Here is a 72,089-nt window from a genome sequence, read left to right as displayed (position 1 = left end):
TGTTGGCTCATTGGAAATTTCCCATAATAAAATATAAAGCATTTTTTAATCAGTATAAAAATCAATGTACAGAATGAGCCTAGTTATGGAGCATATTAAAGACTGGGACAAAAGACACCAATGTTAACAGTTTCGTAATGTGGATAATTTTATACTTTTATTGGTACGTTTTCTAAGTTCTTTAAAAATATATATGTTTGATGGGGGTGGGGGACTGTCCAAATAGGTGCTCGGCACAGAAAATAAGATCCCAGAAGAGGCAAATATAGACAGAATTGTTCTGCGTGAAGATTGAGAAAGAATTTGTTGCTCCAGGAAGATGAGGGAGGAATTAAGTTGGAAATATGGCAAAGCTGCAATTTTGGCATGCAACTCTCTTCAAAACCTCTCAAATCTTTTGGTTTCTAAACTCATGAAATGTTAGGTGGCCTTTTTTTTAAAAAAAAAAGGAAACTAGAGAACTGGGGCTTTTCATCTAGGTAGGTATAGTAGGAAGCAAAACCCCAAGAAGAGTTTCCCCTAAATGGGGTACAAGGACAAATTATGAGCTTAGAGTAGGTCATGGAAGAAGGAAGGAGGAAGGCAGGGGAATTTATTTATGCAGCTCTCCCTACCCCGCCCTGTGTCTCCTCATTCCCATTGGTTAATACTGGGAGTCGAAATTAATGCCCGCATTTTGAGCTTGCATCATCTGCAATAGCTTCTTCTGTGATCTCTGGGCCACTGGCTCGCTGAGACCCAATTCCCACAGGGTAATGCAAAGAGGGCCAGATAGTAATTACGCACAGTGAGCTCCATTACAGGAGAGGAATCTCAACCACTGGTCAGGGAACACAAATCTTTTATAATGGACAAGAAGCCAGACCTGAAGGCCCTAAAGGGAGACTTCCTCTTTATAATGGTGGACATTAAACAAATCTCCCTTTATCTTCCAAGGTTGTTCACTACACAAACATGCTAGAAAAGAGGAGAAAAAGCAGTCCAGTGCCTGTGCAAACAAGACGTGCTGAAACAGGGAAGACTCGTGAAGCAATGTCTCCTAACCCAGACCCAACATTCAGCAGTCATGTGCTTTTTTTCCTCAGAGAAATGCTACCAAACTGTGATCAACGTGTGAAAGTTATTTCTGCAGCAACTGAGAATATTGAGTTAAGCAGGTAATGCAACATACTATTATCAAAGGCTAAGCTGGATGTTGGTTTAGAAAAAGGAGGACAGCTTTTACTCTGCATTATATTGCAGTAGGGAAGGGGGTCCAGAGTTAGCTGAAGTCAACTTCCCTGAAACAAAGGGTTGGAGAGCTGTTAGAAGCTTGGTGAGCTAAGAGAAAGGCACTTGCAGGTGTTCAGGGGCCTTAGTCCACATGACCAGGTCACCTGGATTTGCTAATTGGCGCTTATCCAGAGGAGAAACAAACTTCTCCTGTCTTTATGGGAGACAGTGGTGCACGTTGAAGCAAGGCAGCTACTGAAGGCAGGTCCTAGCCCTCCGCTTACCCGTTGTCAGATTGAATTTTAGGAAATTTAGGAAATGGTTTATTTATGCAGACACAGGGACAGAGGGAGAGTGTTGTCTCCCTGAACATCTGCATTTCAAAGAGACAGCTCTCCAGTCCTTGAGGAAACAGTTTGGGGTGGTAGATTTCTATCTCAAAGGGCAAAAAAAGGATTTATGATTAATTGCAAGCTTTCTGAAATATCTGCTCTAAGAGAGAGTTCAGGGGCCTATATGTCTAACAGCAGGTTTTGGCCAGAACAAATAGTAAATTCTCCTGGCAGTGTTGAGCTGATGCTCAGGCAGGCATTTTAAGGCGGGCTGAGGTCATTCCAGGAACATGACCTTAAGCTGCTGGCGCCGTGCTAGTTTGGTCTCAGTACAGAGTCTCGGATGCGGTTGATAGATGCCAAGAGTTCTGCCATTCTCAGTATAGCAGTGGTACAACTAGCTACCAGTAAGGAGTGAAAAGCATATCTTGACATTAGTCTAATAAAAGAAAACATGAGAAATTTTTGCTCAGTGAACTTTTATCAGAACACCTTCAGGACAATAAACAACTCTGCTCAAACAGGGAGGGAACCGTGTGGATGCTGGCGCAGATACTGAGAGACAGTATTATTAACTGGAGTAGTGATTATTCTGTAATTATTGTTAACTTTTTCAAGTTCTCAGATTTCTAATGCCTTCAAGTCTATCACCAAAAATTCTATTCAAAAGGATGCCACAGGGGGAAAAAATGGTTAAGAACCACTGCCAATATCATTCCTAAACATAAATTCACACCCACATGTGAATCATTGAGCTTGGTACTGTGGAGGAGTAATCAAAGAAAATGAACTCAGTCTGTGCTTTGAAGAATTTGTGTATGAAAAAGGAAAGCAAGAATAAAAAAACATCAGCGCCTTTAAAAATAAGTGAAAAGACAAACAAGGGACTAATATATAAATATATACACATATTTTTAATCCAACTAAATACCATGCCTAAAAAGTTATAAAAGAGTTAATAGAATAAACATGACCTTACTAAAAGAGACTTTATTGAATTCTACTGGTCATTAACGCCTATAACATTTAAAAAATGGATGTAGGAAAGATAAGAAACAAAGGTAGATTTATCATAATTGTTAAAAAACTAGGTGCAAAGTATTTATGAAAAGATTAGTCTCATTTTGACGTAGGAGGACATTTCCTGGAGAGGCAGATACAGTGTAGTTGAAGATGGTACAGTTCTACTAGAAAAAGGAGATGTGATAATTGGAGATAAAAGAAGATAAAGCCAAGACATAGAAGACAGGGCAATAGTAAAATGCCATGTATATTTTAGAGTCACAGATTTTACTATATTGGGAAAGTATTTCAGTCAACAAATGAAACACTATCTCTAAGCAATATCTTTACATTTGTAATGTGAAAGTAGCATTCTTTCAAATACAGAAAAACAACTGTATACTTTCCAGCACAAGCTAAAATATCAATTTGTTTTAGGTTGGATCTCACCTTGGATATGATGGCTATTTTATTTTGATATAAAGTTTTTTACTTCCTCCAATTTTTAAATTTTAACTTTGAAATAATTTCAGACTGACAGAAGTGATAAAAACCAATTCTTACATATTTTAATTTTTATTCCTGATTCCTTGAATATAGACATTAACTTTTTAAAGATTTTTCTATTTATTTTTTTTATACTTTTTTAAAAAGATTTTATTCATTTACGTTTAGAGAGAGGGGAAGAGAGCAAGAAAGAGAGGAACAGAAACATCAGTGTGTGAGAAATACACCAATCTATTCCTTCTTGCACGCTCCCAACTGGACACCTGGTCTGCAACCCAGGCATGCGCCCTGACCGGGAATTGATCTGCTGACCGTTTGGTTTGCAGGCTGGTGCTCAATCCCCTGGGCCACACCAGGCTGGACTGGTTTTTCTGTTTAGTGATTTTAGAGAGGTGGAGCGGGGGGGAAAGAGAGAGAGAGAGAAACATTGCTTTGTTGTTCCACTTGTTTATGCATTCATTGGTTGCTTCTTGTACATGACTGACTGGAGATCAAACCCATAACCATGGCGTATGGGGAAAACACTCTGGCCAACTGAGCTACCTAGCCAGGGCCAGTTCATTTATTTTGTAGAATATTGCTCAGTTAGTTTGTCTAATGCTTTCTCAATATTAGATTTAGATTACACATTTTTTTACAGTAATACCAAAAGCAGAGCACCATATCCAGAGGTAAATGATTACTATTTGAAAGATACTACCTACCAGGTTTCTCCACTGTAATTACCCACAATTAAGTAGTATATTGTGGGTACATTTTAATATAAAATTTTGATTCATTGGCGCATTGGAAGCATTGGAAAATAAAATGATAGTTAATAATTGCACTTTGGTACACATCAACTTTTAGCATGCTGTTCATGAGGGTTGTTTGATGGGTAATATAAAAATCATAAATTACTGATTTAGAATATCATTCTTTTTACCTCTAGTGATAAAAAATGCATGTGACAATACCTTTAGTTTGTTCATGATGCTCATTATACTCTGTAGAGAATTTTTTATCAATGGTTAGAATAAAAATCTCAGAGTAATTCACCTTGTTCAAAGGACAATCAACTAGTCTACTATACACTGAAAATTTTTTTAAAAACACACAGTGAGGTGTTTTGAATATTTGCTCATTTTAAACACATTCTTTCATGCAAGTTAATCTTTGTTGCTAATCTTTTTATCCTTTTATATTAATGTTTAGAAATCAGATAATACATAGGGCTGAAAATAAAAAGTTGATAACAGAAAGCCAACATTATGAATATCACATAATGTATTTTTTAAAATATTTTATTTATTTATTTTTAGAGAGAGGGGAAGAAAGGGAGAAAGAGAGGGGAAAGGAACATTGATGTGTGAGAGATACATCGCTCGGTTACCTCTTGCACACCCCTAACTCAGTACCTGGCCTACAACCCATGCATATGTCCCTTACTGGGAATCAAACCAGTGACCTTCCAGTTCACACACTGGCACTCAATCCGTTGAGCCACACCAGTCAGAATGAATATCTCATAATTTGTGTTGACCAATGTTCCAACATTGTTCACACAGTACATCATTAGATCCACAGGATTCTGGAAGACTACAAGAAAAATAGTCTCATTTAACTCATTCTTCAATGAGTTATTTCAGTTATTCTCTCTTCTTTCCTAAGCAGAACTGTAAACAAAAATTAAAATTTGAACAGTGATTTAAAGCAGTAGCCTAGAAGGAAAGAAATGGGCACAGTTTGAAGTAGATGACTAGAGAGGAGGGGGAAAACTTAATAATGTTGAAACTAGATTACAAAATGTATTTGTAAGAAAAGCAATGTTAACCTTATACATTACTGAAGAAAGTAAGTATTAAATTAAGAAGGCACATAAACAGTAATTTCAAAAAAGAGTTGTGGAATATCCTTAAAGGAAGCAATGATTTGGCTAATCAATGATTCTTGTCAAAACAGGAATTAAAAAGAACAAATAATTAAATTAAAATAATTCAATGACATTGATTGTTCTCAGTTTGATAGACATTAAATGACCTTCAGCTGAATTCCAGTGAATGGGCAAATCAAAAGGGACATCAGCATCACAAAGGTATTACATAATACTTGTTACTGTGTTATTGTCTACATTGTCAGCGGCAAAGAGTAGATTTACCTCAAACATTGTCACCCACAGGGACTGGTACTTTAGATGAAAATCTGTGCCATGGGATGAAAGTCTGGATTAGTAACATATGATCCTGTGTTGTACCTTCTGGAATAAAGATAACAAGCAAATAAAAAAATGTGATGGGCTAAGTTTAGATTTCAGAAAAAGTGTCAGAAATCACTTTTTAGAAAATATTCTACTGTAGTTGGAAGAGAATACAAGATGGCTTTCAGCTACATAATCATAAATTGAAGGGCTTGTAGTCTTTGAACACAATGTACCTTTAGGAATAGTTTAGGAAGTATACTGTTAAATACTGACATCATCTGATGCAGTTTTAAATAATCATTAATTTTTCTAATAGTTATTGCTCCACGTCTTGTTAAATACTCTTTAGGCAGATTATAAAAGATTTTGTTTATTATAAGTGTCTTAATGCGTATAACAGAAACATAAAACAACATTAACACTAGGAAAGTTAGCTGTCTTCTTTTTGTGTCAGCAGTTTAATGAACAGTGACAGCAAAATATGTATGAGCTTTGAACCTTTTCCTAGACTGCAAGCAATTTACTGACTGAACATTTTTAAAGGAGAAGAACTCATACATCTAATCTTATTTTTGTGTTCTAAATATGGGCTCATACGCTTTTCTTTCAAAACCTAAAACATGTGTTATGATGGAATATTTATTCACTCAACAAATATGTATTGTTCGCTAAGTCCTTGGCGGCATGATAGTGAAAAAAGAATAAAAAATTCCTTACTTCATGGAGTTTACATTCTAGTGGGAAAAACAAATAAGAAACATATAAATATTTATCTCGGTAAAGAAAAGTAAAAGAATGTAAGGAATTAAGGAATATGCAGGTGAAGTTGCTTTTTTATGTGACATTCTCAGCCAGGATGGCTTCATGGGTGTGTAACATGCACCAATGATTGGCTTAATGCTCTGTTGATAACATCTTGAAATTATTAATAACTAAGGGCTCTGTATGTTCATTTTCCTCTGAGCCAAATAAATTATGTACCTAGTCCTTGTGGTCAGGGATGGCTACTGTAATAAGGTAACACTGGATGTGGGATATGAAGTGAGAGAGGAGGTGATCACACAGACATCTAGAGAAAGAGCATTCCTGATAGAGGAAAGAATAACTGCAAATAACCTAAGATAGATTACGTTTGATCTGTCCAAGGAATAACAGAAGCCTGTGAGACTTGGATACGATGAGCCAATGTAAAGTAGTGTTAAACAAGGTCAGAGAGATGGAGTGGATGAGAGGGTAGATCATGCAGACCCTTGTGAGCCAGTTTAAGAACTTTGGCTTTTGGAACTACAAATATATTCTGCAGGGATAAGTAAACATTAGAGAGTAGAAGTAATTTAACCTGGACCAAACAACTGGTAGGTAGATAACTTATAAAGGACAAAGGAGGACATTCCCAGGATGTGTAAAGCTAGTCACAAGAATAGGGGTGCGTGTGGGGTGGAAGTTAGGAGAAAGATATTGAATTTTTAAATTAATATAATAAAAGTAATACATAAATGTTCCTTACAAAAATTAAAGCGGTATCGTAAGTGTGTTTCTTTTCTGAAGAATAAATTTCCAGAAGTGAGCCCTGGCTTGTGTGGCTCAGTGGATTGAGTGCCGCCAGTTCAATTCCCAGTCAGGACACATGCCTAGGTTGTGAGTCAGGTCCCCAGTAGGGGATGCATGAGAGGCAACCACACCCTGATGTTTCTCTCCCTTCCTTTCACCCCGCCTTCCCCTTTCTCTGAAAATAAATAAATAAAATCTTTAAAAAAATTTTTTTCAAAAGTGAGATCACTGAGTCAAAGGATTTTTATATGTTAAACGTCACATTACTTTCCAAAAAAGGTAGTCAAAATTCCCAATAAACCTGCAGTGGACGACAGGGTTGGTTTCTCCATGTTCTTGCCCACACAGTTTTTATCTTTCTGATGTTTCCTAATCTGCCAAGTGAAAAACAGCTGTTGCTTTAATTTTAATTTCTCCCACTAATAAGAAGACGGAGTAACTTCCTATATGTTTACGTTTTGTCTATCATGTATTTTACAATTTTAAGGCTATTATTTGTGCACTTTTACACTTTGTTTCTTTTGCTTTACAGGAGTTTAAAATGTGTTATGTAGCCAAATTAATTAACCTTTCCAATGATGATTTTAAGGTTTTTATACCTGTTTGGCAAAGACCAGCCCAAGATTTTATTTTGTAAAAGAAAGCTTCAAGCTTCTAAACTTTTCTTCTTTTACTTTTGTAATTTATTTTAACCAGGAGGTCTTTATTTTTGTATACTGGTAAGGTGACTCAATTTTTTTCTACATCAGAAGGGCAGCTACCCCCTTTGATCTGTTTAAAGGACCATCTTTTCCTCACTGTTTTAAAACACGTGTAATAAATTATCACGTATCTTCTGCCATTTCTGGCTTCTCTACTCTATTCCATTTATTCAGCAAATAGCTTTTGAGCACATACTATGTGTCAAGCTCTATTTTAGGCCCTCGGGATGTAGCACAGTCTCTAGTCTTGGTGCTTGTGTTCTGGAGAAGGGGGATTAGCCGTAGAGATAGAAGATACTATATAGGCAGAAGTAATGCCTGCTTGAGTGTGGTTGGTAGGGTACATGAATATCTTGCATGAGATGAAGAGCAATTTGAACATTTCACCTAAAATGTCATATGGTATGTTTGAGTGTGATATTGTTAAGTTACAGAATTACATGCTAATGACTTTATAATAAAATATTTTATAATAAAAAGGGGGCATTATTTGTGCCAGGCCTGTACATGTACACACTTATGAAATATATTAAGTTGTAGTAAGTACTGGGAAGAAGAATGTGGTAGGGAAATGAGATGGGGATGGTTTGCAGGAGGTCCTCTCTAACGAGGAGACGTTTCAGTCGGGGCCTTTATGAAGTGGGAGAAGTCACAGAGAGAAGCAGGTGGGTATCAAGGGAAAAAGTGTGACCATCAGCAAACAGCAAGCACAAAATTGTCCTGCTGAGCCCAGTGAAGAACCAGCAAAGGAGGCCAGTGTCCCCTGAGTGAAATAACCAAGTCAGAGGGGGTAAGATATGGTCAGAGAGGCAGCCGGGAGCTAGAGCCTGTGGGACTTTTAAGACTTGGTAGGGAGCTTGGATGGTGGTGTTAGAACATTCCAGAACTTAATTTTTTTAAGAGCAGTAGCCTAGCCAAATCAAAGATACTTTCTTACTCATTGCCCTCTGCATGCCTATGTGCCCTTTGGCAGATCAGAGTAGAAGGCAGCCATGTATGAATATAGTATATATTGCATTATAAAAATTGGTACTTTTATTTTGCATTTTAAATATGTATACCAGGATTCCCTATGCCATTTGATGTGTAGACTTTGGTTCGATAGAAGTGCCATTATTTTACCTAAAATTTTTTACTTAAAAAAAAGATTCTAGAAGAATCTGCATACCTCTTACCAGTGAATAGAAAATAAGGCACTCTTTCATATTACTTTCAGTCACATGAGGATAAGATGCAGCCAGAAATGATTGTCACATAAATAAAATTTATACGAACAGAATTTTAAGCTTACTTCAGTTGTTGAAAATTAACTCATTTTCAGACTTCAGAATCTGATTTTCAGAGTACAAGGCGCCTGATGGAAAAAGCAGTTGAATGTAATCATCCTCTCTTTATGTGCTTGGTTTCAAACTGTTTAGGCTGTCATATATAATATGAATCAGAGGGATGATAAATATTTCCAAGAACACTTTAGATGGCTCACATTACTGGAGGTGTAATTGCCTATGAAATTCAGACTGAAACAAGCAAATTTAGAATAAAAGGGAATGTTTAATAATTACTTTTCTGCCCTGGCTTGTGTGGCTCAGTGGACTGAGTGCCAGCCTGCAAACTGAAAGGTCATCAGTTCGATTCCCAGTCAGGGCACATGTGTGTGAAAGGCAACTGATTGATATATCATCAGTTCGATTCCCAGTCAGGGCACATGTGTGTGAAAGGCAACTGATTGATATATCTTTCACACGTCGATGTTTCTCTCCCTCTCTTTCTCTCTTCCTTCCCCCTCCAAAAACAAACAAACAAATAAATAAATTTATAAAATATTTTTAAAAATAATTGTATTTTTACTTTCTTATGACCATTGCCAGAGTAACAGGTGATAACTTTATTGGAGAGCCACAAGAGGAAAATGGATCTTGGCAGATGGTTAGTAATTTGTGGTGAATGTAATGCGGTGCATGTACAGAAATTGAGAAGCATTTTATTTATTTTCAGGGAAGTCACTTCTTTTATAGTGCTTTTCACACTGGAGTTTACTATAATAGTGGCAGAGTATTAAGGGACTACTTCCAACCAGGGTAGGGAAAGTATTGTTCAAGTATTTGAAGCTAGTAATATTGGATTGTGAGTAACTTTGTAGCATAAAATAATTGTTTTTTGTGTTTGAATAAGGACTCACATGAGTTTGAGACCTTAAAAAATATGAGTATTGGTATATAAAGTTACAGTAATTAAAACTGTTAAACCTTCATAAATATTGATGTTCACATCTGTGGCCCTGAATACACAACCCAGAAACTATATACATTCTATGCTAAAATTTAGTGTATAATGAAGGTAGCATTCCAAATCACTGAATCAGTGTCCAGTCAATTATAGGATACAAAAGAAATATTTAAAAAACAAGAGCTTTCCTACATAACAAAATTTCCTAGAAAAACAATGATCAGCAATCGGAAAATAATAATAATTTTGGCTCTGCTTTTCCAATAGCCAAGCCTCTTATTCTGTTCATGGAATTGACTATAATTTTCTGAACAAATGCTCTGTGGGGTAATCTTTTTTAAAAACTTTATTTATTGATTTTGAGAGAGAGAGGAAGGGAGAAACAGAGAGAGAGAAACATCGACTTGCTCTTCCACTTATCTATGCATTCATTGGTTGTTTCTTGTGTGTGCCCTGACTGGAGATCAAACCTGCAGCCTCGGTGTGTCAGGAGGACGGTCTAACCAACTGAGCTGCTGCAGGGCTCTGTGGAGTAATCTGTCCTCTCCATTGAAAAGATGTGTAGTTATATCAAATTTTATCTCTACCCCTGACTTCTTCTTATGGCCTCTGACATGTATCTATGTCCAGTTACCAACAGAACAGCTTCATCTGGCTGTCCCCAAAACACTTAAAATCATTATACCCCATTGAATTTCATCTCTTTTTTTTCTTAACTCATTCATCCTCCTTCATTCTGATCTTGGCGACTGGCCCCCTTATGAATGCAGTCACAACCATACAGGAAACTTGGGAGCGAGACTAGTTTTCTCTCTTTCCTTAGTCAAATGCCCTCCACACATCCAGTCAGTGTCCAAGCCCCATTGAGTCTATTTCTTTAGTATATTTGGGCCACTCTGCCCATCCGCATCACTCTCAGCACTTTGCACCTTGACTCTTGCAGTAGCACCTGAAGTGACCTCCCTGCTTTCTTTCAGAGTCAGTCAAGTTGTTTTGATCCTGGCGAAACTTCTCTGGTGGCTTTTCATTGAATATGTGAACTCCATTGCCTGACGTTCCCCTCTCTTGAGGATCTGTCCTCAGCCCCCACCGTTGCCTCTTTTCCTTCCTCATCCTCTTTCCTGGTTGCACGGCTTCATGCTTTTGGGAAGTGTTTCCCAAGCTGCTGACTGCAGAGCCCTCTACCAACCACACGTGCAGAGGTAGAATTGCACCGTCCTGTGCCTTCACTGTGCCCATTTGCCCTGATAGGTTTTATTGAACTTATTTGTCTACAAGCATTGTTTACTCTGTGTCCCTTGCATCTCATAGTAGTATTTAAAAGCATTTTGCATAAATATCAGTATCAATACATATTTATCAAACACCTCCGCAAGAAATTGAAAAAATATAAACAACCTCTACTTTCTTTGATATTACCTCAAAGTGCTCAGTCTCTAGCATGAAATCAAATGTTGTCTGATAGGAGATCCCTGGTTGTATACATTGTTAGTTTCCACCCCAATGAGTTTTTATTCTCCTTGAAAAGACAATGTAATTATGCCTTACTTGAATTAAATTAATTGGATCTCCACGACCATCCCATAGATACCCACTAACATCATCATCGTTGTCATAGTAATCATCATCAACATCATCCCTATTTTATTTATATGCAGTGGGAAATACTATGGTGGCCTCTAAGTATGAAACCTGGCAGGCTATCCTCGAAGTCCGGGAACTGAAAGGCTAATAAACCCAATTAAGATGCTCGAATTAGTTATTAAATCAATGTAAAACATATATGGAGAAGCAAGAGGAAAGAGATTGGGTAGCTTCAGACATTTAGTGCAAGCAGGTAGAAGGGCCATGCTATCTGTGGGTGTCCAAAGTTCCTATGTCCTCCTTCTTTGCCTCATCTTCCTTCCCCACAGGTGGTGTCGTTACAAGGAACAGAGTCCAGGGCAGGCAGGAAGTTTCAGAGATGGAAGGTTTGTGGTGCTAATACATATTTATTCTATTGGAGAGATGAAGAGGCAAGTACACATGATCACAGCTATGGTTCAGTGATGACCCAGTGAGCGGTAGCGTATGTTTTAAGCATGAGACAGTAGGCTGCAGTGGGTGATACCAATGGGTGGTCAATTTGATGTAAATAAAGCTGATCCATCCTTTATGAATATTTAAGGTTTATTCCATCTTTTTTGATCTACAAGTAACATTCTCATTTTTTCATCCTTTTAATCTACGTTTAACACATAAATGTCTATTTATTGTATGCTTAACATATTGTATACATTCATTGTATACTTACAACTTATACTTAACATTTCTTATGAGTTTCATCTATCCTGTTTGTTTTTCTTGTCCTTTAAAGTAGAATCAAAAAAATTCTTAAGAGTATAGCCAACACACATCATGTTACTGATAAAGCACACGTCTGAGGCACAGGGCCACTTGTCCAAGGCCCCCACATTTCGTGCATGGCAGAGCCAAGGTGCAAAAAATTAATAAGAAGCTAGGGAAATTCCTTAACAGGTGGAATAAGGGAAATGAAGACAAAATAGTTAAATGGCTGAGCAATTAACAGCAAGGTAATAAATCACAAGACTGTATCATTCCTAATCGAAGATACTAGGAGCAGATGGTTTGTGCTCCTCCAACCGGAGAGCGAGTCCTAGAGATGGATAACAGAGGCCCAGTTGATGCCACCAATGCCAGCCAAATCCCAGAATGCATAAAGCGAGGGGAATAAATAAAAACGACGACAAAAACCAAAACCAATTAGAGCCAGACAAATTCAAGACAGAGGTGAAGTTAACCAGAAGATGATCCCAAGCCCCACTAAACACTCATTTTGATGCAGTAGCCCACTGAAAGGCGTACCTGAAAAGTTGATGATTAAGCTGTTGCGATGTGAGCACACCAGCACCTCTCTTTCCTCCGGTGCGTAATTTTACTCCTGTGCTCTGGGGGCCTTCCTCTGGCCTGACTTCTCGGGGAGCAACCCTGCCTGGGCGCACTCCTGTCCCTGAGGCTTTTACCTCTCAGTGTGTCTAGGAAGCCCAGCCTCTGCTCACTCCTTACTTCTTCCGTCTTAAGCCCTTCCTTTGTTTCCCTGGCCCAAGTTTTAGTACACGTGCTCTCAAAGTCACCCAGATGTGCTAGAAATTCTTTCCTGCACTAAGCTAAGAACTGACATGTTCCAAACCGTGTTGGGGCAGACCCACCATTGATCTTTCCTGTGACAAGGGGTTCAAATACAGGATATCTGGTTTCATATCCTATTTCTTAATCACCATCTGATGTTGATTCTCAGTTTGCCCGAGAAAATATTGGTAAGTCCGAATGGAAGTTCAATGCTCTTTCCACTAACTACTCTTTATACAGGGTGGGGAAAAAGCAAATTTACAGCTGTGAGTACAAAAGCATAGTTTATTCTTGTATTACTATTTATTAATTATTGTTTTATTTTCCATATGAACCACGGTAAACCTACGTTTGCCCCACCCTGTGTATGAATACCCTCGGTGCGGGTGACCTGTCTTGTTCATCTCTGCTTTCTTATCACCAGGCATAGGGCCTACCCAGATACTTGTGGACCAAGAGAATGTCCCATTTTATACTTTTTCTTTTCTTATGTGCTAAGTTGAAATGGCCTGAATAATTCCAATGTGACATTTAAGAAAATTTAACTTTTGGCATTTAAAGTTACATTATCTTCAGGATTTGATTTTACCTAAATTAACCTAAAAGCGTATCCAGTTGCTAGAGACCAAAAGATAAGGATCTGTGAACTGAGATCTAGCTCTGATTGTGAAACTGACCCTTTCAGCGGAATTTCATTGTTGTGCTATGCTTCACTTTCTCCAGTAGGAAAATGGCGCTAGTAATTCTAGTTTACTCCCTTTGCCAGGAACTGTTACAACTACTAATTTTCCTATTAGTAGCATGATTTTAAAAAAGTGCTTTCTACATTAGGGATTAGAAATTACAAAAAATATACATTCATAAATTAACATAAACATATTTACATGATTAAAAATAAAATGTTTATTACTTTTTAAAGGTATATCTTATGCTTCATTTGGATATAATTGACATTCTGCAATTTGCTAAGTATCCTACAATCTTCCTCATCCATTTGACTTTTTTGAAAGAGAAAGAAGTTACAACCTTTTGAAAGAAGCTAAGGTGAATTACATGCTCCTAACATATTTTTAATGCCTCTGTTTTGTTCCATATTTTAAAATATATTTATTTTAAAGATTGATGTATCATATTTACAAAAACCTTGTTTCTCTCTAGGAAGTTGGCAATATCTCAATGTATACAAGACCATTTAGAACTCAACACAGTGGTGGTTCAACCATGTCTGCCTGTTAGAGTTACCTGGGAAACTTAAAAAAAAAAAATGAACTGATTCACCAGCCCTACCTCAAACCACGTAAGTCAGAATCTCTAGGGATGGAATTAGAGTATTTGTATTTTTAAAGGCTCCCCAGACATTCTACAAAATACTTGACCAGCACTCTTCAAAACTGTCAAAGCCACCTTAAACAAGGAAAGTCTGAGAAACTGTCACAGTTCACAGGAGGTGAAAGGAGATATGATGCCTAAATATAATACAGTATCCACAGTGGGATCTTGGAAGAGAAAAAAGATATTAGAGAAAGTTTCTGGAATATGAGTGAACTATGGAGTTAATAGTAAGCAATGGTGGTTCTTCAGCTGTGCATCATGGTTATGTAGGATGTAACCGACAGGGCAAACTGGATGGGGAGTGTAAGGAAACTCTCTGTACTACCTTTGTAACTTTTCATAAATCTAAATCAATGGACCCAAGATTGGGAATCACACAGAATATGCTTACATTGTACCAGAAAACAAAAAGACTTTGTGAAATATCGAGCCCAGTTGCCAAGTGCCAGCAAAAACCTGACATCAAAAAACAATAAGCTGTGGCATCAGAGGAGACTACATTTCTAGAGCCACTCCCAGAGAAAATCAATGGACTAACTTTAATAAACATAATTGTAATAATTATAATCCCTATAATTAATGGCCTCCAAGATGCAAAAATTCAAGAAAGACTGCTAGTACAGGAGAGGGGGAAAAACTACTCATGACTCATTCTCAGAAAGGTAGGTTTAATTTTGATATCTACAAAATACGCTTATACTCATATAAATATCTGGATTAAACCTTTTTGCATTATGGTACCTTAGCGGTTTGAGAAAATTGCAAGTGATTTGTCTTTGGTAAGAGCTGTTGGCTCTTTCTTATCTATAAAGGAGACTGAGAACTGATCAGAAATTTGTTCAGTATTGAGTTAATTTTTCCTCTCTTGTCTCTCCCGCTGTGGTAGGAAGGAGGCAAAGAAAAAGATCCTCTAGTTTTCCGTAATAAAGTCTACCTGGATTTAGCCCAGTCATACTTCTCTTTTCATAACCATTAAAGATAATTGTCGTGTGTGTAAATCTCTAGAGGGAAGTCAGAACTGTGACTGAAGAAATTACTCTGCACAAGTAAATATTTGACAAGCAGCAAGTGCTTGGAGATGGTGTTTCAAATGCTCGTTTTTAATAATTTTGCATAAATTATTTTGTTTGGTAAAAATGAATAATTTATAATCACAATCCGTATGCTGTATTGAATTAACAAACAGTATTAACAGCCTGTAGCCACAGATTACAGCCCAGATACCTAATTCCATGTAACCTAGGTAAATAATTTTTCTTTGCTCGCCCTACCTCAGTTTCTTATCTGTAAAATGAACAGGTTGCACTAATCAATCTCCAATTCAGACTTTGAGATTTAGTGAGGACTTCAAGAAACGGACTGGATTTAGGTAGGGCTTTGGGTTCTCATGGGCAGGATGGTATTAATAAAGCTCATCGCATGTGCTTGGGTTTCTAGAGTCGGAAGGGTAATTGATAGAGGTAAAAACACGTGAAGGAGGACGAAATGGGACAATGACCCGTTGAGGTCTCAACTCCCGGGGCTTTTTTGGGTCTGGCAGAGGAGGAAGAGCGTTCGGCTGCTAGGCAACCGCACCTCTTGGGGGGTAGTGGAGGACCCTCCCGTCGGAGGTGTCTAAGTCACCGCCTCCTAATTTAGTCACCGTGCCTTCCTCTCGAAATTAATAAAATATGCAGCCTTTAAAAGTATACATTTTCTTGCGCCAAGTTTGGCAAGCCCTAGCTTAGGGGCAAGCCCGTAGCTGAGTTCTGTTTGCGATGGTTTTTCTTCTTCCTGTTCTCAGGCGCTATGCGGGCTCCTCTCTGACTAGGCCCCCGTCGCAGCGCGTTGCCAAGCAGAACTGGACGCCGCCCGCTCCTCGGTCCCCTCCCTCCCTGGGTCCCGCCCAGGTCCTTCACGGGCAGCCTCGGCGGCCATGGGCTCGGAGATGGAACCGCTGCTCCTGGCCTGGAGCTATTTTAGGCGCAGGAAGTTCCAGCTCTGCGCCGATCTATGCACGCAGATGCTGGAGAAGTCCCCTTATGACCAGGTACCTGCCGGACCCCATCAGCCCCTGTGGATGCTCGCGACGAGGCAGAGGGCTCTGGGGGATGCCCAGACCCCCGGGTGGGATCTCCGAGGGCAAGGCCCAGGGCAAGATTGACCGTGTGGTCAGCTCAGGTGCTTGGAGCGAGACCCCTGGAGCCGTGGCTGGTGGGTGCCTGTCCTCTGCGTACCTGAGTCCGGAGGAATATACGATTTCTGTGCCATGATCGCCCCTCCTCAAACTTTGGCAGCCCCTTCAGGTGTCCCTGAAAGGAACGCTTAAAGCCCTGACTTTTACCTTGTTGAGGAACTTTAATTATTTATACTCGCATGTGAATGGGCCCTTAAGCTCGCTGCAGGAGCGTTAATTTCTAAAACAATTACATATAAACATAAAGACCTGTAACTTCTCATATTCTGTTGAAATAGCTGCTGTGTTTCTTTTGGATTAAGTGTATGAACCTTTCACTTCATCGTAAGACCGTTATTTAAGAGTGAGAAGGAACATTTGGTTTAGTTAGGGGCATGACTTCAACCGGAGGCAAAAAAAAAAAAAAAAAAAAAAAAAAGAGGAATCTAGGAGGGGAAAAGAAACATTTACTATTAGAAGGGAGAGATGGGGAAAAAATTTCCCCCTAAAAGAAGGAATGATGGCATTGATTTAAAAAAATCTTAAATAAACCACAGTAATAGTTTAACTTCTCTTAAATAAGTTGTAATATTAACTAAGTAAGTGAAAAGGTCATAGAGTACCCGTGTGAGAGTTAGGATCTGGTTGACAGGTAGTTTCTGGAAAAGACAAAAATGAGAAGGGAGAATAGGAGCAAAGCTGTGGCAGTTTGTCAGTGCTTCTAGTAAATGCAAAATATAGTTCTTGTTTCCCAGCTTTTCTTCTAGTTAGAAAAAAAAAAAGAAAAAATTGAGGGGAGATGTTTGAATATAAGCAGAGGCATGAGTGTGAACACTCTTACTAGGTTCTGCCTTAGGTCCCAGCAAACTGATAGAGGATAACCTATTGAGGTGATGAACATTTTGACCTTTAAGTAGATAATACATCTACCCTCAAACAATCCATGTTAGTGGAAATGCTAAGCTAGGTTCTGTTATTTGATAAGATTGTGTTCTGTAGACAAGCACTTTCCCAAGTGTGTTTCTTGGGACAGTAATACCAGAGATGCTGTAAAAAAGTATTCTTTCCATGATCAAACAGGGGAATCATGACAAAATATTGACCCATTTACATTACTACAAAGATTAGTTACAGACCTATGATGTACCAGACGTTGTTCTCGGCACGATGGTTTTCAAGAACTTTACACGCTGCTTCCATTTTTCCATTCAGTTAGGGTAGTTTCCATTCTGTATTCCAGAGAACACTAATCCCACGAGCTGCCTGGTGAAAGTTTCCTCATTAAATGCATTTGGGAAATGTATATCCCCCCTTCTTAGGGATTCAGGATTCATACTAAAGGTTCTAAGAAGTTCTGAAGAAAAGGAAACTGATTTTGCCTAATTATTTTTAATCTATTAGTTTTGAAACTTATTTGACTACTGATTCCTTTTTTGGCAGCCGCTAAGGGTCAAATATCTTTGTTATCATCCTAGGCCTTGGGAGATGTTGTCATGTCGAGAAATGGTATAGACAAAGCCACAGTGTTTTTATCAGTGGTTAAGACCCTATAATTTTAATGACATGTAATCATAGAGACATTCAGTACTGTACCTATGAATTCAGATTCAGTTTGTGATCAGGACTTTATATATGTTTAATGACATTTTATTGCATGCTTACTACTTGCCAGACATAAGTTCTATAAATTGTATGTATTTCTATTCTGAGAATAACCTTGCAAAGTAGGTAGCAAGAAAATTAGCTAACATTTATTGAGTATTTACCCTGTGTCAGGGCTGGTTCAGAGGGTTTTATTTGTCATCTCATTTAATCCTCAACTATTTCAGGAAATTGGTAATCTATCCCCCATTTCACAGGTTGAACATACTGAGGCACAAGGTAAAGTAATTTGTCCAAAATCACAAATCTGGCAACCCCATTCCTTTTGTCTGTACTAGCCTGTCTCTTTGGTGAAATGCCAATTTTGTCAAAATTGTGTGTTTTTGAACTTTTTTATCAGTCTATTTTCCCATCTTTTTTGCCTTTTCCAAGATTTTTGCTAAGTGGTAAAGAATTTTGACGTATCTTTGAACTCGGTTGGATTAAAGGCTCCGAGAAGTCATGAAGGAAGGAAATCTGCCCGTGTTTTATTAAGCCAGTATTATGAAATTTATTTAACCACTGGTTCCTTTTTTGGAAGATCGAGGTACAAATATCTCCCTTGTTATCCTGGGAAATGTTATTGCTTTGGGAAATGCATAGGCAAAGCAGTAGTGTTTTTATTAATGGTTAGGAAGGGCCGTAGAGGAGATCTTGACTTCTTTCCTTTTACCTAAGCAGAATAGGATAAACAAGTTAAGTACTTTGTTTAAAGTGTCCCCAGTTAGCAGCTAAACAAGGCAAGATGTTGTTGTTGTTGTTTTTTAAATAAAGATTTTGTTTAGTTTTAGAGAGAGGGGAGGGAGGGAGAAAGAGAGGGAGAGAAACATCAGAGTGTGGTTGCCTCTTGGGCGCCTCTGACTTAGGACGTGGCCTACAACCCAGGCGTGTGCCCTGAGCGGAAATCAAACTGGTGACCCCTTGGTTCTCAGGCCAGCACTCAATCCACTGAGCCACACCAGCCAGGGCAGATATTCAGTGTTTTTTATTTGGCTTCTTATACAGCTTCCATTAAGCCTTACTGACCCTCCTGCAAGATTAAAATTTGTCACAAGGTATATTTGGTGGAACTGTGATTTTGATAATGATAATAGAGAAGGAAAAAAAGACACAAGTTCATACTGAGAAATATTCCTATTGTCATTAGTTTGTCATTACACATAGTTAGGATCATTATGACAGTAGGTCTTGTTAGGACCTGACCTATTCCATTGACCTATTTAAGTGGATCTGAAATATCAATATTTCACAATTTAATATATAATTAATTTCTAATACCATAGATGTTTTTGAAAATGTTATTCTTCATTACTGTTTTATTTTTTACAAACAGGGGTTGATTTGTTCAGTTCCTACAAATGTCAAAGTAAGCCTGGGAGAATCAGTATCAGATCTAGGAAAAATTTGTATTCTTTTCCTTTCTAATCCTTTTTACTTGTTTTGCTGAGATGGTTTATTGAAGAGGAACTATATATGTTGCCAGAACAATGATTAGCGCTTCACCAAGAACAGAAGTTTAACTTGATGTTACCTTGCCAAACGGGACTTTTGATACCTGGATAGGGCTGCTGAAAAGTTGACAGGGTCCATTTATGTTAGTTTTTCTTTGAGCCAGCTTTTAAACACCATGCTTTTGCACTGTACACTTCTTAATACCAATCTAGGTAGTATTTTGAAGGCCAATTGTTACTTCATTTTTCTAAGCTTGAGGAAGGCCTGCTTTTTTTCTTAATTAAAAAAAAAAGTTTAAACATTTATGTTAGAGTGCTGATGCAATTAATGAAGAGCTTTAGGAAGCTTAAGGAGGATCCTTTGAGTAAAAACTTGGCAGATCTGTATGGTACGTGCAGAGCCTGGCAGAAAGGGGCTTTCGTGTATTCGCTGAATGAGCGCATCGATCATATTCGCATCTGCGTTTTGCTGGCGTTATTCATGTGTGCCAGCTTCCCTTCTGTTTATGAAGATCACCCTAGTTGCCTGATGATCGTTTCTCCAACCCCTGCCTCTCACCCTTAATCCCCCCCACCATAGGTTCTTAAATGTACACGTATCTTTTCAAATACCGGTAAGTGTAATTGCGTTATGGACATACTTAATTCATTTCTTGTTAATTAGTCCAGAAAATTCTTCCTGGATTCCTCCAGGAGAGTATTTCTAATAGTAATTATCTTCACTAGTATTTCTTAAGGAGCTCTCACCGTTTCAGTGGAGCAAGTTAAATGATGACGAGGCTAGCAATCTGTGAAAAGCTAATGGGGATGTGATGAGAACAGAGGCGGGCGGTCCGCGGCCCCGCAGGCAGCGGCTTTATCTTCCTGCGCTACGCTAGCCCCCTGAGCTTTTGTTCTTCTTCTTCTTCTTCTTCTTTTTTTTGAGGCTTCTACCTTTTAAAGGAGAAAACTTTTCCTCCATGGCTAGTTGAATTACCATTCCCGTGCTACCAAACTGACGTTAGTACACGTGAGCGCCTCTAAAGTAGTACCGGGACAGGTAGAAGAGCAAGGAAATTAAAATTTTTCTCCGAAGTGCTAAATGGATTCAGTTTTGCTCTTCCAAAACAAAATAGCTTTTGCTTTTCATGGGGTTTTCTTTCTTTTTTTTTTTTTCACTTCTGATTTTGCTTATTTTTCTCCCAGGTGAGGAGAACCTCTCTAAAGGGATTTGTTACTTGTTAATCCTTTTATAAGCTTGACCAGGGAGCTTCAAAAAGATAACATTTCGATCTTGCTACATCAGCCTCTTTGATAAAGCCTGCCTTTGAGACTGTTCCTTCTACATTTATTTCTCCTTTAAGAGATATCGTTTTAGTTTACTACCACAAAAAATATTTAATAAGTGCCTTGTGTTTTGTACTAGAACATTTGGATTATACTTAATTTTGATTCTTGCCAAAACTGGGGTAGTCAGGTTGGCCAAAGAGGTATGCTGTGCTATGAAATAGCATGTTTCCTTAGAGCAATACATTTTTATTTGGATAAAGAAGGACTGAAGGATAGGTTGAGTATAATAGCATGGCGGTTGGTCATGGGGAAGGGTTGTTGAAGAAGATGGATTCTGCACCACTTTTCTCAGGTGCAGAAGGGTGAGAAACAGGGGGCAGGGTCTTTGAGTACAGAGGACATTAATTAAGCTTCTGATCAGTGAAGAATAGAGTGAGAATGATGACTGCTTAATTTAGCATAGTCTCCCCATTTGATAAAATACAGTTAAGAACAAGCAATTCATAGGGAGGTGTTGTCTTTTTTCAAAGTGTTCTTTAAATCATGACTGAAGGAGCAGTTAAAATTTATAAGCTATAAAAAGGAGAAGCACAGAATTGTCTTCTGCACATCGACCTGACCTAGAAGGAAAGGTTGCTTTTACAGCTCATGTGGGTCATCCTGATTAGTTGCTTAATCTCATTTACTGTTCTTTGTGTTCCATATGTCAGATTCATGGCTTTAAACCCAGTTCTGATATTTTAGCTCTATTATAATTGAACAGTTCATAAAACAGGGAGGTTTTTCAGGCAGTGGGGATTTTTAATGACAATGGGTTAGATTTCTGATAGATTTCCAAATTACTAAAATTTGTGATTCTAGAAGTGGGAGTATTAGCTGTATATCAGAACGGGGGTAATTCCCATTCTCCTCCCCACCCCCAGTCTCTGCTTGTAGTTAGAGATGTGACACAGAGGAGGGGGTTAATTTTGAAGCTGGACAAAGGCTGAAAGTCACTGGCATGGATGAAAGATAGGGAACCAGGGCTCCCCACTGAGCTATCTGGTAGTAGTTGGTTGAGACAATGAATGACCTGGGAATCCAAGACAAAAAACATCTTTCTGTATGATTATCTAATTTATTTCCTCTTTGGGGCCGCGGAGACTTAGCCATGCCTAACCTTTCGACTCTACCCTGTGAAGCAGTTCATTTTATGAGTTATACACATTACATTCCCACTTGGCTTCTTGGTCATTAAATCTCCCTAACCTTCTGAAATCCATCCCTTTCTTTGTTCTTTTACATTTTTTTCCCCTTCCTGTTATTGTTAAGTTCTGAATAATAAATAACTCAGAAGAGCAGATTCATTAGTCAGAGTGAGTGTTGGTGGCAATTAGGAAGTTGTATTCAAAATTAGCTGGAGATTTAATTCCCTGAAGTAATAACAGCAACTGAAGAGAAAGCCTCACCATAGGGAGGAAGGGAGGAAACAAGCTGATGTGAATTAAAGTTGATGCTAATGAGTATTTGCTGGTTCTAGGCGGTGCCACTCTGCTTTCCATGACCTCCCGCTCGCTTTGAAGGAGATTCACAGGGAAGTTTTAATTTGATGTGCCGTAACCGGGAGTTCCTTCTGAGCTCTGAAAAGGGAAGTAACAGAGTTTGATGCTTTTCCGTTCATTATGTAAGTGTTTATAGAGAAATTCTCTGTGATTGATTGATAACTCCTTGTTGAAGGTGCCACCAATTTACACTTCATTAACAATGATAGGATATATGAAAGAATTCTGAAAATTACTAAATTTCCTTAAAAGTGCAAAGTTTTATGTTACAAAGTAGGCACCCTGACTCTGATTTGAGAGGAGAAGGAGGTAACGGAAGTTGCACGACTTGTCCAAGGTCATGCAGCTAAGTGGCTCCCTGAGGACCAAGCTCAGGCCTTCTGACTCGAGGGCTAGGCCTGGTGCTTTCTACTCAACTGTGTGGATGTCCACAATCTAACTTGTGGTTCCCGATGTGGGTGGGTTCATTGCAATCACAAAGCTATAACTGAGAGAGAGCCAAAGATGTAGGGCTCGGTAATTTTTAAAAAGTTTTGCTCTGTCTCTAAATGACGACATCCCGAGTCTTCCCTGTCATCGTCCCGCTGTTCCCGATGGCCCTCCAGACCAGCCATCCCTGGCCTCGGTCTCCCCACACCCTGCAACCGTCTGCTCTCCTGCATTGCTGTGATCTCACATTCTCAGCAAAGTACATTCTGTTGACCTAGATCGCCTAGATTCAGGTACTGCCTACACACCTTAACCTCAGAGTATTCTTATCTGTAAAATGGGGATGATAGTATACCTACTTCAAAGGGCTGTTGTGAGGGTTAAGTTCATTAATACATGGTAAGTGATCAAAAATATTAGCTGCTATTGTCTCTATATAGCTAGAGGTATTTGCATGTAGGATCCTGTCATTTCTGTTTTTCTGAAAGGATTGTTAGCAATCTGGAAAGCTCCTGTGAGAAACGTGTCCCGTGAAATTGATGAAAGAATGCTGTTGAATATAGTTTGTAGATCACGGGCCCTCAGTGATTGACAGAATAATCTCTCTCCCTTTTCTCTGACTAGCTTATCTCTCATGTGTTCTTTTCTCCCCTCCATCTAAGTCTTTTATATAGTTGGTCCGTAACTTAAGTATAGGATTTAACATAGTGTCCTGTCATTCATTAGGGTCTGTGCTCTCCCTCGTAGCACGTTTTCAGTGCCTAGCAGAGCGCCAGGGACGCCGGGAGAATGTTGTGGAGTTAACGTGTTCTGTCTCGCTCTCCTTTAGGCCTTGTCTCCATCGTCCGTTCATACGACCTCACCTGCCTCTACATCTTCTCATCCTGTAGGCCTCTCGTTTTCCTCTCTCACCTTATTCACATCATTTTCCTGCATGCTTTTTTACCTGCATGATGGACTGTAAATGTATCCCTGAGGGACAGTAAAGTGAGACAGAGCGCACGGAAGGCCTTCATCAGAGAACGGAGCTCGGAGGCTGAGCTGGTGCCAGTTCAGCCACTGGGGGAATCGTCCTGCCCTTGGCTGAATGACACGCATCTCCTTGAGTTGTTTTCTTTTCCATTTCAAGCATCGTCTACAGTCATCTCTGGTAAACTTTCTCCCCTTCCTGTAAGGAACTTCTCTTGTGTCTCTCCTACGCTTTACCCTTCAATCTTACCAACTCACTTTTTTTTTTATCTCCAAGATGCACTGGCAAGAGAAGCTCTGGCTTTTGTGTAACCTTGAGCAGATTACACGACATCTATGAATTTGTTTTATTTCTAACACTTACCTACCTCTCTCAGATGGTTGTTATGGAGACTCAAATGAGATAATGGGTCACACAGACCATGTATACAAATACATAGAAGAAAGAAGGGGTTACTCCTGACATCTCATTTCCTCTATCATTGTGTTTCTCTAAGTATAGACTGTGGGAAATCTGTACTTTTCCTAGATCTTTCTTATGCACAGGGGAATTGAAAACCTCCACTGGTGCCCAGGCTGGTATGGCTCAGTGGATTGAGCGCCGGACTGTGAAGCAAAGGGTTGTTGGTTTGATTCCCGGTCAGGGCACATGCCTGGGTTGCAGGCCAGGTCCCCAGGAGGGAACCACGAGAGGCAACCACTCACTGATGTTTCTCTCCCTCCCTCCCTTCCCCTCTCTGTAAAAATAAATAAATAAAATCTTTAAAAAAAAACAAACCCTCCAGTTGTTATGTATTCTTAGTTGCTGTTTTGTGTTAGGTTCAGCCGATTTCAAATATTCTCTAAAGCCCACCTCCTGCAGCCCTCACTTTCTAGCCTCGCTTAGCCTTTTTCTCTCGAGTTCCTGCCATGTTCCATGCTAAAGAAATTGCTTGTCCTTGCATGGTGGTCAGGTGGTTTACACATTGCTTGCACACGTAGTAATTTAGGGTATTCTTTTTGTATTTTAGAGCTGTAGAAAGCCAGGCAAGCGAAGATTTTTTTTTCTTTCTTATTTCTGTTTCTTAGTAGATTCCTCAATAAAACATGCTCAGGTATTCAACAGAGGGTGCTGACTGTAGACATGTAAGTGTAGATGTTTTATAAGTAAATTTGTTGTTAGTCTGATTTTTTTAACCAATGGATTTTTATAATATTTAATTTGGACAGACAAAAAAAACAAACAAAAAACCCCAAAACTCTGAGTTATCAGCACCTGGCATATATATATATGTATCTCTCTATATATCATATAGTCTATAAAAATTTCTCAGAGCACATTACAGTCAGAATTAATTTCTTCAGCTACTAATCTCCTTATATTTATGTGAAATAGAATAGTTTGTAGTGTGTAGATTTTCCTTCTTCTCCCTAAATGATTAAAGTCTGAATGTTTTAATGACCATCAACTTGTTTTGAATATAAAGAAATGTTTCCTTGGTACAGTTGCCAAATTATTTTTAATTTGGTGGGATACTGTATCTCCATTAAACAAGCAGTTAAGATAGGTTCTCTGTGCTCTAAATGAGGTTAATTAGAATTTTCTGATCATAGAAAATTTAGTATTCTTCAGAGTATATTAGTTTTATAGAACTCCTGAGAGCACATGTGGAGAAAAACTAAAGTTAATATTTTGATTTTTTATTGAGCGAATTTGAGTTCACCTACAAATACTTGGTTAGTCATGAAGACCTTTTGTTTTACAAACTGTATTTTTTAAAAATGTTTACTACCTTCTTCATGCTTCCCAGGAACCAGATCCTGAATTGCCTGTATCTCAGGTAAAGGTTTAAGCTGCAACCTTTAGTTCAGAGAATACTTAATTTCTATTGCTTAGTTGTTGCTATAGAGTAGAAAATTTGCTGCATATCTACCTGTGGTATTATAAAATTAGCCATATCTATCAGGCATTCTGTATCTTCTTATGTAAATTTTATATTTCTAATACTTTTGTGTCTGTGGGTGGGTAGCCTTATGGAACTCATACAGTCTTCATGAAGCCTTGGGGCTTGAGCAGAAATAACCAGTGTTGACCAGAAGGATGGGAAAAATAAAGGAAGCCAGGGGAAGCAGGGGCCTAGAAAGCAGAGCTGCAGGTGTCTGAAAAGACTGTGATGGATAGGACGTGTCTCGATTAATAGTAGCCTGACTCTGCTTCAGAAGGACTTGATTTTGTGCAGAGGTTCCTGTCACAAGTGAAGAAGAAAGGAAGGGACACTGGCCAGGCAGCTCCGTCCACCAGATCACAGGGGTTAGAGGTGGGGGGTGGTCAGAGAAGCCTGATAACTGGAGAGGACACAGGAAATGAGGGAGAAGGGGGTCTGCTTAGGGGACCGCCTGGCCAGTGAAACTTTTAGGCCACATGGGTTTCCAGTAAGTCTGGAAATACGGAGAAGGGAGGAAAGAGCTGTAAATCAGAGTTTAAATATTGCCAGGTGTTTGCCCTGACACGTGAGAGGGAATTCTGGTTGTTTTTTGTTTGTTTGTTTCAGGTAAATAAGCAATTTGGACCTTATATGGGGTTAATATGAATACTCATTAAACCTTTTAGAAGAAGGCAATATACAGAGTACTCTTCTGGAGACTGAGTAGTATTACAAACCCCATAAGTAGGTTAAAATGTAGTACTCCGTTCTTTAAAAGCATGCCATTTGTCTTTGAAATGTATATAACCATGATTTCCAAATTGATAGATGGTGCAAAACTAATTTTTGCATAATATGTACAAGTCATTTAAGAAGAACCTAAATTATAAATAGAGCGAATAATATGCTTTTTGTTTTCAGTAATTTTGGAATATTTGATTAACATTAAATTAAAACATCAATAATTTGCATTCCTTGTATGGTTTTCAAACCATAAATGGCATTTGAAAGTTTCAGGCTAGCACAGAAGCTTCATGAAAGATCTGTACTTAGTATTATTTTGCTGTCATGTAGATTTAATTACTCACTGGATAGTGAGTTAAAAGAATAAAAAGGAACAAGGTTGACTGGATTCTTTTGAGCTCACTATTTACGCTTTTTGCCTTTCTTCTTTTGAATATTTTTACAGCTTCAAAATAAATGAGGCTTTATGGTAATACTTAAATATTTTGTATCTGTTTTCATTTTCATAGACTAGGCAGTGTCAAATGTTACTGAGTCTTATGATGTCAAAATCAGGTTAAACAGACTGTTCTTTAGGTTTTATTCTAATAATAACCTTGCAAAATTATTTCTTTCATGCTTTTAACTACTGGCCTTGCATTCTTTATTAAAAGGAACAGAACAATTTAAACGTGTTTTCCTCAGTCAGCATAGTTTTTACTTTTTCATATGTTTATTTTTAAAACTAAACTTGAATTAACCTTACAGAAAGTAGAGCAAGTCAATATTTTCCTGATGTTAGCCAGCAGATATTTGCCTCCAGAATAACGTCCTGAATTATGACATTATTTTGTAGGCAAACGACATTATTCATTTGGAGGTGAATGAGATGGGATTATGTTTCACAGATAAAAAAGAAAATAATTGATGTAATGATTACTCATTTAGATTGGGAGAATTTATGCTTTTTTCTTTAAAAAATGGTCTTAAAGATCTATTATTTTTGTAGACTTCACAGTACTTCCAATGCAGAGGTATTCAAATTATTTACACAAATTGCATGACCCTGTCATTTTTCAACAAGTTAAACATATCTGATAAAGCTAATTTACATTTTTATTCAGATTCAAGGGACAGTTTGGGATCACAGTTTGTGCTTTAATATGCATTTTATTTTAATCCCTGATTAGTTTTGAACTTTTTAAAACAAATTTGAGCAGGCAGGATTTTAGAGCTGTAAAACATACTTGGCTTTTTTCCAAAATAAAAATTTTAATTTTTTTAAAGCCAAAGCCCCATCTGCTGTTTTTTATTAAAATCTCAAGAGTTGTTCATATTGCCAAGAGCAGTTCTTTGAATACAATTTGATCTTTAATCCAGCAATGATATGTGATTTTCAAGGTCATTTTTTGTTAGGATAGAAGGAAAGTCAGACGGAAGATTAATATACTCAAATGCTGATGAAATTTAAAATTTAATAATGGCTTAAGTAGATTTTATTACAGAGCTTTAAATACCAAAAATTCACATCATTATTTCTACTTAAAAATTAGATTTTAGAAACTGAAACAAATATAGCTCTAGTTAGCTTTTTGAGAAAATGAATTCTTATGGAATAAAGTTAAAAAGAATATTCTTATTTGGTTTCCAAAGTATTTATTCATTTGGTGAGGGAGGGAAGAGTGGATTTGCTTTCCTATGTTTGCTTAGCCTAATATGAAAAAATTGCACCTCCTTAATATTTGAGAGGTTAGTAGGAAGGTAGGTGTCAATACACATGATGGATTGGACTCCGAGATAAAACCTGGACATGAAAATAATTTCAAAATATGTGCATGGATAATTAATACCCAACTATATAAATGATACTATAATAATAAAAACTTGGCTTTTAGAAAGTCAACGAGGACTTCAAATCATAGTTTTGAGGCTTTGTGAGCTCCTCATCATTAGCATGAAAATTCATGTTCCTCGCTGTGGCATATGGGGTCCATCCTCTACCTGCTTCTGCCTTTTCCTCCATCTTCTTCTCTGACTGCTGCCTCGCCTGACCCTGACTCTTCAGCCATATCACCTCTCTTGGAACGGCCCAACTAGCCTGCCTCTGTCCTGCTGTTCACTTTGCCTGGCACAAGCTCTTCTCTACAAACTTTCTCTACTCTTCCTTCTACCCCAAGGCAAATGCGTGCCTTTCCCCTCCCATAGCTCCAGTTTTGTTACTCCACTTTCCCTGTAACACTGAAATTCCCATGAGCTAGAACTAGGACTGAGGCCTGCTTATCTCTGTTCCCAGGACCTGGCAAGCAGTAGGTGCTGCTGAGTTAAATATGGGAACGATCCAGCTGAACCAACGAAGCCCACTTCCTGCTTTACTGTTCCACCAGAAAATGCTGCAGTCCTCCTTCCTGTCCACCAGAGGGTGCTGAGCAAAGAATGCCCTTCTGGAAAATTGAAGCCATCACATACTTGAAGGGCAGTATGAACTGTGGGGCTTAAATCAGGATGACTTATTCCCATCTTTGAAGTTAAATTAAACCATTAGTCTAAGCCAGTGATTACTTTCCCTGACCCCTAAGGATAGTTGTACAGATCTGGCAACTTTCCTGGTGTTTTATGAGTGAAAACCTCGGGTTGTTTCTACACTTCAGTGGTTCCCACAGTTAGATGCAGTTCCAAATGGAATTGATTTTTTAAAAACAAACAAATTAGTTTTGTAAGTCCATGTTCTGCTCATTTAATTGTATTAAATTTACACATAACATTTGAAACATTTCATTCTAATTTATCTGATAAGAATCCAATATACATCAACCATAAAAGTACAAGCCAAAAAAACCCAGTCATCTAACAAATGTAATTTCACCTTAGGAACTGAAATATATCGTGAAGATCGTCTTCTTTATTCTCATCCCAATTACTTTAGCCCACAAAGAAATTTCTACTTTCTTATTTCTATGAAACTATTTTCCATACCACACGTACAGGCACTGCTTTGCCTTGCCATATATTCTTGCAGGTGATGTGTTCAGGGAAATTAGGATCCATTGTTTAACCTCATATTTCCTTCTTAGAACCTAGGTCATTGCTGTATTTAAGAGGTTCTCAATAGATGTGGACTGACTGACTGAATGCATCCTGGGTTCTTTACGTGAGGACTTTTTGGACCTCTTGTAGCTCTCTCTTGGTCCCTTAACATCCGCCCAGTAGGCTTCACATCTAGATCCCTAACATGGTGAGCTCTAACCCCACCCCAGGCTTCCCTTGCTGCTCCCTCTTCTCAGCTGTACAGTCAATTCTGTGCTGCTGCTTCAAAACCTGCCTTCTCCTCAGCTGCCCATAGGACACTGTGCTTTACTGTTCTCTGCTTCTATTCTGCAGTGAAGCAGAGGGGTAAACATTTCTGATAAAGCAGTTTTATGTGTTTAACACAATGTTTCTTTATGTACACCTTTACATCTAATTTCTCAAGGTAAAGCAAAGCTAATAAGGTATTTTCTACATTCCTTAATTATATTCTCCCCACACCCCTTTCTAGCAGGTCTTCTACTGGCTAGATCACAAAGCAACCAAGATTGTGTTGATTAGTTATTGGGAAGAGATAGAAAATGTTGGTTAATTCAACATTTTTGGAATACCTATTGTGCACAAAACATAGCATAGGTGTTATGGAAAATTAAACGGTGAACAAGGTAAAAAAAGCTTGTGTTCTGGGGAAGAAAGGGCTAACCTATACCCTAATAATGATAGTGTTTGCCGAATGTGGTAAGTACATAATGATAGAAGTATAAAGAGAATGCTCTGTGAGGTAGACAAGGGGGAAGTAGGTTAGAGCTGAATTATCAGGGAGGTGATTGCAGGGACTTGTCACTGGAGGAAGAAGACAGACAGAGCACAGTGGATGTATCTTTATGCATTTGTTTCCCAATTAATATTCTAGTTAAATTTTCTCTAAAGGTCTTTCACTTATAAAAAGGCATGTTAGAAGTCCACAAGATAATTATCACACTTGTATTTATCCCGTAGTTAATATATTGGTTGTTTTGTGATAAATAATGGCCTTTTCTTCTTGTATTCATTTCTTGACAAAGCCCTTTAAATTAGTATAATGCACATGCTTAATAAATAATTAGATAATAAGAAAGGATGGCTGGTTTCAATAGGCTTTGCAGTACTTCCAAAGATGTTTAATATATATTTCATTTTATCCGTGCTTTTTTAGGCAGCTTGGATTTTAAAGGCACGAGCACTCACTGAAATGGTATACGTTGATGAAATTGACGTAGATCGGGAAGGAATTGCAGAAATGATACTGGATGAGAATGCCATTGCTCAAGTTCCACGTAAGTGTTGGTTTTTCAGTTAAATGGAATGCCATTAGGAGGAGGAAATCTTGTGTTTATTTTATACGTGAGAAAACACTACCTCAAGTAAATGGTCTCTGTCTTACAGTACAAAGACTTTCCTTTCGCAGTTCAATTATATTGTTTTTAAACTTAAGGTGTGAGATTGATGTATAACAATTTTCAATAAAAGCTGTATTTTTTCATTTAAAAATATGTTATAAAATGTATTCTATGTGGACTGCTTATCTGATATATCAGAAGGTTGTTTAATTTGAGAGTCTAAGCACAGGAAACATCCAAATAGCAAGAATGTTCTTAAAGGTTTATAAAAAATGATCTTCCAAAAAGCTCACTTTATTTTAATAATGGGAGACAATTTACTCTAATCATGATGTGAAGTGATGGGGTGATATGTTGGGCTGTGAATGCCTGTCAGGATTGTCACAGAAGCCTAGTTCCCAGCTTGCAGGTGAGCAGGTGCAAATGGTATTGGGTGATTACCATATGGTGATCTTGCTAGAAATTTATTAGTTATGACAATTATCAGTCATTTGTATTTTTGGAAGGTAATCACTATTTTAAAGCTTCAGATGGAAATTGAGAAAAACATGTTTAATGTTAATACATTTTTCCCCATCATTTTGCTCTTTGTGAGTTAAAATATCTAAATTCTAGATAGTATGGTAAGTGATCTTTTATTGGGGGAAGTTTGTATGAAAAATAAACTATGAGTATGAAATCACCATTTGATGCTTTGGCTCTTTGGAGCCCGCTGGTCTTGAGTTGGAATCCCAGCTCTTTGAACAGTTGGCCTATTCACTCAACTCTCTAAGCCAGCGATTATCAACCATTTTCATCTTGTGGCACATATAATCTAATTACTAAAATTCTGAGGCACACCAAAAAATATATTATATTATATTTTTTGCCAATCTGACAAAAAATAGGTGTAATTTTAATGCATTCACACCGGATGGCTACTGTTGTGTTGGTTGTTATTTTTTTTTATTTGGGGAAAAATGGTCAGTGTGCCTAACTAAATAATTAAGTACAGTATTGCACATTTTAAAAATCTTGTGGCACAAGTTGAAATTGCTTATCTAAACCCTTGCTAAATGGGTTAACACTACCTACCTGACAGACAGTATCAAGATTAAATATGGTAACATAAGTAACGTGATAGGTATGCAATAAATATTAGTCTCAAATACACATCCCTAAAATATATTTCCTGTTGTTAATGTCTTTTTCACCAGGCCAGCACATTTCTGAAAATTCGTTAGCTGACAGTTGTTACAATTTAATAAATACTATATAAATTGTATTTACCGTCTCACCTCTAGGCCCTGGAACATCTTTGAAACTCCCTGGAACGAATCAGACAGGAGTACCTAGTCCAGCCGTCAGGTATGTACTTCTGTTTCATACCCTCTGCCACTAAATATTGAGCAGGCTATTTGAGAGTCTTTATTAATCCTTGTATTTTAACAATTGGCCATCATCACAGGCCAATCACTCAAGCTGGAAGACCCATCACAGGTTTCCTCAGACCCAGCACGCAAAGTGGAAGGCCAGGCACCATGGAGCAGGCCATCAGAACACCCAGGGCCGCCTACACAGCTCGCCCTGTGACCAGCTCGTCCGGGAGATTCGTCAGGCTGGGAACGGTAACTTTTGTCAGCTCTCCCGTAGACTTAGAGTCCCGTCAACGATGTTATGTTATGTTGTTTTTCCCTAATTGTTATAATGGAGGATTAGAAGGAAGATTTTTAAAGGTGATGCTTTTTTTACTTATGTTGCCTTTATAATTCTTATGCACACATTTTAATTTGGTTTCAAGAGAAAGTTTTCTATTTCTTATATTACCATTTTTCTCCATAGGCTTCCATGCTTACAAGTCCTGATGGACCTTTTATAAATTTATCTAGACTCAATTTAATGAAATATGCCCAGAAACCTAAATTGGCAAAGGTATGTATTTGAAATTATTTTATGTTACGAAGTAATGTTAGAGAAGTATTGCCCTGGCTGGTGTGGCTCAGTGGATTGAGTGCCAACCTGCAAACCAAAGGGTTGCTTGTTCGATTCCCAGTCAGGGCACAGGCCTGGATTGCAGGCCAGGTCCCCAGTAGGGGGCACATGAGAGGCAACCACACATTGACGTTTCTCTACCTCTCTTCCCCTTTCTCTAAAAATAAGTAAAATCTTTAAAAAAGATGTATTATTGTAATAACATTGTAGGAAATGGATAAGAATTTGTGACAGAAAGGCCATGTTTTGATTGAAATAAATATGTTTAATTACTGTAACATGTAAAATTCCTCTTAGTCTGGAGTTAAGGAAAGTCAATCAGAAATAAAGTATATGCAGTGTACCATTATCATAGGGAATTCTTCCTTTCCTTATAAAGAACAGTAATTTGCAGCAAGGAAAGCAGAGATAACAGCATCATCTTCAGGGAGTAAAGCTTAGGAGGTCATCTGTGTGTGTGTGTGTGTGTGTGTGTTTCTTTTTCAGTTTGGCCTATTCTCAGAAAAATAATTTTCTATCCTTGAGGATTTTAGGACTGTCAAAAGGAAGATAAAAAACATGTACTCCTTCTAATTAGTAATTAATCAGCATCTCAATAAAGATTACTCAAGCCAGACAGTTGCAAGCCAACTACATTAGTAATTCTAACTACTCAAAGATTAAATGCTCCTTTAAATTAAAGAGACAGAGAGAGAGAGTGTGTGTGTGTGTATGTGTGTGTGTGTGAGACAGAGGGAGAGAGAGAGAGAGAGAGAAAGAAAGAGAGAAATAGAGAGAGAGAGAGAGAGAGGTCAGTGACCTTTCCAGTATAAAAAAACTTGGAGGTGAGTGTGGAATAATTCAGAACTAGGAGTACTTATCTTCTGGAAACTGGTTTAGGCCTAGCTCAAAATTTTAACTGTAGTATCTGAGAGTTCATACTGTATATCGGTTCTGGGCTATTTCTAATCTTAGTTCGAATGGCATTTAACATATTTATAAAATTTCAAACACGCTAGGAAAACTGAAGATGAACATGAGCCATATAAACTTCAAGTTTAAATTGGGAAAAGAAATTCTAGTGGGTAGAAAGGGAATTGGACTATAATAATGCAGATGATGTTTTCTTAATTTCTTATTTGACAACAATGCAGTCAACTTCATGTAGCAGAATCATGAAGCTTTTCTCATTTCTCTTTCCTTTATGAGAGTGGAGTATTAAAAGCGACCCATATGGAATATCTGGTTCCTTACCTTTTTGGGCCATTTACTTGAGGTGGCTGGAGGGCTAGTTGATACCAGTGCTGTTTTCTAAGCAAGGAGTGCAATAAATGGAGGCATTTTCCTCAATTAGGTTACAATGCTTCCAAGACAGACCTTTGTTACTAGATTTAGATTGAACTAGATTTTACACGTTTTTGGTGTATGGTAGGAGTAATGCCAGGTCTTTCTATCTTTGGCCCCCAACTTGCCTGGACTCCTCAGGACTCATTTCTAATACTGGCCTACTGTTTAGGGTGTCTACGGAGGCTCCCTGACCCCTCTTAGGTGTTATAACAGCTTTTTCATGGCAGTCATAGCCAAGTGCACTCTTTTTTTTTAAGTTGTTTCCAAGTTTTCTCTGTTAATAACCTTGACATCTTTCAGAGTGCTAGCTGCTTTACAAGTGTGAATAATGTTATTATGGACATAGTACTACCAACAGATAATCTAGTAAAATGCTGATTTATCCAGATGAGTTGGGTGAAGGATTAAAATAATGGTTCTCGGCCCTTCTTGCACATTAGAATCATTCAAATAATAAGCAAAAAACACCCCGCTTTATACTTAAACTCTGCTTTGTTTTGAAATGTTTTGAAATGTCTAGATTTTCCTATGTCTAAAATATTATTAATATCATAATCACTGTATAGTGTATGTAAAGTGTATAAAGAAGTTGGTTGAATCTATTTTACGGCAATCCTAAACTCAGTTTTTCCTTAGTCCCTTTCTATTAATATAGTGTGTATAATATGAAAAAATGCTTAGTTATTTGAGTTTTCTAGCTTGTATTCTGTAAAAACAAGAATTAGTTGTAAATAGCCATATTTTAAAATGGGTAATTATGACAAATGATGGATAGACCCATTATTTATAAATCCTATGCACTTTAGAGTACCTTCTTATTTTGATTCAATCCAACTCTTGTCAAAACTGCCTTTGAATTTTGATATAATAATGGTGTGCTTTTGTTAAAATAAAATCTAATGTATTTTTGGCTTTTTTTTTCTTTGTAGGCTTTGTTTGAGTATATCTTTCATCATGAAAATGATGTTAAGACTGTAAGTTTTGACTTCATGCTATTTTCTTTTATTTTAAATTATTTGATTTTGGGGATTTAGATTCTGAAATGTTCTGTTCTTTCCTTTCTTACCTTATAAACAGAGTGAATTATTAAAGATTGGAGAAGTACTAATCCTTTCAAATCCACTGTCAGTTTCAGTGGAAAATTTTACGTAAATGTAGAAGTGGTAAAAGCTGTGTCTGTTCTATAAAGTATGTAGATCTCCATTAAAGGGTGAATGTAGATAATTGAGAATACTACATAATATGCTTGTGTTAAAGTTTATTTTCTGTAGTCAGCATTGTTGATCTATTTTCTTCTTTAATCTGTATAGTATATTAAAATAGGTTTACTAATACATCTATTCCTGGCTTCTTTGTAGTATAACCCTTCTCCCTTATTAACATTTTATGATAGAAAATTTCATGGTGTGGCTCAGTGGACTGAGTGCTGGATTGCAAAGCAAAGGGTTGCGGGTTCAATTCCCAATCAGGGCACGTGCCTGGATTGTGGGCCAGGTTCCCCAGAGGGGGCACATGAGAGGGAACCACACGTTGACGTTTCTCCCCTTCTCTTCCTCCATCTCTTCCTTCTCTCTAAAAATAAATAAATAAAATCTTTAAAAAAAAGAAAGAATATTTCAAACATAAGTGTAACCAAAAGAAATAAAAAATCAAACAATCCCGAAAATAAAAAAAGAAAATTTCAAACATATAAACGTAGAGAGAGTAGCAAAATGGGCCTATGTCACCCATCACCCCGCTTCAATGATAATCAGTCATCTGGGTAGCCTCTTTGTGGAGAATTTGTAGGTTATATATATATATGAGTTCTCAATTTGTTTCATTTTTTACATGCTAATATGCAAATGAGCAGTAAGCTCACAGATTTTGTTAAATCAAATGTAGTTAATTCTGCGGTGTCTAATGATAGTATTTCCCCTCATTTCCCTATTAGTTCAAGAAAACAGCTTTATACCCATAGAGGAAATATTCAGGAACATAAAATTATTTTCTTCAATTTTGTTTTCTGCTGACTTCACTCTATAATCTCAGGGCCTAGAATGGTGCCTGGCATACCGTTGGGGATCCAAAAATATTGAATGAAAGAATAAATGTCGACCACTATGCTATGTATGAGGAAAACTGGTAAAAATATGATATTTTTCTGCATCTACAAACCATGCAATCCAGCAGAGGAAATGGCAGTTGACAAATGAAACAAAGAGGTAATTGCCAAATTGTGAAATTGTTACCAAATGGCAAAGGGAACATATCAGAACGGGTAATTTTAGTAAAGATCCATATAATAAGCGGGATTTTTTGGAAAGGAAGGAAAATAAATGTAAAGAAAGGGTAGAAACGTGGTCCGGATGTGGAGTGAGAAATGCATAGGCCATATCCTGAAAAATGGAAGTGCTAAAGAGACATTTTAAAGAAATAAGTGTCAGGACATGATAGTAGATTTCATGTGGAGGACAAACGAAAGAAACAGGTCAAATCGGCCTCCTATGGGTGCTATGAGGAGTGGTTTTACTAACAGAAATAGGGTAATCGAGGAAGGAAGTCAGCTTGTAAAGGAGCTGAATAATTCACGTGGAGGCATCCTGAGTGTGAAGTTGTGAAAGGCCCTCCAAGAGGAGATGCCGTTGCACGTCCTGAAACATGTGGCGCAAAAATATAGGTGGGAGCGTGGGCCAGGGAGGCAGAATACGTGAGTTATCTACGAGAAGTGTTAGCGGGTGTGGGCACGAGGGAGAAGAGGACACTGGAGTTTGGGCAACCGAAAAGCCAGGCACGATTCTGTACATCAAAGTCAGAGGTACCATTTTCACTTCGTGTAAAGCGGGTCAGGGGCTTCCAGTGTGATAGATAACATCCCATCACCTTACCGACATTAAAAAGAAACATCAAATACCATTTCATTTCATAAATGAATAAAGGTTTCTATAACTGCTAGAGTATCATAAAGCTGTATCTTGACTTTCTGAAGATTACCTTCTATTATTTTTTTGTCATTTAATGAAGAGACATTTATTCTTCCATTCAGTATATTTTGAGCCTCTACAGTGTGCCAGGTACTGTTCTAGGCCCTGAGATTACAGAACGAAGCCAGCAGACAAAAATCTTTTAGGGATTCTAATTCGGATTCAGCAAGGAATAGAGACAATTAGCAAATTTAAAATATATATAAAACATCATGGGATAATAAACAATTGGAAAACAAAAAAAGCAGGAAAGCGGGTAAAAACAGATAATGCCCCGGGGGAAGATGCTGTTTTGGATGCGGTGGGAGGCAGTCAGTGAAGTCCACTCTGAGAAAACATTGAGACAGAGACCCGAATAGAGGGGGACGAGCCCTATAAGTTACATGGAAGAAGATCACACGGGTCAGAACTTTGACTGCAAAGGTCCCGAGTAGAAGCGCGTGATGGGGTTGTTTAAGGAACAGTAATGAGGCCCATGTGGCTGGTGTGAGGTCTGTGAGCAGAAAGAGTCGTAGGCAATGCATTTAGAAGGCATACAGGTCAAATCTGTTTGTAGGTCAGTCAAAGTGGTGATGTCTTTATTAATAAATTCATCTTGAGGATGTCGTTCTACACCTTAGCATTTACAGAACGTTGAGGAATATGAACTAGACTGAAAAAAAGATTTATTCTCTGCCATAACTGAATTTATAGTCTAATAGCAGACTTTAACCTGCACATGTTATGTAAGTATTATAGAATGCTTCCACAGTTCTTTATCTACACTGATTTTTAAGAATTTGATCTTAATAAAGCAACAAATTTATAAATTTTTTATTTAAGCAGGAAAACTTTTAAAAAATGAGATCTTAGCCAGATCCTAATATATAAACAGACGGAAGTGGAGCTGCTTGAACTAAAGTAGAAGTAGCAGACTAAGAACCTGGATCTTCCTTCCCCCTGCCTGCTCCATCCCCCGCACCCCCCACCCCCACCGCCCCTTCCCCGTGGGCTCCTGCCTTCAAATCCTAGGACTATTGGCTGGTTCCTAAATCAGGCTGTTTCTGAATTACCTGGAGAATTTTAACAGAATGACTCTCTGGATCTATGCTAGACTTCTTAAATCAGAGTCCCAATCTGCTAAATGTGTTGTTAATAAAATCTCCACAGGGAGTACAAGTTTTCAACCAGGATTAGGAACTGCTGCTTAGCATAGTGTATGAAAACCAATGATGAAGACTACGCTATAATGCTAGGCCTTCTGATGTCAGAACGTAGACTTGAAGGCCAGAGCTCTGTATGACTAACAAACAAGAGGGAGCGTATCTTCTGGCTCAGTGAAAGGAATCAATGAAATAAGAGAAAAATCACTTCAGATTTTCCCACAAATGTTATTTTCTGAATGGAAGAAGAATTTAGAAAATGAACAGAAAGCATGCATTTTTTAAATACCTTTTATATGTTTTGAAACTTAGCTGGAAAAAGAAAAATAAGAATTCTGTTTTTTTAACATGTTGAAGAAATCAGAGGTGCTTTTATACTAGTTGCTTTGGGGGGCCACCAACTGTCTAAGCATATGATAGTTGTATGTGTCTTATTTTTAAATTTCCATAGTTTTCAAGGAGAGATGTTGATTTTTCAAGTCTATTAGAACCCCAGCATGGTGATACCATTTTTTAAATAAAGTTTGCATATTTGGAAGTCTCCTTTGGAGCAAGAGAAAATGGGGAACACAAAGAAATGTTACTAGCTTTGCAGTAGGAGAGCCAAGGGATGTTTCTGGCATTTATTCCAGAAAAGAGTTAATATTAAGAAATGGAAAATAATATGGGATGCATTCTGAGATAACAGAGCTGAAAGCCTAAGACTTACTTTAACTGAATTGTTGGCTATCATGATTGCACTAACACTGATGAATAAAAGTTTTTTAACCTTGCAAGAAATAATAGTATTATTTAAAAAATCAGAATTCTCTTTTAACTAACAACTTGAGTTTTTATTCACCAAATCTTTACATGAGCTTTTGTCCAAATGGTTTCCACTTCCTCTGTATAAAATTCTAATTCCAATTTAGTCATTTCTTGTTGGATCTCGAATAAACCCTGGAAGGAGCAAATAAACTAGAAGACCCAAGCGAGATGCGATAACCACATGTAAAATATGAAAGCAATTAAGGCAATTTTTTTCAGTCTGCAGCAAAGGAACGTCTGGCCCTTAGAGTCACTGGAATGTGAGGTGACATCAGAATAATGGAATGAAGGTGTTTGAAGATGGCAGTCACCCAAGTACCCCAGCTTCTTCACAATCCTGTTTTCCAAAACTCTATCTGCTTTCTTGATCTTTTTCTGTTTCTCTCCATCTCTAGTTACTGTGGGCCTGTAGCTTGACCAGGCTAACACACCAAAGGCTTGATGGCTGCTGAGTTTGGAGGCATTTGGAATCATTAGATAGTCAATGAATGGTGGGGAGAGGGTAAAAACTTATGGGTTTTTAAAATGTCAACTTTGTGCCTGGTATATTAAAATTCCATTCAAATATATTATACCTCTGCTTCCCTTTAATCAGTGTTTACTTCTCATCTGCTGTCAGCGCTCTGGTCCGGAACTGCTTATTTAGGGAAAATTGGTGGGGCCATCTGGAAACATGAGCAACTTGAGTTGCTGTCTGATTTCTAATGCATGTTTTGATTGATGCTAATTATATGGTTTATTGCATTATTTGTTGTTTCTGTTTATTGTTAGGGAAGAAAACCCTAACCTAAAATGACTTGTTTTCCAAGGCTTTGGAGCTGGCTGCCCTTTGCACAGAGCACTCTCAGTATAAGGACTGGTGGTGGAAAGTGCAGGTTGGAAAATGTCACTACAGGTAAAGTTTGGATTCTTTGTGAAGGGCTTTGAAGTGGCACCATGTTTCAGAGTCTCAACTCTGATCATTTTTGATGGTGAGGGGGATGGGGGTGGGGGAGGGGCGGGGCAGGGGTTGGGGGATAGATTTTCTCATGAAGAAATGAAAACTGTGTTTTTGGCTTCCTTGAGAAAGCATTTACTTAGCAATCACATGGTGGCGCAAAGAATCACCACCTGTAGAATAATAAGATTGTAGAGCTGGGAAGGGGAAACTTTGAGACCATCCGTTCCAACACCCGCTTACAGATGAGAAGCTGAGGCCAGAGAAAGGCTGTGCTTTGCATCAGGAACCTGTTGGTAACAGACCTGGGACTGCAATCAAGTTTGCCGATTCCCACTCCACCCACGTCCTGACCCTTTTTTTTATTCCCACTGTTGCCACACATCTGTAAAGTGCTTTGAAGTTATCCTGGCAAGGCTCATAGCACCTTCGAGGTAGTTGCTATTATTAACCCTTGTCCAGATGAGGAAAACTGGGCCTCAGAAAGACAAAGTGACTTGCCCAGGTACAGATGGCCGGTATGTGGCAGAACAAGAATTTGAGCTCAGCATTTTGATGCTAGTTCTCTTACTATTTGTACAATTCCATAGTGTTTCTCTAGGATCTGAATATTCTTTCATTAATTCATTTACTATTTAAATATATTTTTAAGCTAATTAATTGGAAGATCAGAAAAGTTGTAATTCAGTTTATGAATATTATACAGCAACTTGTAAATAAGACCTGAAACTTGTTGCCTGATATTGAAATGCACTTGGAGCATTTGTGAAGTAGAGACAGGTAGAAAAATTATATTTTATAAAGACAAATGTCTTTTATTATTGAAAAACAAGGTAGACTGGTTACTGTGAGCATCCTTCAATATTTATGAACTTTAGTTTTCAGGCAAATATTGTGAGGAAAAGGAAATATATAAATCAAACCAAAGGGATGCTTTTTCTTTTACTGTTGAAACTAAGACTACTTTTCAATTAGATATTTCACATAGAACTCTATTTTTTCCTACTGTTAGATTGAGGAAGTGTTTTCTACTAAAAGGTAATTTTAGACCATTATAACATTAAACTCTTATGAGTATAATTTCCAAAGACAAGCTTGAAATTGTGAGCTTCTAAGCAAAACCTTCAGAAATCTTTAATAATTGAGGATAAGCACAACTCAGATCCCTTCTGCCATCCATATAGGATGACATTTAAATGAGTATATTTTGTCATATTATCATTCCTCTGTTTCTTAATAGCTTCTCATCTTTATTATGGATGTATTATTAATTTATTCATTCAATCACACACTCAATAAAATGTTTAATCAGCAGCCAAAGAGTTCAAGGATGGATTACCTGACAAGGTAGCCCCAAATTAGCTTCTGTCTCTTCGCTTCTACTGGCCCTTTCTCTGCAGTAGCAGGTGCTCCCTGACACCCCAGTCCCAGCCCTTGCCCTCATTCTGCCATTTAGTGTCATTTGTTTGATTGTTACATTAGCTTCTTACTTGAATTTTTTGCTGCTATTTTTTTTTTTTTTTTGCCCCAATCAGTCCTTTCTATATACACCGTCCGAGTAACTGTTGTGAAAAAACAGCTCTTGTTGGATCCTTGGGTGAATTGCCATTGCCTTTGGGATGAAGTCTGGATTTTAGGTGTGGTGTCCACGATCTTGTCTCAGTCTGCACATTGGCCCATATCTCTCACTTCCCCACTTCTTTATTGTGTCCTCCTTTTCAGTGAAATCAGAACAACTTGACATTCCCCTAACACGCTGTGTGCTTTTCTGCCTGTGTACTTATTCTGGTTGTTTGCTTCTGTCTGAAATAACCCCTCACCCTCACCTCACCCTACCTGTTAAAATCTTGTCTGTCACTTCCTCCCTGAAACTGTATTGGTTCACTCCTCCTCTGTGCTCTCAAAGTACTTTTTTTTGTCATTGACATAATACCAAACTTATTTGTGAATATGTTTTATTTCAGTCTTTATTGGTGCCTTCAGGTCATGGCTGTTACCTGCATTTTTGCTTCTCCTTACCATCATGAAGTGTGGATGCAGTTGGTGCTGCATCATGTTTATTGAATTAAATTGCAGAGGAAAAGTTGGCAGTTGGTAGGGATGATCTCTGGACTCTGACTCTGTGTTCATGAACTTGACTGATGCTTTTGTTCTACTTTCTTTAAACATGGCCCACTCTGTTGCCTTTGCTCAAGAACCCCTGTGGTAAATTCCTTTTCGAAGATACTGGAAGAAATTATGTCTTGAGGATGCAGTAATAAAAGACATATGACCCATCCTTTCTTCTTTTTCTTTGGTTTCTGGGTAGCTCAATAGCTCTGATTGCTTTTTTAAAAATTGGTTTATCCTTCCATATCCATTGTTTAAAAAAAATCAATTTCTGTTTTCATGTTCTTGTTCTATGTGTCTGTTTGTTGTAATCCCTTTTAAATCATTTTGGGAAAGAGACAGCTTACTAGATAAAAATATATATTTGCTCATGGCATATGAGGTGTTCATGGAAGCCCGTGACGAGCTTCAGCCACGTGTTTTTTAGACTTGCACGTTTAATTGAAGTTATGTATATAAACATGCTGTTTTCCCGAGCTTTTAGAGCTCTTCGATACAATTTTATAAGTACCCCTTGTAAAAGTTGTGAGACCTTTGATGAGGTGGGGACTTCTGCCATATCACACATCCTCTCATTTTAGGGCAGCTTTGGTGGATGGGTAGGGTCACTTTTACCCCCTTTAATCCTATGTCTTTCAACAGCTATTCGGAGACAGCCACACCAACGCTTGAGGCTTAGATTAGGGAAAAAGATCAAAGCTATTTTTTCAAGCCTTTAAATGAAAGTAGCACAGTGGAACATACTGTGTATTGTCCTGGCTTTATATCACAAAATAAAAGCAATATTAAAGTGCGTAAGTAGCTCTTAGATGGCTGGGGATGATTAGTTCTAAGAAAGCCCAACACCTCTATTAAGGACAGGCTGAAGTGCACTTTAATGATTGATTTAGTGGAACAAAATGTCCCCTGGGCAGAAGAGCTGGGTGTTGACATCAGGACGGCTATAGTTAGGCCAGGAGCAAATCTCTCCTTTGTAGATGAGGGCAATCAGTATCAGATACTGAAAAAGGAAAAGGAAATGTTTCTAGAATAATGAAATGGTATAGCTATATACTCAAGTGGCAATCACTGCTTACATCAAAATGGTGTAAGAATGGCTTTAAAAATGAGATCTTGTCTCAGAGCAAAAACTGTTTTCCAAGAAAAGCCATCCTTTAGCTCTTCCAGTAAAACAGAGACTCTAAGCATTTATTCAGGTCACTTGCCATGTGTCCTGATCGCACGCTCCTTGGGTGGTGAGCCGGTGTGACCTGGCTTACCAGAGCTATTCGTCCTGCTGTGACCAGACTGGCGACAGGCTCTTTATGTGGCATTTGAGGGCGAGACAGTGAATATGGGCTGATCTGTATAAACTACATGGTAATGCTGATATGTGTGTAGGACATCACCTCCTTTAGTACATGCTTACTCTTATAGATTTAATTTGTCTCTAGTCATATGCTTGAGGTATGCATAAATGCTATAGTGTTTATTTTTAAGACGAATACCTAATTTTTTAAATGGCTATTTTTAGGTTAGGAATGTATCGTGAAGCAGAAAAACAGTTTAAATCAGCCCTGAAACAGCAGGAAATGATAGATACGTTTCTCTACTTGGCAAAAGTAAGTATTCTTAGTCTGAGTGAAATCTGTCTTCTCAGAATAACTGTGTAAATGCATGGGGAGAGTTGCCCGTTTCTTCAGGAATATTTTAGCAAGTCAGTGTGTTCAGACTCCACTTATTTTCTGTTTTAGCAAGGGAAAATGTGAGACCCCACGAAGAATAACTATTTCAGGAGAAATTGATTGCCATGACAAAAATAGGAAAACCCCTTTGAAAGATTAAGCATTGGAGCCGAAGGAAATACCATGGGCTCCTCATCCCCATGGGTAACAGGTCCCATAGAGGCTGTTGGGTGGGAGACAGTGTTTTTCACAACACATTGTCTTCCACCTATGCAGACTGTACAGGACAGGATTGTTCTTATGTAGGTTTTTTATATCTTGGCTCGGCCATAATAACAAAAACAATATTCCCCCTTTCTGGACCACCTACTCAGTAGAAAGTATTGTATCAGGTCTCTTCCATGTGCAGTTTAATCCCTTAGCAACCCCACAAGGTGGGGTTCGCTATTTCCTTTGTGCTCTTAGGGAAAAGGAAAGGTGAGGAGGGTAAGATTTAAGGGTCACCTGGCGGTTAGGAGCCAGCATTCAGACCCAGGACTTGATGATCCTAGAGCCTACTCAGTGCCCCATAGTGCCACCCACAGCCACAACAGAAGTGAGGGGACTCCTAGAGTTGTCAGTATTAGGACAAAGTTACTTCTTGACCCTCACCAAAGCTACTTTAAATGAAACATTCCATGAAGTGATGGTTATGACATCATCTTGCTGTATCTCTAAGAATTTTTTCAATTAAAAAGTGTGGGAAAGGAGTTGAAAAGAAGATGAGATATAAAAGGAAGTGCTACTCCTTCCTAAATAGATTATTAAAAATTAGCATACTAAAAGGAAACAAAAGGAAAGCTGTGCTATGTAAACTTAGTGTGCTAATCTTGGTATGTGTACAGCAGTTTTCAAAAACGTTTGAAACTATCTGGTATTTATATCTGCTATACATTATATACTAAACTTAAATTCTTAAAAAAGTTTCTAAGAATCACAATAATCTTAAACTTTTCTGACAGCTTGAAATTAAAATTCAGGTCACACTATTTGATAATCTCTTGCCACATAGTTTAAAAATGTACTCTTAATTTTAACTATTGCTAAATACATGGTTTAACCTATTTTTTCATAAATTAATTCATTTAAATCCACTCTAGAGTGTATAGAGGTACAATTGACTTATTTTCTTTAATATATGAAGAAATGATTGTGAAGTAATAGAGATCAGCAGCTTTTAGGGACAGCATTATTTCTTAAAATTTTAGATGGTTAATTTAAAAATAATTATTAAATATTTTATATTACTTAGCATATTAAATTATTTATTGTATTTAAAAAAGGAGTTTAGAAATATATAAGGTAAAAGTTGAAAAATTTTCACCCATTCTTATCCCTCTAAGCTCATACTGTGGCAATAAACCCTGTAAACAGTTTTCTGTGTATCCATTTGGGCCTTCTACAAAGCACAAACTAGTTGTATAGGAAGAAATAGAGGATCCGTGATCATGAAGAAAAAAAAGTCATAATCTTATATTTCTATGCATCAAATAATTCTCTATTTTAGAGATTCCTCTTAAGTATATGGGTTATTCATACTTATGTCCTGATTGCTGATTAAGTGGATGGAAGCCATCAAGTGCTAATTCTCTCACATCCTGCCCCCACGCCTCACAAAGCTGTTTCCCCTCTATTTCTGAGGGTCCTTTTCCACAACCACATTCTCCATTAGCTCTCCCTGCTCCTCTTCCTCGGACCATCCCTTCTTCCTCTTGCATCTTCATCTTCAGTCTCATAACTGATTTTTTTGTGCCAACCTGTAGACATACTCATGTCTATTCTACCCTAAAAAGATTTTCCCTTGATCCTTGTCTAGTTACTGCTCAGTCTCTGTGACAATAGTAAGCCTACAATAAGCATTTGTTGAAGGAATAGATGAATGAAAGCTTCATATACAACATGTGGAAATAAAACTATAACATCATTATTAGAAATTAATCCTACACAATTTTTTACTGTAGTATCTAGTAGATAATTTGTTATTAAGCAATTATTATTAAATTGTCATAACAAATACTGTATTATTTTAAGAACTAGTACTTTTACTAAAATGTATTTTGGTTGTAGGTTTACATCTCATTGGATCAACCTGTGACTGCTTTAAACCTTTTCAAACAAGGCTTAGATAAATTTCCGGGAGAAGTAACCCTACTTTGTGGAGTTGCCAGGATCCATGAGGTGAGGTTCATAGTATTCAAAAAGTTCATGTAAAATTGAGGTTATGTGCTTCTTAAGTAAGCCCATAATCCTGCGGGGTCCTAAGAAGGAGAGCAATTTATAAAACTATGATTGTTGGCCTCTAGTTTGCCAACAGAATAAGGGATTTTAGTGTATGCATTTAGCCAAGCTGATGTTTTATTATGAAGATTATTTCCCCTTTTGGAATATAATGTTGATAAACATGTAAGTAGAAGACCTTGATTGTTCAATAAAAATCCTCTATCAGTATCTCTGTTTGAGTGACTCCATATTGAACACGAACAGAATTTTGACCAAGAAGCGTAGAAAGGAAGGTAATAAAATAGATCATGAAACCAGCAGCGTTCACACATAGTGTTGATCGCCCCGATGCAGTCAGAGCTCTCAAATATTCCTGCTCTACCTTGTGTACACTTCGGTCCTTCTGCTAGTCTGTTCTCCGGCCGGAAGTGCTGGCACAGAGGTCCAGAGAACAAGGGCATCTTTCACATGCGGTTGCTGGTCAGTACTCCTTCCAAGCCTCGTTGTAGCCACTGTTGCTGTGGCTGGGATGGGCTGAGGCCCTGCAGTATATCTGTAATCAGCCACCTTCTTCCTTTCCCTGCTTTGCTTTGGCCAGGAGTTGGAGGAATGTATGTTTTTTAAGTAAACAGGGGAGAGCTTTGTGAGAAAAGTACATTTTCACTTTACATTCAGAGGAAGAAAGAAGTAGAGAGGAAAACATCCTAGCTGTGGGGACAATGTCATATACAAATGGGGTGATCAGAACTAAGCAGAGACTTGAAGTAGTGGGACGCAGTATTTCCCCCTTGAATTTTTTTTATTTTAATTTATTTTTTCAAATACATTTGTCTCTGCCTACCCCCCACCACTTTCCCTTGCCTTCTCCCTCCTTCCCTCCCTCCCTCCCTCAGCTCTTCCGCTTTGGTTTTGTCCATGAGTCCTTGCTATATGTTCCTTGACTTTCCCCTTCCCTTCCTTTTCCCCACCCCGCCCCCCTTCCCTCTTGTCTCTGTTTTCCCCCTTGAATTTACAGTTAACTTCCCTTAGGACAAAGTTTACCACAAAGATTTCCAGTGTATCCTTTTTCTCTTTATGTGACAGTGGCTTTAGAGTTCATTAGTGAAGTTTGTTCCCACTGCATGTTCCTTAAGAGATTTTTTTGTATGTACATAATACTTTTCTCTTTTCCTTTGTGTTATTTTCTTTTTATTTGTCACTTTGATGTTGGCCTTGTATCTTTTAAATCTTTCCTATTTAAAAATGAACATTGTGCTGCCTATTGCTCTTTGCTTGGTTTGTACAGGAACTTGTTAAAAATGATTTATTCTTGCTAAATATATTTAGTTGTGGTTTAAATTTTTCGTGACACATTTTGTTTATTAGTTCCCAAGGCAGGTCTTTATTTGAATTGTTCTTTGTTAAGAAGTGTTTGAAATTAGAAACCTCACCATAGGAAATATTATGCTTGTGGTCCTTGACTTTACTGGGTATGAAAACGACTTTGGGAATGTCTGAGAAGTGTGGCCCACTGTCTCCCTACTAAATCAGGTGGGATGCAGGCATTTCTTTAACAAGTTCACTAAATGCTTCTGTGTTTTGAAGAAAATTTTAGCTATCTCTTCCCTTAAGTATCTAAACCTTGGCAGGACTTTGAATAAGAATTTCAAATATAAAGTGGGAGTTTGGATCAATCTGCGAATGTTTTATTGGGGTTTTATGGGACTAATAAAGAACATCCCAGCTCACTCCAAGCTGAGAACCAGCTGAGAAGTTGATACAATATTCAGACAAATGGAGAATAAACTGTTAGCTTTTTACTGATAATAACAGAATTGGAGCATGTGGCTTTACATCTGTGACCCAAGGGACTTAACCGTGTCCTACCTCTGAATGAAATGGACTAAGCCACCATGCCTGAGCTGTGACTATCCACCTTGCAGACCCCCTGCACCTGGGAGAGCCCACGCCACATGGCAGGGCAGAGAACAGGGGCGTCGTGGGGCTGGCTGGCTGCCAGAGAGACCCAAAGGGGCTGAGATGTGCATGCTGCGTGGGCCTCGTGGGGATGAGTGAGTAGGAGTGGGGAGAAAGGCCCCAAATACCGTTCTAACATCAGCATTTCTCAAAGTGCGGGCCAGGGGTTCCTGGGGGTCCTGAGCCCCCTTTCAAGGAGTCCACAAGGTCAGAACTCTATTCATAATACTAACATTGATGAGGATGGTGGTAATATTAATGGATGAACAATGAAATGTACTTATCTTTATAATGTCCCCTCAATTTTGCTACAAACCTAACACTGCTCTAAAAAAAAAAATCCTTAAGCAAACAAAGAACCCCAAAACTGAAATCTATGGAGTTTTAAAAAATTCCATATGATAAAAAACCATTGTGTGGTGCTTCTTACAATCATTGGAGTTTCTCTGATTTATTAAAATATTTTATGATTAAAATCAAACAAAAAATATGAGTCCTGCCCTGGCTGGTGTGCTCAGTGGATTGAGCACTGGACTGCGAAGCAAAGGGTCGCAGGTTCGATTCCCAGTCGGGGCACATGCCTGGGTTGCAGGCCAGCTCCCCAGTGGGGGGCGTTCGAGCGGCAAACGCACATTGATGTTTCTCTCCCTCTCTTTCTCCCTCCCTTCCCCTCTCTCTAAAAATAAATAAATAAAATCTTTAAAAAAAAATGAGTCCTTATAGCATAAGAACAAGTGAGTGGTTCACAGAATAAGTGCCACGCCAGCTGAGGGGCAGAAGAGAGCCATGGGAAGTGAAGGCATGAGGCAAATTTCCATGAGGGATGTGGCGCCTGTGTGGGCCTTGAAAGTGGATTTGAGAGCTGTGAATATTATTAATAACAGTAAATGCATTTATTTGTGATTATCAGAGAGACCCCTGTTATTCTTGCTACCATTCTTCCCCACTTTAGTGTATCCTGTGTGTAGCCACCAAGGTACTCTTTAAAAATGTAAATACAATATGTTACTCTTCTGCTCTTAAACGGCGTCCCCTCAGTTTAGAAAAAAGCCTGCGGTTCCACCGTGGCTGACAAGCTCCCGGCTGCCGCTTTGATCTCTTTTTGTGCCACTCTCCCTCTGCAGCCTCACTTGCTTCTGTGTGGCTCTCACACGTGGCAGGTGCTCCCGCCTCAGGTTCTTACAGTTGCTGTTCTCTCTGCCCAGGTGTCGCTTCTCCGGATGTGCTCAGGTCTCAGTCCCTCCTTCCCTTGAGTCCTATTCACTTGGGACCTGCTCCAGAGCCCCTCCCAGAGCAGCACCCTCCCTGTCTCCTTCCCCAGCTCTGTTGGTCCCCACATTGCGCCCTTATCCTTGCCTGACGCCATACCACATGTATTCCTTTGTCTATCTTTCCTGCCAGATGTCACCTCCTGGAGGACTGTCATTTGATCTTTTTTTGTCTGTATTGTGTCCCCAGGGCCTAGGACAGAGTCTGATACATGGTAGGCTCTTAATAAATATTCGTTGAATGAAAAAATGTAAACCAGTCAGGATGAAAATAATATCTTGGCAGTATTAATAAAATATTGCTCTCCTGTCTTGATGGAAACTAGGAAATGAACGATATCTCATCAGCTGCTGAATACTACAAAGAAGTTTTGAAACAGGACAATACTCACATGGAAGCCATCGCATGCATCGGAAGCAACCACTTTTATTCTGATCAACCGGAAATAGCTCTCCGGTTTTACAGGTGTGCTTTACCTTCAATGTGTAAAACTACTTTCCTCTGCAGTATTAGTGAAACAATAATAAAGGTGGAATGAAAGTGTAGAGAAATAATATATAGGCTATGTCTGTATGAGACTAAAAATTCAAACACCCAGATGTTTAACGAGAATTAAAAGTGACATCTAATAACCTGGAAATGCACAGGTATTTGGCACCTTGTAGGAACACACCTGGGTAGTCACCTGAGTTTTTAATACTATGGCATTGTAGGAATTAGCCATTTTCTCATTGACCAGTAACAGTTTAACAGCGACTAGGAGCATCTCTCCCCATCTCTGCTTTCAGTAGTTCCTCTATATATGATATAAAGACCTTGAAGCTGGAATGGTGATGAGGTTTGCAAAGAGCAGCAGGCCCCAGGCTCTGAGCCCTGCTGAAGACCTGAAACAGGATCCCGTGTTCCGTGAAGTATTCTCAACTTTTGTCCAAATGATTTTTCAGCCTACGTAAACCCCGTTCTCTGGTTCTCTTTTGAACATATACTTATTTTTTCCTACAGCTGGTTTCTGGGTTAATTTTTAAACCTTGATTTCCTCTTTAGCCCTTACATAACGTACAAGGAGCTAACTGGCAGCTGACAAGAGTTCTTCTCAAATATATGTTGAAACATAAAACATGATAATAGAAATACTGTCTTGTCACATGCAGCTGGCTCTCGTCCCCTGCCCTAAAGTGGGTCATGGGCTCCGCAGGGCAGCGGGGGTAGATTTCATTTGCTTACTAGAACTCACTTGTCCTTTGGATTAATGATGTGTAGAAGCCAAATGGGCTTCTTGAGCTGTGGTATGAAAGCTAAGTGGGCAACGCAGGGATCCACTGGTGCTCTTGTCTCCCTCAGTGGGAGCCCATTGGAGGTCAGTGGGGCAGCTAAACCACAAAGTACCTATAACCAAAAACAGGATCCAGTGCAGCTGGAAACTTAGGAAAAAATGCTGAACACAGTCCTCAAATTAGATAGAGCGTCTTAGGAGTTTACCTACAGGCACCAAAGCCTTATGAACTAAAAACGTGTGGGTTTTACTTTACGTGACTATTTTTTTCTTGTTTTCGTTCTCTGATAAAGCTTTTGGGGAAAAAAAAAACCTTAACATAAGCTGCTTCTGACCTTGCCTTTGGACACATTTCCCATAAACCAGGACTGTTAAAAAAGACATACTTTTGTATATGCTTTAACATATTTTTAATTGACTACAATAATTTTTATTTATATTTGGGGGTGTCAATATTATGCAATAAACTGATTTCTAAATTTGTAAAACTATATGTGTCTAAATATTTATAAAGTTGGTCTGACACCAAAATATGTGTGCTCTTTTCACAAAGGCGACTCCTGCAGATGGGGGTTTATAACTGCCAGCTTTTTAACAATCTGGGGCTCTGTTGCTTCTATGCCCAGCAGTACGATATGACTCTGACCTCATTTGAACGTGCCCTTTCTCTGGCTGAAAATGAAGAGGAGGCAGCTGATGTCTGGTACAACTTGGGACATGTCGCTGTGGTATGCTGTTCCTTTAACATAATTTCTGTTACAGCAAAGGTAGCACAAGTTAGTTTGAAGCCATTTTCAGGTATTGTAAATTCAGATTTGGTAACAGCCTTATGTAGCCGTTTAGAGATTTCTAAGAATCACCACCACTCACTTTATAGTCCCAGGCCAAATCCTCTTACACGACTCTTGTGACTGGTACTCGTTGCTTTTCCTGTGGGAGCAGAAAAGATTTATATGAAGAAAGATGGGAGGAGACAGCGGTGGGGAAGCGTGCAGATTTGTGTGTGCGGATATATGCTTTTCCTTTGCAGGGAATAGGAGATACGAGTTTGGCCCATCAGTGCTTCAGGCTGGCTCTGGTCAACAACAATAACCACGCTGAGGCCTATAACAACCTGGCGGTGCTGGAGATGCGGAAGGGCCATGTGGAGCAGGTCAGTGAGCTGCGAGAGGCCCAGTGGACGATCTTTTCTCTTTCTGGAAAAGCTGACGTGTGTCGCACCTTCACATGCTATGTAATTTAACAGGGAGCCCCAGAGCCTGGCCGGCCTGGGTTGGAATCCCAGCCCTGCCACGGATTAGCGATGTGACCTTGCACAGGTTACTTAACCTGTATCCAAAACAAAGCACTTGATTTTGTCAGGACCAATCTGCCCCTCCCTAGTCTTCACTATTTTAGGGAAATATTGCTCCATTCACAACCCCTCCCCCACCATGTAGCTGCTCAAGCCAGAATCCTAGGAGCCACCCTGGAAACCTGTTTTTTCAGGATGCCTGTCCTGCCACCGCATGTCCCCAGCGTGGTTGGTAAGCCCTTGTCAGGTGTACCTCCAAGCCACGTCCTGAACCCAGCCACTTTCCTCCTCACCCCCCTTCTCCAAGCTGCTCTTGCCTGGTTGGCTGCAGGCGTCTCCTGGCTGGTCTTTTTATTTCCACTTAGATCGGCAGGTAAGTGTGCCCTATCATCCATTGCACAACAGCCAGCAGGGATTTAAAAAAACAACAAGATTATTTTGTTACTACTTTGCTTAGCATGCTGCAACGGCTTTCTCTTTCACATTAAATGAAACCTGTACTTCAAACCTTGATCTACGAGGCCCCCCGTAATGTGGCCTCTGGCCCCCTCACAGACTACACCTTTGTCACTACCGTAGTCCCCGCTTATCCACGGTTTTGCTTTCCTCAGTTTCAGTTACCCATGTTCAACCATGCTCCTAAAATAGTGAGTGGAAAATTCCAGAAATAAAAAATTCAGGAGTTTCAAATTGCGTGCCACCCTGTGAAGCATGATGACATTGTGCGCCGTCCCCCTCCCTCCTGCCCAGGACATGAATCACCCCTTGGCCCAGTGCATCCGTTCTGCGTGGTAGTCACTTGGTAGCTGCCTCTGTTACCAGACTGGTTGTCAGAGAGAGAGGGAGAGAAAGAGAGAGACCACATTTATATAACTTTTATTATAGTATATTGTCATAATCGTCCTATTTTACTGCTATTGTTGTTACTCTCTTACTGTGCCTGATTTATAAATTAAACATTATCTTTGGTATGTATATGTATAATAAAAAACACAGACCATATAGGGTTTGGTATTATCCCTGGTTTCAGGCGCGCACCAGGAGTCTTGGTGCGCATCCCCTTTGGGTAAGGGAGGCCCTCCGCACACCTTCTGTACCGACTGCCGGACACTTTAGTTGCCTTGCTGCTCTGCCGGAGTGCCGTGACCGCCCTTCCTTTAGGGCCTTTAGAAAGGTCTTTCAGATCCTGCAGGGACTTTTCTTCTTGTCATTGAGGTCTCAGCTTAATTATCAGCTGCTTAGAAAGGCCATCTCGGAACAATAGCGTGAAGGAGCCTCAGGCACTGTCATGTTTCCTACTAGTTTTTTCTTCACGTTTATCGTTTTATTGGATATTTTCCTGTTATATGTCAGATGTCAGCTGCGTGAAAGTAGGGACCTTTTCTGGCTTCTAACTGCTGTATTTTAGTGTCAAAACAGTGCCAGCCAATGGTGGGTGCTCAGTTCCTGTTTGTGAAATCAATGGGTGATGCATGACACAGGGTAGTAACAGTGCCTGACGGTGTTTTTGTGAAGATTAGCAGATCGTCCACAGAAAGCACTCATCGTAGTAGAAGCATAGTATTGAGTGCATGGTCGACGCTCAATAAATTATATTATTATTATTATAACAAAATTTTAAAATGTAAAATATACAATATTAGTGGTAATCAAGAGGATATTATTATATCCCAAACTTTAGAGATGAAGAAACAGAAACTCAGGCAGTTAAGTAACTCCTCAAGGTCCCAGACATAGTGCGCAGCACGCCACCTGGTCTCCTAGGCAGAAAGCTAAACTTTTAACAAAACAAGGAAAGAAACCAGTTATTGGATGTTGCCTGTTTTTCACAAATTTCCCCAAAGTAATTAAAATGGATTTGTATTTTACAAACAAAAACTAACTGCTCTAAAATGGGAACTTGTTCTTGAAACTTTTCCTAGGTCCCTATGAAGCAAGTGCCTTTTGTGATTTTCTTTCTGCTTACTTATCATCATTTCTCCAGGATCCAATTGATCTGAAATGTTTTGGTAAAAGGTTTCATGATCCTAACCCCATTTCATTATTAATCATACTTCAATTAAAGAAAGAAAATAGCAAATCATAAAACAAAATAATTAATATGTACCATTTATATGAACTGGCATTTTATTTTCCATTAAAAAAAAAGATACATGAATTTGTCCTCAGGGTCACGGATAGAGGTTTGGGGTTTAGCTACAAGTTGGGGGGCTGTTTAGCAGCCTGGAATACTACTGAGTCTGTGGTTGTAATGATGAATGTATGGACATGGCATGTCAGTCACAGTCCCTACAATGTGTGATCCCCTGAGCCTGCAAAGGATGAAAGAACTGGTGTGAATTTTGTTTTCTCTGTACTTTAGAGGACAGAAAGCTTGTCATTTTCAGTTGCATTGAGTTGTTAGTTTCAGGTCAGCAGTATAATAAATACTTGCTCACTGTCATCCAGCACAGAACTTGGGGCTGTGAAATTTAGAAGCCCACTAAATCAGTCAACAGCACCAAAACTAGAATAAAAAGACTTTTTTTAACATTGAGAAGATTATATTTTGAGTTGTCATACTGATATATAAACTTTACAGGAACAGTGGTTCTCAAATAACTAAATGTACTCTAAATTTCCAATTCTCTTATTTTCTCCATATGTCAAAACATTTCAGTATTAATAGAGGTTTGGCAAGCTATAAGTAGTTAGTTGTACATCAGTAAGTTGTATTTCCTGAGGAATGTCATCTATATTCATCACAGGATCATGTTTATTAAGGAACCATCCTGGGTGAAGGATTCTTTTACAAAAATAAAAATAAAAAATCACAAATATAGTGCTGATATATGCTCATATACCTTTGGTTTGTCTTTTCTTTTTTTACACAGGCAAGAGCTCTGTTACAGACTGCGTCATCGTTAGCACCCCATATGTATGAGCCACATTTTAATTTAGCAACAATCTCTGATAAGGTATTCTCTTTCTCTATCAATTTACCATCTGACCTGTTTCTTTTTTCCCCCTCAGTTTAAAAACAAATACAGATAAATAAGGACGTTCTAATCATAACTTCCTGAAATGATTTTTTTAAACACGATTTTTATATATACATATGTCTTCCCTTAAGGGACAGTTTAATAAACTTTAAAGAACTTTATCACTGAATATTGACTAAACACCATTTTGGATTGCAGAAGAATTGTTTTATGTTTTAAAATATGACATTTAGTCATTAAAAAGATACTCATTTAGTAATTTCTGGTTTGGGAAGGATTCAGTCATTGCTTTTACAGCAAGAAAGTCCTGAATGTTATTTGTAGATCATATTGCCACCAAGTCCCTGGCATAATTACTATAAAATTAGGGATAGTGCAAGTTATTTTAGCTATGAACAACACAGGGAAAATGCAACCATTAATACTGTTACAAGTCAATTAGTATTCAAGAGCTAAAAGGAATCCTTGTCATTTTTAATGACAATAAGAAAACCAAAGACATGTAATAACTAACTTTTGCTTGGAAACCTCTAAGCAAAAGGTGAGTTTTGAAGATAAGGGAATGGCTGAAAATGTAAGACTTTTTTTAATGGACCAAAGACTTTATAAAAATGTCATTTTTTATAGCATGAACATAAAGCCGCCTGCACTCTTATTTCTATTTTGAAAATGAAATAAGCCGTCATTCCTTAGTCATCATTTTGAGTCCTTGTTAAGTGCCAGCCACTGTTCTAGGCGCTCTGCACAACAGCCTTGCAGTGTAGGTAGCCCTTACGTTTCTTTCTCTTTTTTAACTATAAGCCATGTTTGTTTGTTTTTTTAAAATTGAGCCTCTGCTATGTACCAGGCACTGTTGAAGGCACAGAAGATATGAACAATGAATAAAACAAACAAAAACCTCTACCTCGTGTGGCTTATATTCTAATGGAACCCAAGGTGTGAAAAGCTTAAAAGGCTGCTGTAGAGTCCCAGGAGCCGGTTTCGTACCAGCTCCAGACGATGCCCAGGTGTTTTCCACCACACTGTGCAAAGAAGGCGTGATGGCTTTCTTTCAGGAACATTATCAACTTTAATAATATGTAACTCAAATGAGCTATTTCTGTAAGCAAAAGACTATACTTCCATCAGAGAAAATAGTATGTTGAAAAGAAATGCTATGATTTAAAAAAGGAAACTTATGTTTTTAATGCATATTACATGTTATTAAAAACACTACCAAATTGAATTTTCTAGATACGTTTGTGTGCACACACTAAAAAGCTCTCTCTCTTTGGAAATGTACACAGGAATCAAGATACATTTAGATGGATTCAGATACTGTGTGTGTGTTTCTCTTTGGGACTGGACTTTAACATAGTTTATTGAAATCAGAGACCCTCTTTACAAACTTTTAAAACCAGATATTTTTCCCAACATTAATGTGTTAACACTATTTAAAACCTCCCAGAGCATGTTATTTTATCTTAGATACAATAGTTTCTGCTTGAATTTTCTGTCTGAAACATAATACCCTAATCAAATATGTCCTTGTGGTGCATTACCAATAGTTGTCCTAACACCTTGCTAAACCACATCGGGCTGGCTGTCTCAGCATGTTATTTTATTTTTATAAAATTATCAGTGACAGAAGAGAAAACACAGGTTTATAAATTTGTAACAAGACAGCTGTAATGGAGCAGAAATTATTTATATAATTGGTTATTTTATTTTTCTCATGTATTTTTCAATATTGAATTGTTATTCTGGTGAAAGAATTCTCAAACCCAAGTAGCATAATGAAGGAGTTTACCCTTAAGAACCCTTTGAGTTTGTGCTGTATGCAAATAGAATGTCTTATTTTGACTTCCTTACTAATGTTGGAGGTTTTATTCTGTGGCCTTGTTCTGGTATGTTTTGCAGATTGGAGATCTACAGAGAAGCTATGTTGCTGCTCGTAAGTCTGAAGAAGCATTTCCAGATCACGTGGATACACAACATTTAATTAAGCAATTGAAGCACCACTTTGCTATGCTCTGATTGTTCCTCAGACCAAATATATATATTTTTAGGATGGGGCATTATATGAGAGAGGACCCCTCCCCCCAAAATAAGGCATTATCTTCTAGGGGGCGGGTCCCTTGTAGTACAGGCTTCTCCCACCAGGTGAGTGTTCCAGGAACTCACCTGTATCAGTGTATCTGCTGATGTGAGAGGCTGCGTTTGGCTTCAGTGAGTTTTGTTCCAAGAGTCTTTCAGTGCATTTGCTCATTTCATGATGGGGAATTTAGGAGCGCACCTGCCCACACTGCGCTGAGTGTTCAGCAGTTTTTGACCAAAAACGGCATTGACCCCTGGGTTCCACCCTTACTGTTCACCTGATCTCACTTTGAGTGACCTTTTTTTCTGTTTCCCTGGAGGAAAATAGTCCTCAGAGGCAAACATTTTGCCTATGTGGAAGAGGTGAAACAAAAACCAGCAGAAGCACTAAAATGCATCGAAATCAACGTGTTCAAAAACTGTTTTGAGCAGGGAAAAAAATGCCTCGATAGGTGTATTGGATCAAATGTAGAGCACTTTGAAGGTGACTGAAGTTTAAAAATGTAAGAATAAATACACAATTTTTAATAAGTAAATTCTGATTTTGGGGGGTCCCCCCTTATATAATTGTATAAGGGAAAAAATAGTGTATGTGTAAACATATATGTATGTAATACAAACTTGTGCTTGATATTAGTGAAGATGACATGAGGGAGTTTAAATAAGGATATAAATTAAAACTTTTATAATAACTTTATAATATTATAAAAGACAGGATTTCTGCATTTGTAAGTAGATCATGAAGGGTCTTCCCACATTATATGGTAGATGTTTGTTTATAATGTTTATAAAACATTTTTATGAATTTCTTCACATTTTTATACATACATATTTTTAATGTTCTTAAGCTTGCCCTTAACTATCATGTAGCTTAAGAGACCTGAAATTTGCCTTTTAAATTGCACTTTTATGGCTAAAAGTGTGTCTGTTTATCCTAATTACAGACTTATTTAAAGCTTAAAAATTGTGTTTAAACTATTTATCAAATGCTTTGTGAGAGACTCTGCATTTTCTTATATATTCTGCTTTAAAATAAATCAGCGTGTGAAACACCATCATTCTGTTATTTTCCATAAGTTTGTGCCTCAGGTATCGCAGATAAAACAAGTCTTTCAGAAGTCCAGTAATCTTAAAAATCAAGTCATTATTTTAATTTTATTTGAAATGATGCACCGCCAAGTTGGTTTTTTCCTGAGAAGCTATTTACAGGCTATCACACTGTTAACATGAGAATGCCAGGATGAGAGATGGAGACGCGGGCCAGGAGGCCGCCTGTGCTCAGCCCGAGAAGGCCAGTGTGGTGGGGGGCGCGGTGCGGCTAGGCCCCAACGCCATGCACTGCAGACCCTGGAGAGGCTCCGGAACCGTCTCTCCTGCAGTAAGGCGCTCTCCTGCAGTAAGGCGCTCTCCTAAAGTGTTCATACCAGGACCTGTGTCAAAGGGGCAGGGCCACTTAAGTTCATATTTTGGACTTTGGGAACTGTCCATGTTACTTTTCATTCTTTAACTTCGTGAAAACTATTCTACAGATGCTTATTTGTTTCTGTTCAAATTTGTATAAATAGTACTACTCAGCTGACAGAACAAAACAGTGCGAATTCAAGGCATTCTAGCTTGTTAGGGGCTGGAAGTAACTTCCGAGAATATGTACAGAATCTCCCAGTGGGGCAGGTGAAGGACGCGCTGGTGGCACACACATGACTGGACCCCGCGATCTTGATCCTGCGCTTTAGCTTTAACCTTTCTTTGTTCTCCAAGGTATGTGAGTGCTTGTTTAGCACCATCCAATTCCTAATACTGTAGTTAATATTTAGATTGAAATTTTATAATGTGAATCATAGTCTTAGTTAATTTACAATTAGAGCTAATAACAGTGGCTAGCACTTAACTGAGGTTGATGTATATACCCAGCACTGTTCTAAGCACTTGATGTAGATTGATTCATCTAATTCCCGCTGCAGAACTAGGAGGTGCAGAACCATTTTATTTCTGAGAAAAATGAGGCACAGAGATATCAAGTCACTTGCCCAAGGTTATAAAGTTCCTAAATGGCAGAGTTGAGGTTTAACCCCAGGCCGCGTGGTCCCTGAGCGTGTGCTCTTAGCCACTGTTGTGCATCGTCTCTCAATGTTTCCCCTGTAACTAAAGCTACTATCATTTAAAATGAATGTGATATGCATTAGTAAAATTGAATAATAAGGGACTATTCATACAACGAAAAACAAATGAGTCAGTATTCCTAAGGTGATACAAGAGATATTTCTGTCTTGAATTTATGTTAATTCGGTGTGAACGCCAATGCAAAGAATGAGTCAGGATGGCTAAGGGCAGAAGAATGACATAACACTGTGCTTCAGGAGCTATCTGCGTCTTTGTAACAGAATTATTTCTGGGCTGCATAATTTCCGGTTTCTGTGCCAGCCTTTTTATAAAAGGAAGGTTAACAATTGTCTTTTACCATGGCTAAAAAGGTATTCCATCCATATACAAATTGTTCAACCAAAATTAACATCATTCAGCTTCCAACTGCTGGAAATGAGAAATGGCAAGAAGGTTGCCTGCCCTGAGTAATTGCTGAGGTTGGAACTTCTTCCCAAATATGTCACATCTGAACCAATCCCCTGTGATACTGGCCGTTCCATTACACTGCTGAATGATAGTTCCCCGGATCAGAGCACCCATCAGGGTATCATTTACGGCCTAGAGATTGGAAAATTAATCAATATAACATGTCACTACTCTTTTAATGTAGTGACCACCATCAACTCTTTATTAACATGAAGGTTTTGAACTGAGACTGAGTTTATGCATTCAGAAAAAAAAAAACAAAAAAACCCCAAGATTTTAGAAGTACTGTGGTAGGACTCAATCTTGGCATATAAGAAACCCAGAAATTGAGTTTAGATTAAAGGCCATAACCGTATAGTTTTAAATTCTAGGAAAAAGGTAAATTGGAATGGTCCATGGATAGGTTCCAGAGTTCCAAAATAGTTATCTGGGCTCAGATATTAGGGGGAAATTTTTGTTTAGTAATTTGAAAATAACTGCAGTTTTACATTCTTCCATGTAGATGGCATTAGTCCGATTTTTGGTTGACTAAAAACATATTTGAGATGCTGTCATTTTACATCCTTGATGTTAAAGCCAAATTTTTGAGATTAAAGAAAAGATTAAATAAAGATTAATTTATAATCATTGGGGACTATAATATTTTTTGCAATGTGCTTTTTTCCCCCTTACCTGAATCCTGACTAATAAATAGTAATTGGTTGGTAAAATGTATACGATGGAAACTTCTGGAGAAAGGCACCTCATCACCTTAGCAAAGAAAAAAACCAGACAAGACAGATTTTAGGAAGAAATTTTTTTCCTACTTAAATCAGAGAAAGTATAGACCTTCATCCAGCATTTGAAACTCAAGTTCCAACGGGCTTCAGAACTTCACAACCATCACGCCTCCTGCCCCACACAAGCTCTGATCTAATAGTTTCAGTTTCTTTCTCCTAGATTCATTCATTCATTCTCTCTCTCTCCAGTTCTTTTAAGGCTTCTGCCTTTCTCCCCCGTCTCATTTGTCACATCATCTTGAAAGGTCAGGTAACATTTGTTGCCTGCTTCCTCACCTCCCATTCATCCCTGTACCTTTTTGAATCTGGCTTCAGCTCCCACCCCCATGGAAACTGGCCCCACTGAGGTCAATAATACCTCCCAATCACCAAATCCAGAGGTTCTTTTTTTTTAAACGTAGCTTTAAAAATACATTATTCATATACCATACAGTTCTCTCTAGTACCATTCAATGGTGGTGTTTTAAAATAATATTCACAGTTGGTCAATCATCACTAGAATCAATTTACAAACATTTTCACCATTCCCCAAAGAAACTGTGTACCCAATTATATTAAATCTGTAGATCTCTTTGGGGAATATTGCCATCCTAAAATTAAGTCTGTACATGAACGTGGGATGCCTCAGTGGCTCATTTTTAGTCTCCCTCTCACTTGACCTCTCAGCATTTGCACGGATCACTCTTGAAGTTCTCTTCTCCCTTGACTTCAGTGCTGTCCTTTGCTGGGTTCTCCTCATACTTCTCAGCATCCTTCAATCTCATGAAAGACTCCAAATTGCCCAGTAGTTTAATTCTTTCTCTTTGTCTTGCCCTTTAAATCTTGTGGTTAGGGCCCAGGAGTGGCCTAAACACAAAAGAAGACTGTGTATAGTCTTCTCTCCTAACCCCAGATCCTCATTTCCAACTATCGCTTGGAATCTTCCCTTGGATATCGCAGAGCCATCTCAAATCCAAAGTAAAAGTATTCATCAATAGCATCTCCAAATCTGAGTCATACCTTGCACTACATACAAAAGCTAACTTAAATGGATGATAGACCTAAATGTATAACCTATAAGCGTAATACTTTTTCAAAGAAAACATAAGAGAAATTCTTTGTGGGTTTGCGTTACATAATGGTTTTTCAGCTGTAGCACCAAAAGCATGCTCCAAAAAAGGGAAAATTTGATAAATTGGACTTCATCAAAATTAAAAACTTTTACAATTTGAAAGACATAGGAGAATAGAAAGACAAGCCACAGGCTGGGAGAAAATATTTGCAAGTCTTACACCTTATAAAGAATTTGCATTCAGAATATATAAAGAACCCTCAAAACTCAGTAAGAAAAAAAGTAAAAATGGGCAAATAGTTTGAACAGATATTTCATTAAAGAAGCTATACATAGATAGGAAACAAGCACATGAAAAGGTTCTCAAAATTAGCTATTAAGGAAATGCAAATGAAAATCAAATTAGAATCGCTAAATTTAAAAAGAGAGACCACATGCAGTGTTGGTTAGCATGTGGAGCAAGTAGAACCATATATCATATACTAGTGGTGGGACTGTAAGTCGGTTCAACCACATTGCGAAACAATGAGGCAGTTTCTTTGAAAGTTAAACTTTACACCTCCCATATGATCCAGCCATTCCCATTTCTGGTTATTTACCCAAGAGCAATGATAGCATACATTCAAGAAAAGACTTGGACCTGAATGTTATAGCAACTTTATTTGTAATAGCTCCAAACTGGAAACAATCCAAACAGGTGCCCATCAACAGGTGAATGAACAAACAAGCTTTAGCATATCCACACATAGAATACTATTGAGCAACAAAAAGGAATGAACTACTGATATATGCAAGACATGGGTGAATATCAAAATAATTCTCCTGAGTAAAAGTGGCCAAACACAAAGAAGTACATGCTGTACTATTCCATTTATATAGAATTCTAGGAAATGCACACTCATTGTGCTTTCTGTATTGACAGAAAGCAGATCAGTGGTTGCCTGGGAACAAGAGTTGCGGAAGGCTGTGGGTAATATACGGAGGAGTTGAGGGGAAGGATCACAAAAGAGCATGAGAAAACTTCGAGGTGATGGATACATTCATTATCTTAATTATGGTAATGGGGTAACTCAGGACATGGCCCCTCCATCTCAGAAACAGATGGCTGCCTGGCCAGCAGCTGTAAGGAAGGATGAAAACAATCTCTCAAGGGCCTTGTGTGTGTCACGAACCTGTAGCATGAACTTTCACATGCTACTGTGGCTCCCACCCCGCTGCCATGGCTTCCTCCTTAGCCCTATTTGTAGCACCGAGACTGGAGGCGGGGTGCACCTCTCTCCCACTGGTCTGCCGTCTTCGGTGCTCTCCTCCGTAGTGTGAGCAATAAGCGGCGTGTCCACATCTGCTGGCCCTCCCGGTGTTTGTTTTCGGAGTATCGCAAGCACTTAAGCAGCTCCCTGGCTTGGAGCTCCTGCGTTATCCTGTGTCAATGTTCACCCTGTCAATCTTGTCCCATTTTACAGTTTAAATATATACAGTTTATTTTTTGTCAATTGTACTTCAATGCCTGAAGTACTATACTTCGCCTTTTTTTATTATTTTTTTAAATTTATAAATCATGTTTATTCTATTACAGTTGTCTCAGTTTTTACCTCTTTACCCCCCTCACCCATCCCACCCCCACCTCCCACTCCCACAGTCAGTTCCCACTCCGTTGTCCATGTCCATGGGTCATTCACACATGTTCTTTGTCCAGTCCCTTCCCCTTCTTTCCACCGTTGTCCTCTCTCCCCATCACCTCTGGTCACTTTCAGTCTGCTCCATGTTTCCGTGCCTGTGGTTTATTTTGCTCGTTAGTTCATTTTGTTGAATAGAGTCCACTTACAGGTGAGATCATATGGTATTTGTCTTTCATCACCTGGTTTATTTTGCTCAGCTTAATATTCTCCACTTCCATCCATGTTGTCGCAAAAGGTAGGAGTTCCACCTCTCTCTCTTTCTTTCTTAAATGCAGATTGATTTGATTTTATTTTTAAATGTCAAAGTTAATTATAAAATATTTAAAAAATTTAAAATCATTATAAAGTCTCAGCAATTAAACCAACATGACACCAGCACGGAAATAATCAAGTAGATCCATTAAATATAATAAGCATTCTAGAGACAAATGTATATATCTGTCTGACAATATAATATATGATTAAGTTGATATTTCAAGTCAATGGGTAAAATATGGCATATTCAACAAGTAAGTTGCACGGACTGCTATTACTTAAAATAAAATAAATATAGAGTCCTATTCACACATTATACAAGAAATATTCAGGTGAGTTAAAAATCAGTATGTAGAATCTAAGAAGTTTTAGGAAAAAATAGAACTAATATTTTTCATGACCTTAAATAAAATATTCAAAGCCAGAAGCTATAAAGTAAATATTGACAATATGACTATATTAAACACTTAACTATATAGTAATATACATATAAAAAAAGTTAAAGGACAAGGAATAGAATAGAAAAGTATTTGCAACACATCCAAAACATAGTTAATAGGTTTTTTTGTTTTTGTTTTCTTTTTAAGGAAAAAAGTTCTATAAACCGTTAATAAATGAAGAATACCAAAAAGTCATTTAAAGCTTTTTTTTAAAAATAATAGAAATAGGCAAGAAATATACTAAAACAGGTTTAGTTTTAACAAATAGTAAAGGAACAATTAAAATAACATCATTGTCACAATCAGATTAATGAGTATTAAAAATATTGGTTATATCAAATATTGGCAACTGTGAAAGGACCTAGGTATTTATAGAAACTTTTTCTTCATCTTCAAGCAGTCCCTTTAGCATATTTTGCAGTGCTGGTTTGGTGGAGGTGTATTCTTTTAGCCTTCTTTTGTCTGGGAAACTCCTTATTTTGCCTTCCATTTTAATTGAGAACCTTGTTGTTAGGGCAGTCTTTTTTTAAAAATAAAAGGTCAGGACTCTACATCCTCACAAAAAGTCAATTTTACTGTATGTAGATTATACTTCAATAGACTTGATTTAAGAAAATACAAATAACACTTAACTGAAGTGCTATACTATTTTTACAGACATTGTAAGTACTATAAAAGTTTAGGAGCTTTAAATATTTTTTAATTTTTAATTTTTTTAATCATTTTATTGATTATGCTATTATAGTTGTCCTGATTTTTCCCCTTTTGCTCTCCTCCAGCCAGCACCGCCCCCTCAGGCAACCTCCCCACCATTGTCCATGGGTCATGCATATAGGTTCTTTGGCTACTCCATTTCTTATACTGTACTTTACATCCTCATGGCCATTCTGTAACTACCTTTTTGTACTTCTTAATTCCCTCACCTCTTCACCCATTCTACCCCACCACCCTCCCATCTGGCAACCATCAAAATGTTCTCCGTATCCATGATTCTGTCTCTAGTCTTCTTGTTTGCTTATTTGTTTTTAAGATTCAATTGTTGATAGATATGTATTTTTTGCCATTTTATTGTTCATAGTTTTGATCTTCTTCCTTTTCGTAAATAAGTCCCTTTAACATTTCATATAATAATAGTTTGGTGATAATGAACTCCTTTAGTTTTTTCTTGTCTGACCTTCCATTCTAAATGATAGCTTTGCTGGGTAGAGCAATATTGGCATAGGTCTCTGCTTTTCAAGACTTTGAATATTTCTTGCCAGTACCTTCTAGCCTAAAAAGTTTCTTTGAAGAAATAAGCTGACAGTCTTATGGGAACTCCCCTGTAAGTAACTAACTTCTTTTCTTTTGCTGCTTTTAAGATTCTCTCTTTATCTTTAACCTTAAGCATTTTCATTATGATGTGTCTTGGAGTGGGCCTCTTTACATCCATGTTGTTTGGGACTCTCTGTGCTTCCTGGACTTGCATGTCTATTTCCTCCACCAAATTAAGGAAGTTGTCTTTCATTATTTCTTCAAATAGATTTCCAATTTCTTGCTTTTTCTCTTCTCCTTCTGGCACCCTTATCATGCAAATACCTCTTTAAGTTGTCCCAGAAGCTGCTTATACTATCCTCATTTTTTTGGATTCTTTTTTCTTCTTGTTGTTCTGATTGGTTATTTTCTGGTTCCTTATGTTCCAAATCATTGATTTGATTCTTGGCTTCATCCACTCTACTGCTGTTTCCCTGTAAATTGTTCTTTATTTCAGTTAGTGTTTCCTTCATCTCTGACTGTATCTTTTTATGCTGTTGAGGTCCTCACTAAGTTCTTTGAGCATCCTTATAACCAGTGTTTTGAACTCTGCATCTGATAGATTTCTTATCTCCATTTTGTTTAGCTCTTTTTCTGGAGTTTTAATCTGTTCTTTCATTTGGGCCATGTTTCTTTGTCTCCTCATTTTGGCAACCTCCCTATGTTTGTGTCTATGTTTTAGGTAGAGCTGCTTTAACTCTGTGTCTTGGTAGTGTGATCTAATATAGTAGGTGTCCTGTAGGGTCCAGTGGCATAGCCTCCTGTATCACCCAAGCTGGGTGCCTTTGTGTGGGCTGAGTACACTTTCCTCTTGTAGTTGAGCCTTGGTTGCTGTTGGCGGATCAATGGGAGGGATTTACCCAGACCTGCTAGAGCCAAGGACTGGCTGTGACTACTGACCACCAACCTCTGCCCTCCATGGAGGATCAGCTGTGCAGGGGCAGGGTGGTGGTCCTCCAACATGGTCTGTAGCTGTCCACTCAGTGTGCAGGCTCTGGGGTTTCCTGGATGGTGCAGGCCAAGGCCAGCCCCCACCTGTATTTTGCCAGAGACACCCTGCCTAGGGCCCAACCTGAGATGGCTGCTATTTGTGCTGGGCTTGGAGATTCCCAGGTGATGCCAAGCAGTGAATCTAAACTAGCTGCTGTTAGTGCTGGGTCTGGAGCTTACTGAGGCCTCCTGTAGCTTGTTTGAAAGGATTTAGGAAGTTATGGAACTTGAGCCAAGGCCAGCCTTTTATACGGAAAAGTAGCTTGGGTGGGCCTGTAAGTTCTCCAAGGTGTGTCAAACAGTGTTAGCCAGGTTGATGGAGTCTCAGATATGGCACCAGCTTACTGGCTCTGTGGGAGGAGGGTTTAGTAAAGGGACAATGGCCTATGGTCGCCTTGATGCCAGACACTTCAGTTTCTCTCTGTATACCATGGGTGCCCTTCAAGCTGCTACCCTGGTGCTGGAGCTCAGAGGAAGTGAGTCTGAGTAGGTGAGTCCATGTGTGGGGTCTTTAAGAGGAACTGCTTGGGACTCCAGGAGTTTCTTCTACTGACTCAATCCCCACTGGTTTTTGCAGCCAGAAGTTATGGGGACTTACCATCCTGGCACTGGAACCCTGGGCGGGGGCGCCTGATGTGGGGCTGGGACTCTCACTCCCAAAATATCCCTTCTGAATTTTTATCCATCACATGTGGGTGTGGGGCCAGCCTGATCTGCATCTGCACTCCTTCTACCCATCTGGATGGATGTGGCTTCCTTAATTCCATAGTTGTCAGACTTCCATCCAACTCGATTTCTGATGGTTCTGAGTGATGGTTGTTCTATACGTTAGTTGTAATTTTGATGTGGTTGTGCAAAGAGATGAGCCATGTCTGCCTACACTGCCATCTTGGCCGGAAGTTTGTATGAATGTTTTTTAAAGAACAAGTATTGAGAGCATACGGGAGAAATGACTGGGTGAAGTGTGTTACCTTGGAAGATCAGCGTGATACTGACAACCAGAGAGGAGAGAGAGGCTACAGAGAGGCATTCCAGGCAAGACTCGTGGGGCAATACGCCTGTGGACCGTTGGCATATGAATTTGGCTGGACGGGCATTGGGCGATGGCCGCAGGAGTAAGCTGGCCCTGAGAGCTGCATGGGAGGCTCAGGAAGGACTGAAACAGAAATTTCTGAATTCCACGTGACGGAGTTTAAGTTTGACCTGATGATTGATGAGGAAGCAGGTGTTTCATAAGAATTGTTCTGGAAGCAATGTTTAGGATCTGTGGGAGAATATAAAGTTGAATATAGATTTCAAGTAAAGTTTTCTAGGAAAATGAGTGTATTTACACTAAATAAGAAATAAAAATTTCTCAACTGCATAGCATATGCAACCGATCAGATAGTTCATGCCACACTTCTGCATGGTTACACCCTTCTCTTTCCCATCTGTGCTAAAAGGCATAAAAATTTACCCAGATAGTCACAGCTCATGCAAAGAACACAATGTCACAGATGGTGCTTTAGTAATTATGGCTTGCAACAAATAGTTTTCTTAACAAGCTTGCTGTCTTTTTACAAATGCAGGGCTATTAGTTATGTAATAATTTATATTTCATAGAAATTTGGGGGAATAAAAACATTAATGCTTATACAGTTTTCCCCACTTTAATGTTTGTTACATTAGAATTCATGTCTAGGAGGAGGGTATGGTGAATCTGATGTCCCTGAAGTTTGAGAACCACTTTGCTAGATGATTTCTAAGAGCACTTTCACTTCTAAATTCTTCACAACATAAAAACTGTCGAAGGTCCTCCAACAAAGATCACCTAAGTCACCCTATATCTATTGAAGAGCCTATCTAGTAATACAACTCGAATGGGAGGTGTCCAGTACACTGTCAATGGGAAATGTCCCAAGTTCTTTAAGAGAGAGGGCTTTCAACAGAAGGATCCTGGCCATCTTTTGAGACCCTTTTGAAATGCTCAGGAACAGAGGTGGGAACAAGAACATCAAAATGATAAGTAATTTTTTATGTATCAAGTGTCTTCTGCCCTACAAGTTAACTTTACCACCCTACAAGGTAACTTTCAATCCCCATTTTCCTGGTGATAAATAACCTCAGAAAGTTCCCATTGCTTGCACAAGGTTACCCAGAAAGTAAACTCTGCATCTTGGTGCCCTTTTTTCAGCCAGTTAAGAACGGATAAACTAGCAAAAGTTAATGAAGTGGGAGCTCCCCACAAGTTAGAAAAACATCGAGATGCGACAGGGAACAAGTGGTTCACAAACGCTGACCTGTGCCCCATCAGGATGGGCCCCGTCAGCGCCCTGAGCTCTCCCACTCACACGGGGCTTTCATGACTCCCTCTGGGTCTCTCGGCAGCCCTGTGGGGCCAGCAGTCTAGCAAAGCACATCCTCATCTTACAGATGAGAAAAGCAAAATTCGGAGTGACAAAAGGGTCCACCACAGTCACACAGCTGGTAAGCGACAGCCTGCGGACTTACGTATGTCTTCTATTTCCCGCTACACCAGAGCATCTCCACTTGCTCGGCCACACAGCCTGTTAACGATACAGAGCCTAGCTGAAAGGCAAAACTAAATGTATGATCAATGCATTAAACTTTCCAGAGGAGAACGGCCATTTGGAAGCACAGTCACTTCAAACGGTAGTGAACACAACTTAAATACATTCCACTGGGCATGTGTGGAGGGTGTCCCTCTGTTCCAAAGGAAGCAGAGGGTCCCACATGGCTTGGACCCAAACCAGCCACATTACATACCCTGCGTTCTGACCTGTCCCAGCTTACGGAAGGCTTATTTGAGTTTATGGTTCCTGATAGGCTTTTAACCAGAAAACAGTTCCTCAAGAATGCTGATTGAAAAGAACATATGTTCTTAATACCACACTGTGTTCTTGACACTGACTTCCCAGAACAGGGCTTCTCAGTTTCATATCCTTGACGTTCATGAGCAAGCAGCTTTCCCAGGCATACAGTGACATCACTAGCCAGAGCAAGTGAGGTGACAGAGCGGAGAAGATCTGAGTCTGGGTCACCAGCCAAAGGTCCACTATAGGCACAATTTATGAAGGTAAGGCCTCCTGACTTTTCTCTCTTTACAAAAGCCACGTGGATCTTGCAATTAACCCCAAAGCAAGCCTGTATTTGTTTTAGTATAAAAGTAACATATTCCTCACATCTTTTCGTAAAGCAGCTGTTGCAGAACAAAGGTCTGTCATTTAACCTGTGGTTTCCCGTAGGGCCCGCAACCTTTCCTTCTGTTTCTCAGCTCAAAGCAGGAGAATGAAGAGGATGGCGTTTGCCTTGTTTAGTGCCTTCCTCTCTCTCCGCGGTCCAGCTCTTTCCCCACGTTAGGCTCAGAGTCGTTCCCTGCCGGGTAAAGGCCTGCTGGTCTGGACCTTTGTGTCCCTTCACCAAAATTTGCCAGTTCTGGGTCTTCTTCCCTCAAGATGACACCACATCATTGTCCGATGTGGACAGTTTTGTGTCTTCGCACACGTCATTTCACGTGGGCTTCCAGGCATCATGGCAGGCTTATAAAGCAGATGTCTGGGAACCAGAGGAGCTTCACAGCGACCCTCAGCTCCTATCGGGAAAGCAGCCGCCTTGGCAAGGACGCTGCTCTTGAAGTCCCAACGCCACGGGAGTGCCTGGAGAAGTCAGAGCAGAAAGCTGGGGAGTTTTAGGTGTGGCTCATTCAAACAGCTTTTCTGGGCTTTCCCGAAGACATCGCTTCGAGCTGTATTTGGTGGAGTTTAGTTTTCAAATCCGGTGGAGGAATGTGACTACAACAGTGGGATTTAAGGGAAGGTTGACCTAAGTCCATGTTGGTCTCCAGGTTCCTAGAAATGGCGGCTGAACTTATTTTATCCTTTGGGTAAACCACTGCTCGTTGAGATCTGTTTCTGGTTTTAGCATGTCCTGTTAAAATCCTCAGGACCCAGGAGTAAAAGTGTTAATTACATTTTCAAAACTGTAAACTCAACGCAATGGCTTCGGGAGACAGTGGGAGGCAGTGGGAGGATGAGTAAGTGTTGGGAGACATTTTTCGAGCTGACTTTGCCCACACATCCATTTCTGCCCACATGGTGCCACACAGATTACACCTTAGGGGTTCTGTGGGGTGTTCACTTTGTGTACCTGTGTGTTTGTGTGACTGTGTGTGTAGGTGTATATATGGTGGAGGAGACTGTATTCATTTTTTTTAATTGCAAGGTAATCTGATCCTGAAAGTTTTTATCTGGATACCATTTGGGAAATGAAAATCTTCTAGTATTTGTTTCGAATACGGAGACCGTCTTAATAGTCATGGCATTTCCTATGAGCCCCATCAATCTACCAACTGCATGGAACAGACATCTTTTGATGGAGCTGGCAGAGCCCCTCTTCTTTCTCGGAAGCATCGTTGCCTATCCACAGACATCTTCCTGCCCCCACCCCTCCTGCCAAGTGGAACCAGAGGTAGCAAATCCCTGGCTGTGCAGCACTGACCCGCCTTTCTCACACAGCGATGTGCACTAGGACGGAGAGGTGCGGGGGGCTGGGTGTCTGGGGGAGAACGAGAGAAACCCCCCTGTAGCCTCTCTCCATGGGTTTGGAAGTTTAACAAGCTTTTTCCATGTTTTTGTAGTAGTCATTCTTAACATTAAGAGGCATGCACAGTTTAAATTTATATTCAATTTAATATTTCCACCCTTTTCCTGCATAATTCAAAACACTCCAGTTTTACATGTTAACATGTTTCATGTCCAGTTCTTTAATCTCACTTTGTTTCTATATCTCTCAGTATAGTCATTTGTTACTTTTGTTGCTAACACTTGTTTAGATTTACCTATATGATCACCAATTTCTTTGTTCACCATCCTTACTGAGACCAGTAACATCTGGTTATAGAGTCTCAGGGACTTACCTTACATTTGGTATGTGTACATGGATATAAAAATGTTTATTTCCTATACTGGAGATACCAGATTCTTTTCTCTCTCTAATACACAATTCACTTTATCTATTTTGTTAATTTTATTATTCAATTTATCCATGTCCTTATTGCCTTTTTATTTATTTTTTTAAGATTTTATTTATTTATTTTTAGAGAGAGGGGGAGGGAGAAAGAGAAGGAGAGAATCATCGATGTGCGAGAGATACATTGATTGTTTGCCTTTCTCACATCTCCAACTGGGGACCTGGCCCGCAACCCAGGCATATGCCCTGACTGGGAATTGAACCAGTGACCTTTCGGTTTGCAGTCTGGTTCTCAATCCACTTAGTGACACCAGCCAGGGCCTTAATGTCTTTTTAATCTATTGAAGTTGTTGGATTCTTGAAAGCATCCTAACTAATACACCATCTCACAAGGTTTTGATCTGGTTATTACATAAAATTACGGATGTATCCATATCAAGCTCATAGAGATGAGGGGATTTCTTTCTCTCCATAGGGGCCCAACCCATGTGTTCATTATTGGGCCAAATTTTTGGAGTGCCCACCAGGAGCCAGGTACCAGCCAATCGTGGAGTCATAGCATCTTTAAGCTTGAAGAGCTTGCGCAGAGTTCAATCCTTCCCTTTCATGTCCGAGAGGAGGAAATTGCCCAGGATGTGAAAGGCCTGGTCCTACATCAGCACTAGTCAAGGGAACCAGTGCTTCTGAGCCACCTCAGATGCCCTTTGGAGGGCAAGGCCATTGTTATGGATTGAATGTTTGTGCTCCCTCAAAAGTCATATGCGGAAGCCCTAACCTCCAATGGGATGGTATCTGGAGGTAGGGCCTTTGGGAGGTAATTAGGCGGTACAACGGGTTTTAGAAGAAATATTGACTTATAGCAGAGTAATCGCCATAGCAACCAGAGAACCCATCACCTGAACTGTATTCTACTTAATTTCATGTTTCCTGTCTTCTACTTTAAAAGATAGATCAGAGGGGGGAAAAAAACCCACAAAAATCTGGTTAGTAAGTCATCATTTATTTATTAACACAACTCTTAAGTCCAGAAACAGCCTGACGTGACAACTCTTCTGTCTTGGTTTAGGTCTCCTCCAGACAACAGAGTGACAAGGTCATGGATCCCCTTCAACAGACCAGAGATGTGCCTGCCCCAGGGTGGCCTCTTCAGAGACACACCGTCATTCTGCCAGCCTTGCCAGTGTGTGACAAGGGGGCAACCCCCAAGGGGACAGCTCTGTGCTAATTCGCTCCGAACCCTCACCTCATCAAGCGCGAGGACCCATGAGTCAGATGACAAGTCAGAGAAAGAAATAAAGAGTCATTTAGAATAAGTTTAGGAAGAGAAGGGACGGGCTGCCCTGGCACTCCAATATCAAAACCAGAGAAAGGAGGGTAAGGAGAGAG

General features: G+C 38.9%; 1 protein-coding gene across 1 annotated transcript; it reads left to right on the top strand.

Moving 5' to 3' along the window:
* The first annotated feature begins 16,085 nt into the window (after positions 1–16,085).
* TTC8 (tetratricopeptide repeat domain 8) lies at positions 16,086–57,566 on the top strand. Its single transcript, XM_054567169.1, has 14 exons — positions 16,086–16,200; positions 30,473–30,593; positions 31,940–32,003; positions 32,104–32,263; positions 32,478–32,567; positions 34,883–34,927; positions 39,675–39,760; positions 43,425–43,512; positions 45,682–45,792; positions 49,385–49,524; positions 50,886–51,060; positions 51,363–51,485; positions 54,500–54,583; positions 56,507–57,566. Exons 1-14 carry the CDS (start codon positions 16,087–16,089, stop codon positions 56,621–56,623), a joined length of 1,518 nt encoding a protein of 505 aa, XP_054423144.1. The 5' UTR covers position 16,086; the 3' UTR covers positions 56,624–57,566.
* Positions 57,567–72,089: the final 14,523 nt, after the last annotated feature.

Source organism: Pteronotus mesoamericanus, unplaced genomic scaffold (genome assembly GCF_021234165.1).
Source record: "Pteronotus mesoamericanus isolate MK-2021 breed Mesoamerican mustached bat unplaced genomic scaffold, CSHL_Meso_final contig_182, whole genome shotgun sequence".
In the NCBI taxonomy this organism is placed as follows: Eukaryota; Metazoa; Chordata; class Mammalia; order Chiroptera; family Mormoopidae; genus Pteronotus; species Pteronotus mesoamericanus.
This window is presented reverse-complemented; position numbering and strand designations above follow the sequence as displayed.

Bases quoted from the DNA above. Each gene is read 5' to 3' on its own strand.
- TTC8 (XM_054567169.1), top strand. From the start codon at position 16,087: ATGGGCTCGGAGATGGAACCGCTGCTCCTGGCCTGGAGCTATTTTAGG. The intron at 32,004-32,103 runs GTATGTACTTCT...CCATCATCACAG, and splicing joins GTACCTAGTCCAGCCGTCAG to GCCAATCACTCAAGCTGGAA. The intron at 34,928-39,674 runs GTAAGTTTTGAC...TTGTTTTCCAAG, and splicing joins ATGAAAATGATGTTAAGACT to GCTTTGGAGCTGGCTGCCCT.